The 69,192-nt window shown below is 54.6% G+C and overlaps 3 protein-coding genes across 3 annotated transcripts in view; all 3 read left to right on the top strand.

Moving 5' to 3' along the window:
* The window catches only part of GPR157 (G protein-coupled receptor 157), a 15,781-nt gene extending 13,497 nt beyond the window's left edge, over nucleotides 1-2,284 (top strand). The window contains exons 3-4 of the mRNA XM_037165699.2: nucleotides 920-1,114; nucleotides 1,603-2,284. Coding sequence (XP_037021594.2) covers nucleotides 920-1,114; nucleotides 1,603-1,800 — 393 coding nt within the window. The 3' untranslated portion in view covers nucleotides 1,801-2,284. The remainder of the gene's footprint in view (nucleotides 1-919; nucleotides 1,115-1,602) is intronic.
* Nucleotides 2,285-17,724: 15,440 nt separating this feature from the next.
* SLC2A5 (solute carrier family 2 member 5) lies at nucleotides 17,725-38,125 on the top strand. The gene is made up of 12 exons (XM_037165713.2): nucleotides 17,725-18,067; nucleotides 23,629-23,727; nucleotides 24,258-24,418; nucleotides 26,703-26,827; nucleotides 30,408-30,560; nucleotides 35,397-35,522; nucleotides 35,633-35,820; nucleotides 35,908-36,018; nucleotides 36,285-36,386; nucleotides 36,602-36,677; nucleotides 37,112-37,239; nucleotides 37,334-38,125. Exons 1-12 carry the CDS (start codon nucleotides 18,035-18,037, stop codon nucleotides 37,535-37,537), a joined length of 1,506 nt encoding a protein of 501 aa, XP_037021608.1. The 5' UTR covers nucleotides 17,725-18,034; the 3' UTR covers nucleotides 37,538-38,125.
* A 6,059-nt stretch (nucleotides 38,126-44,184) lies between these two features.
* On the top strand, nucleotides 44,185-59,649 carry SLC2A7 (solute carrier family 2 member 7). Its single transcript, XM_053660543.1, is given in 14 exon segments — nucleotides 44,185-44,214; nucleotides 45,066-45,164; nucleotides 45,257-45,417; nucleotides 47,461-47,585; nucleotides 48,492-48,644; nucleotides 50,018-50,140; nucleotides 50,583-50,755; nucleotides 51,347-51,373; nucleotides 52,036-52,146; nucleotides 54,142-54,243; nucleotides 56,574-56,649; nucleotides 58,660-58,787; nucleotides 59,357-59,451; nucleotides 59,453-59,649. Coding segments are annotated over 14 exon segments (1,521 nt in total). The 3' UTR covers nucleotides 59,571-59,649.
* Nucleotides 59,650-69,192: the final 9,543 nt, after the last annotated feature.

The raw sequence follows: 69,192 nt of genomic DNA on the forward strand, positions 1-69,192 counted from the left end.
CAATTCAGTGAGGTCATCAGATGCGTCTTACTCAGAAGGTGACCTGGGAGCAAAACCTGGAAGGTGGCGAGGGAATGAGGCACCTAGATGGGTGGGGAGGAGCCTCCCAGGAGAGGGGACAGCGGGTGCACAGCCCCGGGACGGGGCGTGCTTGGCATGTTTGGGGAATAACAAGGAGACCTGTGCCGCTGCAGTGGAGTAAATGAGGGGCGAGTAGTCGGAGTGAGGTCAGAGGTCGCCTGGGGCTGGAGAGCTTGTTAAGGACCTTGGGAAATGGAGCCACCAAGAGCTTTGGGAGCCTGGCGGGATCTGACTTAGGTTTTCAAGCAACGGTGCTGCTTCTGTGCCGAGAATAAGGTCATAGCGGGGAAGTGGGAGGGTCGGATGGTAAGGGTGACGGAGAGAGACCTGCAGAGGTGGCAGCGGCTCCCCAGAGAAGTTGCGATGGGGGCTTGGGCCACGCTGGTGGCAGTGGACAGAAGTTTCAGATCCTGGGACTCCTCTGAAGGTAGAGCCCCCGGAACTTGCCCACGGACGGGAGGAGGGCTGTAACAGAAGAGGGGAATCAAAGACGACACCCAGATTTCGGCCCAGGCACCTGGAAGGATGGCACTTCCGTTAGCTGAGGTGGGGAGGCGCGGGTGGGCTCCACGTTGAGAGCAGGTGTTCGGTTTCCAGGCGTGTTGTGGGCGGCACGTGGAGATGCGGCCCAGGCTGTGGATGGAGGAGACAGGAGTTCAGGAGAAGGATCCAGGCTGGAGACAGGAGCCCGGGCCTCCAGTGTGCGGGGGTGGTGGGGAGGCAGTGCACGCCTCTGCTTCCTTCTCCCGAGAGTCCGAGTCCCTGGGAAGACGGGCGTCCGTGGGCAGCGGCGGGCAGCCCGGCCGGCTCACGTCTGCTCCCGGTGTGCCCTGTGCAGCACGAGGCGCTCTCCGAGTACCGGCCCATCCTGTCCGAGGCCCACCGGCTCCAGCACCACAGCTCCATGGCCGATAAGAAGCTGGTCCTCATCCCGGTCATCTTCATCTGCCTCCGGGTCTGGAGCACCGTGCGATTCATCCTGACCCTCTGTGGCTCCCCGGCCGTGCAGACCCCGGTGCTGGTCGTTCTGCATGTACGTAGGGAGGTCTGCCCTCCCTGGCCCCACTGTCCCGGTGGAGGGTCAGATGGCTTTCCCCCCGCAGAGTAGGCACATCCCAACGCATCAGCTGACACAGGGCTGGCAGGGGCTCAGCGCCACCATGCCTTCCTTCCTGCCTGAGACGGGGAGGCTTCGAGAGAGAAGGTGGAAAGTCCATGTGGCTCTCATGCAGCCCTGGGCATGTCCAGGTGCTGTCCATCGGCCTAGGGGTGGGCCCAGAAGGGTGGACTGATCCTGGGTCCTTCCCAACCCTCAAGACCAGAAGACAGGTCTGGGCCACGTCTGCACATTCAGACCTGCCCTGAGCTCTGCTAAAGGCCCACATGGCAGGGCCACCACAGACTAGCCCCCGGGGTGGAGGGCAAGGTCCTGGGGCCCGCAGCACTTGCCAGCCTCCTGGCCCGTGCGTGCAAGACCCGCTGCAGCCCTGGCACTCATTCCTCTGCTCTCCTTCCGGACAGGGCATCGGGAACACATTTCAGGGAGGTGCCAACTGCATCATGTTCGTCCTCTGCACCCGCGCTGTCCGGACTCGGCTCCTCTCTCTCTGCTGCTGCTGCTGCCCTCCCCAGGCTCCTGCAGAGAGCCCGGCGGGCCCACCCAAGGCTCCTGCACCCTCCAAGCCGGGGGACTCAGGGACCCTAGTGGACCCCCGATGAACATCCACATACCTGAGCTCTTCCCCTCCTAGTTCTGTGTGTGGGTGCCCCCTCCCTGGGAGGGCAGGTGGCACTGAGTCCCCTGCAGGAAGTGGGTGGGGCTGCCTGCCACACCGGAAGCCTTCCAGCTGCCTTCTGTCTGAGCCGACAGGTGGAGGTGCGATGGAGGTCTTCTGCTATGGAAGCTCTTGGCCCTGTTGGCGGGGGCAGCTGAACACTCAGCTTCTTCTACCTCCTAGACTCTCAGGTGGCACGTGTGCACATGCACCGGTGTCCCGCTGCACCCGAGGGGTCTGTCTGCCTGAGGGCTGGCAATGAGATTCGGGGAGACGGTGGTGTGCGATCGCTGCCAGGTGTCCTTGTGGCTCAGTGGTCGTTGGCTTCCGAAGACCCACCCTGTGGGCAAAGCAGGACGAGAGATGTCTCCCAGGTACCTGTCCTAAATAAAATGTCGGGGGTTATCGGCGATGTGGCCCCACCTAGATATCATGGAGCAGATTCCTGGCGCGTCATGGTGGTGATCTTCCCCGGAGAGCATGGCCATCCAGCAAGAGCCAGCCACCTCGAACCTGATTCCTGTGAGGCTTCCTGGTGAATGTCGTGAGCACAGCCCAGCGCAGCTGCTTGGAGCTGCAGGCCCCCGTGGAACCAGTCTGGGTCTCTCTGGGGGTCGCCGGCTGTGGGTGTGGAGGGCACTCGAATCCAGACCCCTGCCTCCACCAGTCACTTCAGACATGTGTGTCCTCCTCCAGGGCCAGGGCTGGGACAGGAGCAAGGGAGCCCACTGCAGGGACTCCCTGGGGGGACCCTCCACCCCGGTCTCTGAGGTCTGTGCTTGTGGTCGCTGGGACGAGGTGTGTTGGGAGGAGTCTGGCTCCCTCACATCCTAGTTCAGTTTTTATAGGAAAGGTGACCAGAGAGTTCACAAATGGTCCAGATACTGATCCCTCCCCAAAGGTGAAGGTTTGGGAGTTAGTTGGGGAAGTAATATAGGATGGTTATTTGCCTTTAAGAGAGAAAGGAGTTAAAATAAGCATCCGTGTCTACACTCTGTGCCTCTTCCACCAACCAAGTGATAAAACTTCTATCACCAAGTGATAAAACTTTCTCTGTGAAGCCACAGAAGCCATTGGCTGGGGACAGGAGGTGTGAGTATCACTGCCAGAGCCTTGGGTGCAAAGTACAATTTACCCGATAGGGGTCTTTCCCTTGGGTGCCATGAGAACTCTGCAAAACCAAGAAGATTCGTGGAACCTATAAAACCAAAGGCACACTGTACTGTGGACTCCTGTTTTACCCTCACAAGCAAATCTGCAACAGGAAGAGAATCTGGAAGGAACAGTCATCTACAGAACTTGGTCCAAAATGCTCGCTTTTGGTTTCTTTTAAAAAAGTTTCTGTATGAACATCAGCAAGAGGTAAATATCCCCTTAGGATTCCAAGAAAAGCTCAGGGCTGCACCCCAGAAAGCCAGCCAGTCTGGCAGGCTCCTTAGAGAAACGGCTCCCATGAGGGGAGTTCGAGGTTCCCCCAAAATGTCACAACAGATCACGGGCACATGGGTGGTCAAGACCCTCGAGTTAGCTTCTAGAACACAGCAGAAACTCAGGAAGCTGCATATTGCCAACAAGAAAATGCTTCGCAGCTGAGGCTGAGTGCGGGCTTCAGATGATGCTGCTGGAGTGAGTCCTGCTCAGGTGTGGGTCGCAGAGTCCTTGGCTCAGACAGGGTGCGGGTGGGGGTCGTGGCCTCAGGGCGGGCCAGACCCACACAGGCTGCTGTTGTCAGAAATGGCCGGCAGAGGGAGCCAGAGCCTCTCCAAATAGCGAAGAGCATCTCTGGTTGCCATTCCACTTGCCTGATGCCACTGAGGTGCTGTCCTCTTTTGTAAGAACTTCCGCACAGTTGCACCTGGGTATCTCCACTGCCCGCGCCATTTTTGCAGCTGGTGGCGGTGTCACTGTGTGTGGTGGAGGCCGAGTGGGCGGGAGTGGGGAGGAGCTTGTCTAGTGCTGGGCCTGGGGCTGGGCCCAACCTGGAACGCAGCATGCCTCTTACAGCCTTCCGCTGGGGGGGGGGGGGGGGGGGGGGGGCAGTTCCGAACTGGACTTGAGCGGGGAAAGTCCCGTCCGTGGAAGGGAAGCCCCAGGGAGGGAGCAGGTGCCGTGAGCCGGTGTAGGCCAAGTGTGTTCCTTTTATGCTTTCTCCTCTGTCAGTGTCGCTGATGTTTATCCACCTTCGCCCTCCGTCACAGATGTGTGAGCTCGGCACATGTGCGAACAGGTGCTGTGGTTTTGGGCGCTCTCGAAACCTCGGTCTTTTAATCTGGTTTATTGGCACTTGGTGCGTCTTAGTGCTTCGGAGTTGTTTTGTTTTTTAAATAAATATTATTATTTGGCTCGGGCTGAGGGTGCAAACAGAGCTCCCCACATGTCCCCGACAAGAAAACACATTTTTACAAACTGTTCGTTATGGTGTATCAGCAGCATGAGGATTCTTTGCACAAGCAGAATTGTAATGAAAGCCCTGACCGTCTAGGCTGAAGTCAAAGCCCTGCTGTTTTAAATGAAATAAAATAATTATTTTCCTTTTATGTGTTTGGTAGACTGATTGCCCGTGCTGTGGGAGGTGGGGTGAGATGGCTCCGGTGGACCCGGGCCGTGGGGGCCCGGAGGTGACATCTGGACCCTTCTCTGTGGGGAAATGGAGGCAAGTAGGTGGCCACCCCATTGGCAGAATCTCTCCCGTGTTTGCCTGAGAGGGTCACAGGTGTGGGGGGGCGGGGGCATGGAATACAGGTCCCCATGCCCTGCCCCGAGGGAATATCAGCAAGTCCAAGTTCCCAGAACCCACGGCTTGGGGCTAAACTCCTGTGACAGTGACACACTAGCATCAGTCCTCCCTGCATTTTGTTACCACCCACGTGACTCACTGCGGTAGTGGCCCCGGGCCTCCTGGGCCTCCTGGTGGTTGGGAGCAGTGGGGACACGGGGCTCCTCTCTGAGGGGAGCGGCTGCCCTGTTTTGGGCGCATCTGTGTGGCCCTCACAGCCCAGGTTCTGGTTGTCTTTTTTTTTTTTTTCTCTTTAACTGTTCCACCTCGGGAACTCCACCCCTCCAAAGTGTTGCTTGTTTGTTTGTTAAGCTTTCCAGTTTTTGAGAAGTTAAAAATCTATAAATTCTCAAGAAGACAAGCCACAGACTAGGAGAGAATATTTGCAAAAGACACATCAGAATGTCTGATGGATGTTTGCTAAGCTTACTGCAACAACCATGCCCCGGTACCCGTCAATCGAACGGCCCTGCTGTGCGCCCCATGCTTGTGCAGGGATAGGGGTCACCTACTTCTTGGTACAACTGGGAAAAATGCCTCTGATACAGGAGCGTGATCCTAAATGCACATGAGTTCTAACGTTCAACAATAAGAAAACAAACAGCTTGATTAAGAAATGGGTGAAAGACCTTAACCGATGCCTCACCAAAGAAAATGTACAGACAGCAGACAAACATTTGACAGGATGCTCCATGTCACACGTCATCAGGGAAACACAAACTCAGACAATGAGATATCTTGACACCCTGTTAGAATGGCCCAAATCCAGAGCTCTGACAATGCTGAGTGCCAGTGACAATGTGGGACAATGGGGACTCTCAGCCATTGCTGGTGGATGCACCGGTGGTTTGATGGGTTCTTACAAAACTAAGCATTTTCTGACCATGGGACCCGGCAGCCGGGCTCCTTGGTGTTTACCTGAAGCTGAAAACCAGTGTCCACACAAACACCGGCACGGGGATGTTTACAGCTGCTTTACGCACATTTGCTGAAACTTGGAAGTGACCAAGGTCCCACAGAGGCCCACCCGCCACTGCTGGGCTGCAGCTGTGTCTGCAGTAACCCCTGAGATGTTCCAGTACATTCTCGAACCCACAACCCCAATATCGACGGGCGGCCGAAAATAGCACTGGCCATCCCTGCTGTTAAGGGTGCGGGTCGAAGACAGGTGTGTGTGGTGTCCAGGGAAGCAGACATGGGCCTCACCCGGAGGGCAGGTGGGCAAGCTCACTGCAGGGGTGGGGGTGAGGTGGGGTCGGCATCCACCATCACCCAGAATCCACACGGTGCAAGCTCCCAGACTGGTCCCTGAACAGACAGAGGGACGTGAAGGACGGAAAAAACATCCAGGTCCTGGCCAGTGGTCAGGACAACAAGCCCCATGGAGACTCAGTGTAGGCAAGGAAAATTCCGGCCACTTCTGGGGTCTTCGCGCTCCTGGCCAGCACACCGAGATCATGGGCCATCGGCACCACACTGGGGGAATCCAAGAAGGAATAAATCTGTAGGCCTTGTCTGTTAATAAATAGTTTATACACCTTAAAAAAAGGGAAAGGAACCAAGATGTCTATCCTTCAGCAGGGAATGGATAACCTGTGGTACGTGCAGGCGATGGAAGCAAGCTAGGAAGCCGTGGAGGGACAGGGAGGAAGCCTCAATGCCCAAGACTAAGGGAAAAGCCGGTCTGAGCAGGCTGCGTGCTGCAGGGTTCCAACCGCATGGCATTCTGGAAAAGGCACAACGAGGGAGACAGAAGATCCGTGGCTGCCAGGGGTCCGAGGGGAGGGAGGGGTGAGCAGGTTCGTCCAAGGGAACAGATGCCCCACTCTGGTGGGGGACGTTGATAATGAGGAAGGCTCTTGGGTGTGGGAGTGGGAGTATATGGGAAATCTCTGTACACACCCCCCTCAATTTTACTGTAAACTTAAAAAGGATTGAATTGCTGTTTCAACCTCTCCCAGAAACATACTGGTAACCAACCAGTCTGGAATTATCTGGTCAAGCAGGCATAAGGCCATTTGTCCAGTGGGCCCTCTCCATCCCCCACAGAATGAAGAGGTACCTGCAAAACAACCCTGTGCTTTCTCTTCCCCCAAAGAAAAGACGCCGAGTCCCCAAACGGTCCCTTCCCTCAGGTTATCACTAGCTCCCTTGCCCCACCCTCCTTCCTATACCAACGGTCCATTTTCAAAGCTCAGGGCACCTTTCTGTTGTTCAGTGGGGTGCTGCCTGATTCACGGATCGCTTAATAGAGCCAATTAGATCTTCACGTGTTCTCCGTTGAATGTCTTTTTAACAAAGAGTGTGGGGTATAAAACATCCCCTGATGCTTTTTAGGAGAGAGCTGTCAAATGTACGAATCCCAAGAAGATTCATTTGTTGTAAACCCATGAAGGGATTTATCTGCTAAGGTGGACCCCCCCATGGTCAACGGAAGGCACAGGTTTTATAAATAGTGAGTCTCGTAGCCACTTGCTGACAGGGTCTGCTCGTGTACTGGGGTGTACGGAGTACCTGGCAGTGTCGGGAGCAGCGAGAGACCCTCCGACTAATCTGTCGGGTTCCACATTACACCTGTGTATTTGTGTTACCCAAGTCAGCCTCTGCAGGGACACTCTGGTTTCATCTGTTGACTAATAGACTGAGACCTGCCCCATCCAATCAGAGCTCAGCATACTATACCCTCATTTGCATCTATACCAACCAATCAGAATGGCATAATTTGCAGTTCTCATTTGCATACCTTTGGGTGGGAACTTTATAAAAGATGGCCTCCCCTTTGTCTCAGTGGAACACAGTTAAGCTGCTACCTGAGTCGTTGTCTCCTGAGCTGCAGCTGTTTCCGCTCAAACACTTTTTTAATTCTTTACTACAGTCTAAAATTAAGCTGGGTTTTCAAGTGTTTCTGGGAGGTTCTCAGAGTGAATAATAGTTATTTTTAACATATCTCTCTGGGCCAGAGTCTCCCGGGAGCAGTAAAATGATGTTGATGAAGGCAGCCACGTCTGCTCACACCCGTGACGGCAGACAAGCCATGGCTGCGGCCCACGGAAAGCCGTCAGGAAGAACAGGCGAGCCCAGCAACCAGGTTTGTGAACAATGAGGCTCTGGAAGAAGAGAAAATGACTCTACCCGGCTCTGCCGTTTATAACTATATTACTCAGGGCAAATAGTCATGACCTCTCTTAGCCTCGGTTTCATCTAAAATGGGGATAATGAGACTGAAATGAGCCCAGGTGCTTGGCAAAACTATGGGCTCTATCTATAAAGCCCAGGGGTCGCTATTATCAGTTAGCCTTCCTTGTATTATCTAAGTGGCCTGAAGGTTCTGCTCCCAGTCCCACCCCCCAGAGTGGGCCCCATGCCCCTGTTCCCAGTGTCCCGGGCCCAGCCCCTAGCACTCAGTCCACAGTGGCCCTGGGTGGCAGGAATCTTAATTCTTGTTGGGCAGCCCATTCAGCAAGCACATGGGGAATTTCTCATGGCAATAACGTGAGAAGTAGGGGCAGACCCTCCCTTCCTGCGACCCTTTTCTGTAGCCTTTCTTTTCCCAGCTGTCTGACAGCCAATCCCTGGATTTGCCTGGGCCCACACCTGAGGAAAAGCAGATAGTAGAGTTGAGAAGGAGGGCAGGAGCTGAGTTCTGTCCGAGGTTAGCCAACTAGCACCCAGGTGAGCACCTAGAGCCCTGGGGGTGTTAGGCCAGGGGGCAAGTCTGCCCCGGCTGGGTACAGACCTGGGGAGCCTTTCTGGTGGGGATGTGGAACGCTACAGCTGCTGAGAAAACAGCTTGGCAGGCCCTCAAAAAGTTAAACACGGAGTTACTGTGTGGCCCATTCCAGAGGGACCCTGCGACACTGTGCTAAGTGAAAGAAGTCAGTCCCTAGAAGACGATCCTTTATGATTCCACTTATATAAGGTACCTAGACGTGTCAAATTCATAGAAGCAAAAAAGGACAGCAGAGGTGGCCAGAGCGGGGGAGGAGAAGTGGGGGGTTGTCATTTAGTGGGGGTACAGAGCCTTAGTTCTGCACGATGAGAAAGTTCTGGAGATCGGTTGTACAGCGATGTGAATATAGGTAACACTGCTGACCTGCACACTGAAACGCGGTAAACTTTGTTATATGGGGTTTTCTTTTAATCACAGTTTTATTTTATTTTACTTTTTAAATATATTTTATCGCTTATGCCGTTAGAGTTGTCCCATTTCCCCCTTCATTCCCCTCCACTCTGTACACACACCCCCACATTCTCCCCCTTTAGTTCATGTCCATGTGTCACAAGTTCTTTAATTTCTATATTTCCCATACTATTCTTGCCCACCTCCCTGTCTGTTTTCTACCTACCATCTATGCTTATTCTCTGTACCTTCTCCCCCCTTCTCCTCCTCCCACTCCCCTGTTGCTAACCCTCCCTGTGATCTCCACTTCTATGGCTCTGCTCCTGATCTAACTGTCCGCTTAGTTTGCTTCTGTTTTAGGTGTGGTTGTTAATAACTGTGAGTTTGCTGTCCTTTCACAGTTCATATTTTTTTATCTTATATTTCTTAGATAAGTCCCTTTAACATTTCATATAATCAGGGCTTAGTGATGATAAACTCCTTTAACTGGACCTTATCTGGGAAACACTTTATCTGCCCTTCCATTCTAAATGATAGAGTAATCTTGGTAGAGATTGGTAGAGTAATCTTGCTAGATAGAGTAATCTTGGATGTAGGTCTTTGGATTTCATGACTTGGAATACTTCTTTCCAGCCCTTCTTGCCTGTAAGGTCTCTTTTGAGAAATCCACTGACAGTCTGATGGGAACTCCTTTGTAGGTGACTGTACCCTTATCTCTTGCCGCTTCTAGGATTCTCTCCTTCATTTTTATCTTGGCTAATGTAATGATGATGTGCCTTGGTGTGTTCCTCCTTGGGTCCACCTTCCTTGGGACTTTCAGAGCTTCCTGGATTTCCTAGAAGTCTATTTCCTTTGCCAGATTGGGGAAGTTCTCTTTTATTATTTGTTCAAATAAGTTTTCCACTTGTTGCTGTTCTTTTCCCCTTCTGGTACCCCTATAATTCGGATGTTGGGGTGTTTAAAGATATCCTGAAGGTTCCTAATCCTCTCCTCATTTTTTTGAATTGTTTCTTCATTGTTTTCTGTTTGGTCATTTCTTTCTTCCTTCTGGTCCACTCCACTGATTTTAGTCCCAGATTTGTTTCCATCACTATTGGTTCTCTGTGCAGTTTGCCTGATTTCACTTAGTGTAGCCTTCATTTTTTCATCTAATTTGCAACTAAAATCAACCAGTTCAGTGAGCATCCTGATGACCAATGTTTTGAACTATGCATCTGATAGGTTGGCTATCTCTTGGTCGCTTAGAAGTATTGACTCTGGGGCTTTGAGCTGTTCTTCTGCTTGAGCCATAAAGTTTTGGTCTGTTCACACCTGCTACGTATGAGGGGCAGAGCCTTAGGTATTCACCTGGGTGGGTCAACCCAGTCACTGGGTTGTGACTGAAGGCAGGGTCAGAGAGGGGCAATGGTGTTTGTTCCACTCTCTCTCAGATTTCGGTCCCCTCTGCTGCTTCCCACAAGCAAATTGGGCCCTTCTAGTGCTGGTTCTGGGTGGGTGGGCTTGTGTACGTTCTGGGACCCTGTGGGTCTCTCCAATGAACTCTCCTGTGAGGCTGGGAGCCTCTCCCAGCACCTCAACCCCTGAAAGTTTTTCCAATCAGTGCTTTTAGGCTTTATTTCCCATTGCTGGGGCCCTGGGTTGCATGGTCTGTCTCACCGCCTGTTTTTTTTGCCTGGTTTATCTGCATGTGAATGTGTGTCTGCAGTCAGCCAGCCACCTTGCATGCCTCACTGCATCTGCTCATTTCCTACCTGCACCCGGGTCACCAACCACCGCCTTTTCCTTCTGGGACCCCGCTCCGCCAGCCCCCCACTGTGCCCCTCCTACCGGTCTGGATGAATGGTTTGTTATTGTCGGACTTTGGTACAGTTCAATTTTCTGTCTGTTTTGGTTGTTTCTAAATCTTTGTTGTCCTTAAATTTGGTTGTGCGAGGAGGTACAGTGTTTTCACCTACGCCTCCATCTTGGCTGGAAGTCTTAATCACAGTTTTTTAAAAAGTTGTCTACCCCGATTAATGTGTAACCCACGGAAACCACAAGAGTCCCTGAGGAGCCCCGTGAATCCCTGGCTCTCACGTTCTCTTTGCTTGTGATTCCAAGGGACACACCTTCTAATAGAAGAGGTCAAATTCTGTTCCCAATAAGGAAGCATAGGAACCTTGTAATGTTTCTGAAGTTTACTTACCAGGCGTGTCGGAGTATGCCCGGCAGCCTCCCTGTCTTGAGGCCTCTGATAGCATATTGGGCTTGATTCCAGGGCCACAGCACAGAATTGGCCTACACAGCAAGAAAGTTGACTTGGGTGGGGCATCTTCTCTCCCGCCTCCTCCTACCCCATGGCACAGCGAGGTCCCGATAGTTTGGTGGCTAGCATGGGTGGGGTGGGGTTGGCCCCTCCGGGAACAAAGCTTAGGCTTGGGAAGTTTTGTATCAACCAGCTGGACGACCCCTCCCCACACACAACACGAGGAGGGCTGTCCTTGGATCCATGCTGAACCTGCTAAATACTCCATACTTGTCTATACCTGGAATGGGGATGGCCCAGAGCTCTGTTCTTCCTGACGTCCAGTCCAGCAACCTGCAGACACACTGTGCCTTGCTGTGGGCCGCATTCTGGGCCCCCTGAGCCACGCAGGCACTCCTCTCCAATGCGACACCTACGTTTATGAAGAGCCCCACATTCTACCATGTGGCCTGTACAGGTAACAGAGAACAGGGGGAACGGGGTTGGGGCCAGGCCACTCGGACCCCGTGCAATTTTGTAACCAGCACACAAACAAAAACAAGTGCAACTGAATGAAAACAGCAGCCTGGGTAAGTCTCCCCTGACATTTGTGCCCCGAAGCTCAGGGGTTCACGCTTTCTCTCTTAAGACAAGGGTCCTCATGTTGTTCACTTCCTGAAGGGAGGGCCGTGGCATTCAACTTTGAAATCCGATATAGGCTGTGGTCAGCGAAAATGTCTTCACAGCTTCATCAAGGGTTAGAGTCCCTTCTGGTTTTCTGTCCTAACAGACTTTCAGGCACAAATGTTTTATGGGTCTATCAGTGACAATTAGACTCAGCTGCATGTGACAGAGGGTACGCCCTTGGTGTTAAGTTCAGGCGGTGGTCCAGGGCTGGGACAGCACTCCACAGGGCGAGGGACCCAGGCTCCACCCAGGCTCCTCCCGTCTCATTGCTCTGCCCCAGGTGGCCTCAACCTCACTGTCCACGCTGGGGGCACCCTCGTTTCCGGCAGCAGGATGGAGAAAGAGACAGTGAAGAAAGCAAGGTTCCCAGAAGCCACCACATGACACCTTTGCCTATGTTGCGTTAGACGGAACCACGTCATTTGTCCATCCAAGTTCAGGGGCAACAGGGAAACGCAGTCTTTATTTTGAGCAGCTACAGGTTCTGCCGCAGCCCATTACTATTGAAGAGGGACTGAGCGAGTGGACTTGCGGGGTGGGCTGCCGCAGCAGTCTACAAAAGAAGCCCATGGCAAAACTTTAAAATTCCAGAACATTCCTAAGTGGAGGCAAGACCACCAGTGCCCTGAAGTTCTGGTACCATGGTCTATTCTCAGAACCACCATGGATGTGCCAGGTGCTAACTCAACATTTTACCTTCCGGTCAAATTTTCTTATATAAACTTTTTTAATTCTGAAAAATATCATTTTCAAAAAGATTGCTTTTTTTGTTTTGTTCCAACAGGAGCACAGAAATGCTCTCATCGCCCCTCCCCATCCTGCTGTCAATCACCCAGTTTCACTGACTTCACATCCTGTGTCAGAGGCAATGGCTTGCCTCTTGTGCAGTGCTCGCCCACCTCACCCTCCTCTTCCTCCCGTTCTACGGAAGCCTGCCGCTCCCGTCCTCTCCCCCAAACCCGCTGGTCCCTTTCAAAGACACAGATCTGACTGCCCTCCAAATCTCTCAGTGCCTTCTCTCTGCTTCTGGAACAAAAGTCCAGTTCTTTACCACAGCCCACAAGGGCTGAATGCAGTAGGGCCTGCCCAGCTTCCCAACTGCCTTCCCCCTCCACTCCTTTCTCTTCTGTGTTCTTGAGCCCTGCTAACCGTACAATTTCTTTTTTTTTTTTTTTTAAGATTTTAGTTATTTATTTTTAGAGAGAGGGGAAGGGAAGGAGAAAGAGAGGTAGAGAAACATCAATGTGTGGTTGCCTCTTGTGCGCCCCCAACTGGGGACCTGACCCGAAACCGAGGCATGTGCCCTGACTGGGAATTGAACTGGCAACCCTTTACTTTGTAGTCCGGCACTCAGTCCACTGAGCCACGCCAGCCAGGGTAAGACGTTACAATCTCTTGACAGCATCACACCCTCTTCAACCACAGGCCCTTGGCCTCCTGTCAGGGAGGCTCTCTCCCCACCACCCTGTGCCTGGGTTTGCTTTTTTCATTCCCCCCATTCCTATCTCAGCTCAAGCTCGATGTTTTGAGGAAGCCTTTCCTGACCACCACCCCGCTGCCCAGATCCCGGTCTTTGAAGCCCTTTTATGGCTAGAAATTCATCCATGTGTTTCCTGGACCAGATTCTGCTTCCTCAATTAGAATCTAAGTTGCAGGAGGCCAAGGCTGTGTTTACTTTTGCACTTGGCCTGCCCCCTGCAGTCCAGCAGAAGGTTTGGTAAGTTCCAGTGTAAACCCAGGCAAGGATTATTAAAATCATCTGCTATCTCGCATCACAGAATCAGCACTGTTTTCAGACTCCGACAAGTCCTCTCAAACTGCGTGCTGGCTTGTTTACATTTTATAACATAACCATCACTAGTAATACACAGTAAAAACCACTTGGGAATGGACAGCTGGGACACAAATCCTCACATGGGGATCCTTGGTGAGTGCCGGTTCTGGCTCCATCCCAAGAAGTTGGAGGGTCTCACTCATGGTGCCCAGAGGGTGAGGGACAGGGGCCCCGGACCCCAGGCCCTTTCCTCCCTGCAGGACCGAATCCAGGTGTGACTTTTCTGTAAGGGATCCAAGTGGGGAAGGTAGGACAAGACAGCCAGGATGGCCCACCAGTGCTGGGCGTGGCCCTGCAACTCCCACTTTCCCTGGACTTGGAAGGCACTTCTTCCATCCGAGGCAGCTTCAAAACACAAATCGGAGGACTTCCACCAAGATGGAGGCGTAGGTGGAAGCACTGTGTCTCCTCCCACAACCAAGTTTAAAAACAACAAAGTTTTAGCAACAAAAACACAGCCAAAACCACAGAAAATTGAACTTCACGGAAGTCTGACAACAATGAACCCTTCAGCCAAACCGATAAGAGGGGCAGAGCCAGCAGCAGAGCGAGGTCGGGAGGAAAGATCCACTGGACTGACCCGGGCTCGCGACCCAGGCGTGCCAGCAGCTGTGGGCGGATCCCAGGTGTGGAGAAGCAGGTGGACCCACTGAGAGTGCAAGGCAATGGACTCAGTGAAGGCTGACCACGGTCACACATTTGCGCACAGATAAACTGGTGAAGGAGGGAGCGGTGAAACAGACCGTGCAGACCCCAGTGGCAGGAAGCGGCAGAGGGGCCCGCCATTGTCTCTCTCTGACCCTGTTCCTACCTACAGCGTCACAAACCAGCGACTTGGGTGGCCCCGCTCTGGTGAACAACTAAGGCTCCATTCCTCATACCTAACAGGCACGAACAGATCAAAACATGGTTCAAGAAGAACTTAGAGCCCCAGAGCTGATAAATCTAAGCGATGAAGAAATAGCCAAACTTTCAGATTCACAGTTCAAAACACCAGTGATCAGGATGCTCACAGAACTGGTGGATTTTAGTCACAAATTAGAGGAACATATGAAGGCTAAACTAATTGAAATGAATGGAAATGCACAGGAAACCAATAGTGATGGAAAGGAAACTGGGACTCAAATCAAAGGAGTGGACCAGAAAGGAAAAAAATGACCAAACAGAAAAGAATGTAGAAACAAGAATTCAAAAAAAATGAGGAGAGGCTTAGGAACCTCCAGGACATCTTTAAATGTTCCAACATCAGAATTATAGGGGTACCAGAAGGGGAAAGGAACAGCCATGAGTGGAAAACTTATCTGAACAAATAATAAAGGAGAATTTCCCCAATCTAGCAAAGGAAATAGACTTTCAGGAAATCCAGGAAGCTCAGAGAGTCCCAAAGAAGTTGGACCCAAGAAGAAACACACTGAGGCACATCATCATTACATTAGCCAAGATTAAAATGGAGGAGAGAATCCTAGAAGCAGCAAGAGATAAGGGGACAGTCACCTACAAAGGAGTTCCCATCAGACTGTCAGCGAATTTCTCAAAAGAGACCTTCCAGGCAAGAAGGGGCTGGAAAGAAGTATTCCAAGTCATGAAATCCAAAGACCTACAACCAAGATTGCTCTATCCAGCAAAGCTTTCATTTAGAATGGAAGGGCAGATAAAGTGCTTCTCAGATAAGATCAAATTCAAGGAGTTCATCATCACCAAGCCCTTATTATATGAAATGTTAAAGGGACTTACCTAAGAAAAAGAAGAAAAAAGATGAACAGTGAAAGGACAGCAAACTCACAGTTATTAACAACCACACCTAAAACAAAAGCAAACTAAGGACAGCTAGATCAGGAGCAGAACATAGAAATGAAGATCACATGGAGGGTTAGCAACAGGGGAGTGGGAGGAGGAGAAGGGAGGAGAAGGTACAAAGAATAAGTAAATAGATGGTAGGTAGAAAATAGATAGGGGGGAGGGCAAGAATAGTATGGGAAATATAGAATCTAAAGAACTTGAGACACGTGGTCATAAACTAAAGGGGGAACAGTGGGGGAGGGGGTGTGCAGGGTGGAGGGGAATGAAGGGGGGAATAGAACAATTGTAATGGCATAATCAATAAAATATATTAAAAAAACACACAAATCGGCTTCTTGGAAATTTTGATTCCCGCCCCTGTGACTCTCCTCGGCCTGCTATCTGCAAAGAGACAAACAGTCCCCGGGCTAATCACTGCCGTTTATCACTGTCATTTGAAGCCCCAAGACAAAAATAGGCTTTGTTGGCAGGTTCCCGTTGGCAGGCCAGACTGGATAGAGACAGGGCTGGTTGGGGAGGGTGAGACCCAGCGGGCGGGACACAGTGTTTAGCTCCGGTGGGTAATATAAACGTGCAAGTTCAGAACACCGAAAAGACCACTTGCAGGGGGCGAACCTGGACCACACACCGCAGACCAGCCTGAGGCACCGGCCTGAATGGCCTGGTAGAAACAGTCCCCGCCTCCGAGTAGTGGGCCCCGCCCCCGGGGCCTGCCCCCCAGTGAGCTTAAGGCGAAGAACCGCCTGACCTTCCCGATGGCTGTGCGAGTACCAGAGGCTGCTGTGTCCGGGGCTGGAAAGGACATGGCAGGAGACACAGGGGACCTCCTAGGGGCAGTCCCCAAGCCTCTGGGCCCATTCACGACAATTCCAGGCCTCTCTGGAGCCCCCGGGTGCTCTCGGGCCCTACAGACCTCGCCAGGTCTAATGGTGCCCTAGAGAAAGACTGGAGGCCCCGGGGTCCAGTCCTGGGGCCAAAAGGAGCCCCAGGACAGGCCCGGGAGAGGATGAGCAGTGCTCCTACGCCGTGCAGCATCACCTGGGCCCAGCGGCCTTTCACCCGGCCCCGCCTCCCACGCTGTGCCCTCCTGCCTCGCGGGCTTCCCTGCCGCCCCTGAGGCGTTGGTGACGACACAGCCAAGCCTGCGCTGACCGGCAGAAGCCAGGTACTGCGGCCCTCGCCTCCCCACAGTCCCCTGTGGGGTTGGTTTCCAGTTGGGGAAGGCGAGGCACGGGTGGGAAGTGTCTGCGTCTGTCCTCACCCCTCGGCGTTTAGTTCCCCGCTGGTCCGAAGGTGCGCAGGGAAGGAAGTGGAAGATCCTGGCCAGGAGCTGGGTCTTCTGATTTCCTCCCGGCCTGACTTTTGCAAACTTCTGACATGTATTTTTGTTTGCATCACCTGTATCCCCTTCTCTTCCCTCCCCAGTAGTGAATCCTCCCAACTGAACTGCGTTTCCTTTGGAGAGTTTTTCATAACTTTGAAATAATGGGGCACCACCGGCCTGGCCAGACTTTGGTTGAAAATCATTGTTTTCTGGCTGGTGGGTCCTCCTTTTGAATAGGAACACAGGGATCCCCACCCCGCCCCCCAACACACACAGGCTGTGACATGTCACCCTCTTCACAGTCCCCTGTGCAGTGGAATCTGGTCACTGTTCCTGACTTTGCTGCTGAGGCCAAGAACAGTGCCCGACTCCCAGGTCCTGCATTTTGTGCACCCAAGACTTTTTGTGCACATTATACACGGGATTATTAGACCCATTATTATACTATGGTACGTAATCATTTTACCCATGTATAATGCCCACGCTAGTTTTCCCCTCAAAACTGGGCAAAAAGAGTGTGCGTTATACACAGCAAAATATGGTAACTGTTCATTTCGAGGAGAAGGAGGGGAAGAAATGGCTAAATTAGCTGGATTTGTGCCTCAGTAAATAAGACAGGGAGTATGTTTCATGAAGAAGAAAGTCTGCAGGCCCTGGGGAACTTTGCTCTGGATTTTCGGCCACTTGGCCTAGCGTGTCCTGTGGCGGCCGAACACACGCCCATCACGGGGGCTGGTGGTGGCCTGGCCATGCGGAGCCTCACGTAGACCAAAGCTGTGACTCACTCTCCTTGCCCGGCAGAAAGAGAAATTTGAGATATTTACTGCTTTTTCAATAGTGATGACTGCACAGAAAATGCCAACTCTAGGCCACTGTGAGTTCCTTAAAAAGGAAAATAAGAATTTCGTGAAGAACGTGCTGTGTGGTCATTTGGGCAAAAGCCGGGTGTCCTGTAGAGAGCCTTGGCTACAGCCTTCCTGCAGGCGCCACTGCCTAGTGACCCTCTGTTGCCCCCATATTACCCTGTGTGGCAGCTGTTATTTTCCATGTGTTTGTGACAGAAATAACCCCTCCCGTCACCCAGCAGGGGCCTGACTGCTGAGGCTTCTGCAGTGAGGAAATAGCACAGGCCGAGCGGGTCAGGAGGGGCCTGGGCCTGCGGTCTGGGCGGCCTGGGCGGGGGCTCAGGGGGCCACCTGCCAAGCTGAACCCCAGACGGACGTTTAGAAGAAGTGAAAGAATGACGGGTCTCTGGGTGCCTGAAAGGGTTACTCCTCCTTAGACTGGCTATAAAAATGCTATTGGCCTTTACTCAGCAGGGCCAAAGTGCAGGCCGGATATCTTCTGTCTCCATTCAGTGCCTTTGTTATTTTGGCTGAGAGGAAGTGAGCGGCACATCTTTCCAGAGCAAGGATGGAGCAACAGCTTGAGATCAAGAAGGAAGGGGTAAGTGGGGTCCCGGGGAGGGGCGGGGAGCAGCCCACTCCGGGCCTGCGCAGCATCGCAAGGAGGACTTCCCGGGAGCTCCCGTCTCGGGTGGCCTGCCCCTCGCGGTTCCCCCAGCAGCTGGACTCTGGCAGGGACTAGAGAGAGCAGACATTTAGACACATTTGCCTTGAGAGCTACTTGGGGAACTGTTCTACCAGAACAGCCTCTACCAGTGCCCGTAAACGAACCAAAGGGACTCAAGGGGTCGTTAGTCCCCACTGCCTGAGGTGGGGTGGTTCTGAAGCCAGCAGCAGAATCCTTAGACATTGCTCGTGAGGTGGGCTTCCCCCCCGCCTTTGTTTTGACTCTGGCTTCAGACTTTTTGAATTAACCTTTTCAGTGAGTAACGTAACTCAGCCCGAGAGACTTTAGACTCAGAAAAGATGCTGCGAGATCTGAATGTCATTCAAGTCTGTAGCAGGGATTCCCTACCCTCTAGATGATAAGATTTGCTCTTTTCGGAGACTAAAGATGTTTCTGGACCTGCTGATATACCTTTAGAGTCCCTTGATTGAGGAAAATGCAAAAAGACAGAAAGATAATATGAATTCATTAACACTTTTCAGCAGTTTGTATTTTATTCGTCCCAATAGCGTCTGTTTATATTAATGGGAGGAGAGGTGCACATCTGTGCAAACCATTATTTATTCAGTCATGGGTGTGGGACCTTTGCCATAGGCACATTCGGAACAGGCTCTGTAGCTCATAGATTAAGAGCAGGTCTGGGAGTAGAGGTACCTGGAATTCATCCCTGCTCCATCCAGTTCTAAATGTGGGAACGTGGACAAGGTATTTAACTGCTCTGTGCCTCAGCTTTCTCATCTATAAAATGGGTATAATAACCATGCCATCTCATAGGGCAGTTAAATGAGATCATGCATGTGAATTACGTGCCAGGTGGAGAATCCCCCGTAAGTGGTCAGTCTTTTTGAGCATCCTTTGGAGTGAACACTGTCAATGTTTGGGCCGGGTAACTCTTTGCTGTGGGGCTGGCCTGTGTGCTGCTTCCCTGGCCGCCCCTCCCTGGCTGTCAGTGGCGCTCCTCACTGCTTCAGGGCGACTGAGCGCTTCACCTGGCTCATCACCTTTGATTTTCACAGCTACTAAGGCAGTGGTAGTCAAGTCCAGTGTTGGTCCCTCTGTTTTATAGAAAAGGGACTGGGAGGTAACATGAATTTAGGGGCTTGGTGGGGGTTTGGTCTGGGGAGGGCCCTGATCTGGTCAGTGCCCCCTCTTCAAACAGCAATGCCTCCCCCAGCTGTGCCCCCAGGTGACTGCAGAAAAATGACAACGCCCCCACATGGTGGTACCTGAAAATGAGCAGTCCGTTTTTAAAAGAAATGATTAAAATGGGCACAGGCAAAAGGTAGGGGCCGACTAGAGCTACCTGCTCCCTGGATTCTCCAGGGAAGGGAGTCTCCAGCGCCCACCCCAATGCAGGCTTCCCCTTGGGGTGTCCTGGAGGCAGACTTGCCCCTTGGCTTCCTGGGAGACATGGAACAAAACTGTCCCGCTGGCAACTGAGTGTGAGAGTCTGCGAATCATTAAGCGAAGCTGGGGGCAGATCTGGGAGCCGAGGAGAAGGGGAAGGACTGGCAAAGGCTGCAGGGAGCAGGCTCAGCTGCTTGGGGCTGCTCCGGCAGAGGGCGGGGCCTGGCTCTGTGCCCCCTGGGGACCGTGTGACCCTCGCCTCAGTGGCCTGCGGGTCCCTCACATGTGGAGAGAAAAGAATCTGCCCAGTACACATCGAGACCTTTCTTCCAGAAAAGAGACTCTTGGCCCAAAAGAAAAAAAATAAAATGGATTAGAATTAAAAGGTCAAAGTGCTTTGGAAATGAAAGTGCATGTTTTTTTGTGGTGCACCCCTGCCCCCCACTAGTTCAGTGTCATAGAGCAAGTACCTTTGCCACTGTGTCCTCACTGCACACCGGTGGGTGACTGACCCCAGGCCGGGCGTGGCTGTCCCTGAGTTTTATACACAGGGGCGGCAGCCATAGGTTTATTGGTGATGATAAAGAACTCCGTGCCAAAGCGTGCTTGAGTGTAGTGAGTGGACCACTAGAGTGTGTAAACAAGGAAAGCCGGCGATCCGAGCGCTCACAAGTCCGAGCCTAAGGGCCTGCCACCACGGTGATGTCCTTTTGACTTAATAAATCAATTGTAATGATCACAACTCACCTGTCTTTCTCCAGATGAACAACTATAAACCTACTTTTGCCCACCTGTGCATAGGAACTCATTTCTTCTTTTTTTTAATCCTCACCTGAAGACATGCTTATTGATTTTAGAGAAAGAGGAGAAGCGAGGGGGAGAGAGAGGGGAAGAGAAACGTGGATGTGGGAGAGAAACATCAATTGTTTGCCTTCCATACATGCCCCAACGGGGGATCGAACCCACAACCTAAGCAGGAGCTCTGACTGGGAATTGAACCCGGACTTCTTGGTGTACCCGATGACGCTCCAACCAACTGAGCCACACCAGCCGGGGCATGAACTCATTTCTCCTTCACATCAGTCCTGTGAGGAAGATAGTGTCATTGTCTCCATTTTCCAGGCGAAGGAAGCAAGACATAGAGAAGTTCAGTGACTGGCCCCAGGCCGCCCAGACAGCAGCAGGGCAGCCGGGGTGTGATCCCGTGGTCTCGGGCGCACCCGCCCCCACCCCCGCCCGCAGCGAGGAGACCAGGCACCTCCAGCCCTGAGATGCGCTGTCTCTCTCTCCTCTCCCCGCTCTCCACTCAGACATCAATGTCTGTTTGTAAAAATTGGAGTCCCACAGGGTGATAAAGTGGCAGAGTGTACATAAAACTCACTCCTCCAGGGAAGAAATTCCGGACAAGGAGACGTCGTGACTGAGAGTGTCTACGGTGGTGGAAACAGGCGTGGAGATGACTTCCCGAGGGAGCCCTTGTAGACAGGGCTTGCCCCCCAACCCCGCCCCGGGGGCCTCCCCTCCCCCTGCAGGGGGGGCTGCAGCCTGAGGTTGGCTGCGTCACCAGGGTCCCAGCGCCCTCAGCGGTGGCAGGACAGGGAGCCGCTTTACCGCGGGCACGAGAGATGGGGCTCCTGGTTTCTCCCAAATCCGAAAGGCGTACGAAGGGAAAGAAAAAAGAGAAGCGAAAAAAGAAAGCTTTAGCCTGGCTTTCTCTTACGTGCCTTTTTGTTGTGCTGTACCTCTATTGAGAATGTAACATAAAATTCACTGCTTTAAGTGTGCGGTTCAGTGTGTATTCACAGAACGGCACAAGCACAATCAAGTTTAGAACATTTTCATCACCCCTCCAAAATCTGTCCTCACTTTTAGTCGCTTCCTGCTCCCCCCAGCTCCTCCTCTTCTCCCCCGACTGTAGGCGACCACAGTCCTGCCTCCTCTGTCTGATTTGCCCACTCCGGCCAGTTCCCGCAGGCGGATCAGACAGCAGATGGCCGTCTGTGACCAGCCTCTGTCCCCACTGTGTTCTCCAGGCTCATCCACTTTGTAGCTCGGGTCAGCGCCTCATCCCTTTTCACGGCCAAGCAATGCTCCCCGGGATGACAGGCGTTCGTTCTGCTGTTCCTTGGTTCCTGGCCCTGTGGGTTGTCCCCGCTTTGGGCTCCTATGAATAATGCTGCTACAACATGCATGTTCAAATGTGTGCGAACGTGTTTTCGTGCCTTCTGGGTGCATGCCCAGGAGCGGAACGGCCGAGTCACGTGTTGGCACTATGTTTAGTTTTGGGAGGACCTGCCAGACCTTCCCAGAGCGGCTGCCTCGTCTTACTCTCCTACCAGAAGTGTCTGAGGGTTCCGATTTAGTCCACACTTCGTCAACACTTACCAGTACCTGCCTTAGTGATTTCGACCACGCTTGTGAGGGAGAAGTGCCCCACCTGTGCTACACCCCAGGTGGGGTGCATGTGGGTGTGTGCAGACGTGCCTCCTGCCTTCAGAAAACACAGTGGTGTGGCTACCACCCTGGGCCCCGCCTTCCCTCCTGGGCACCGTCACCTGCCACACCCCCCCCCCTTTCACGCTCTCCCCACACTGGTCCCAGAGGGCGGTGAGGGCTGAGGACTGGACGCCAGAGCCCACTGCTCCTTCTTCCTCACCAGAAGCTTCCTGTTGGGTTAACCGACTGTGAACCATCTGGTGGTGGAGGAGAGCCAGGGCCTCCTCACGCGGGTCTGCTCCTGCCCTGCGGAGGCCGACGAACCCCTCTGTCTTCTCAGGGCATCACGACAAAGCAGGAGTGACCCGTTCCTCCGCCTGTCCCACTTCTGGCCTCTCTCAAGAGGTCCTTTTTAGATTAGATGGGACAGTGCCCACGGGGAGATGGGAGCACCCCAGCTTGCCCTGGGAGGGGCATGTGCCCCGCGTGGCAGGATGTACCTGAATGAGGGTGCTGGAATGGCGGGTTCCAACCCTCGGATCCAGGCCCGGCCCAGTCAGCAGGTTCTCTCTCCAGCTGGAGGCTACAATAACTCTGGGGGTTGTTATCACCCCCATCTTAAATATTTAATTTATTTATGTTTAGAGAGAGGAAAAGGGAGGGAGAAAGAGAGGGAGAGAAACATCAGTGTGCAAGAGATACGTGGATTGGTTGTGCGCCATCGATTGGTTGCCTCTTGCACGCCCCCAACTGGTGACCGGGCCTGTAACCCAGGTGTGTGCCCTGATTAGGAATTGAACTTGAGACCTTTTGGTTCTCAGGCCGGCACTCAGTCCACCGAGCCGCACCAGCCAGGGCCCCCGATTTTAAAGAGGAGGAATCTGAAGATCATAGAAATTAAGCTAGAAGATGGCAGTGGGCAAATTCAAATGAGATCTGTAGATTCTAAAAGCAAAACTATTTCCACTTCTATTTTTCTCCCGCTTGTCAGGAGGGGATTGTCTTAAGTGAATGCTCCTTTTCCTGACACGTCCAAGGAAGGAGAGGAATATTATCACAGAATGTGTGCGGTTAGGGTCCCCAGAAGTCTATACTTGAAAACAGTTTCTCACTGTGCCCTCTGCCTGTCACAGGGGACTCTGCGGCTAGGGAGTTAACAAGTGGCCTGAAATGATTCAGATGGTTTGCATTCTCCCTCTTTGATTTTGGGGGGGCGTTCGTGTTTCGGGCGGTGCTCATGAGCACACGCAGCAGTCGTCCAGCAAACCCAGCAGGAGCAAGACAGACACTAGGTGGGGTGTTAGGGTAGCTCCGCCTGTGTCTTTCCGACCCACAGCTCTCAACACTGGGGGACACCTCCTTCATAGGAAGGTGGGGGACATTTAGCAACGTCTGGAGATATTTGAGTTGTCACAGGTAGGGCAGGGGTATTCCTGCAATGCTTACAGGACGCCCCCCACCCCGCCTCCATGACAGAATTATCCTTCCTAGTGCTGCCTGTGAGAAAGCCTGTCCTCACCCCCGGGGGTAGAGAGCAGGTTGCAGGACAGGGTGCCCACGGAGGTCTTCAGGTTCCACGCCGTCTTCCATGAGACGGTGCCGTGAGTGGGGCCCTCTGCCTCCCGACTAAGCCGTGGCCCCTCTCCATGCAGAGGCTGACACTCGTGCTTGCCCTGGCCACGCTGATTGCCGCCTTTGGGTCATCCTTCCAGTACGGGTACAATGTGGCCTCCATCAACTCCCCTGCTGAGGTAGGTCACTGTGGTGAGTGAGGCTCGGTCCCCAGGAAACGGGGAGGTGGGTTTGGAGCAGCCGGGGCCCAGGGGTGGCCGCCAGGGTGGGACGGCGCACGTGGAGGGCACACAATGGGCCCTCGAGCAAAGGGACAGGAACACCCATAAGATGCAGAAAGGGCCCCAGGGCGCTGGCAGGCACAGGGCCATGGGGATGAACCAGGTTCTGGCCAGACACACAGAGGGTGGTCCCCAATCTTCTACAATCTTGCAATGTATGGAGGGACCCAGGGGGAGGGGTCACCCCACAGTTGGGAAGATGGGAGTCAGTCCCCTCTGGTGTTCTAAATGTCCTGGCAGGTTGCCTACCAGAGGCCTCTCGGCCCTCCCAGGGCGCCCCCTGCTGACTGCCCCCAGTACCACTTTCTTCCACTTGATGCGGGTATCTGTGGGGCCGGGTTCTCCCCTGGCGGGCCGAATACGCACGCTGCTCTTTCTTCAAAACCAGGTCATGTTTTTTTGGTGTTCTGTTTTGCTCTGTTCTCCAGCTCATGAAAGAATTTTATAATGCGACCTACTATGATAGAAGCAGTGAGTACCTGAGCGACTTTTCCTTGACCCTTCTGTGGTCCATTTCTGTGTCCATGTTCCCCTTCGGAGGCCTCATCGGGTCCCTCATGGTTGGCCCCTTGGTGAACAAGTTTGGCAGGTAAGGAAAAGTGAATTTTCGACTCCGCAAATTCCTGACCCTGTCTGGACCCCATCTAGACCCCGTCAGAGTTTAAAACATAGGCCAGAAGCAGAAATTTTTATTGTAACACTAGGCGATACGGCCAACATGAATTGTTTTCTAATGTGGTCTTAAGACCATAAATTGACCAAGGGTTCAGGCACCTCGGCTGGGCCTTTGGGCTGGAAATGAACGTGCTTTGGGCTGGAAATGAACGTGGCAGGTCCCAGGCCCTGGGGTGGATACAGAAAGAACAGAGCGCTTCAAAGACCGGCACTTACACATGGTTAAGAAAAACACAAACAATTAAATCACACTTATCACATTCCCATGCAGACAGTTGAACAAGGACCTGCTCGCTCCACTTGTGGGCCGAACTGCAAGTTCTTCACTCAAGGGGAAGGGGTCCTGCGGGTCTGACAGGCTGGCCTGGCCCCCGATATCGACTACACAGGAGGACCTTGGGAGCTTGGACCCAAAACCAGGGGTTATATGTTCCTGGGAGCTCTATTTTTTAAGATTATTTATTTATGTATTTTAGAGAGAGGGGAAGGAAGAGAGAGAGAATCATCAGTGTGAGAAACACCAATCAGTTGCCTCTCACACACCCTCAACCAGGGACCTGGCCCCTAATCCAGGCAAGCGCCCTGACAGGGAATCGAACTGGCAACCTTTTGCTTTGCGGGACAACGTCCAACCCATGGAGCCAGCGCAGTCAGGGCAAGGAGAGGGGCTCCTGAATGCTGTTTATAACGAGCCTGGTCTCTCACGCCCACAGAATCGACCCAGGGGAGTGGGGTGACTTAAGGACCTTTTGGGGAATCAAACAGAGAGTGTCCAGTGCTTCTAGAATCAGGGACACAGGTATAAGCTCTGCCCTTGACGTTCACTGAGCTCACAGTGAGAGTCCCCCTGGCCCCTCAGGCTGTCACAGGGGTGCCTGACAACCCCAGCCATTTTGGAACTTTCACAGGAAATTAACCTGGACCAAGTTTTGCATACGACTTAGTCTCCAGGTGAAGGAACCGAGAAGTTAGTCTGTGTTGGTTTAGGAGGCAGAGTTCAAGAACACCCTGGTGTGCCCTGCACTGGGACTGGCCTCCTGGCCTGGTCGTTTGGTTTGGACTCTTCCAAAGGTGGAAAAAGAGGAGAGAACTTGGTTTTGGTACAGCAATAACGACAAAACACAACTTCAGCAGCAGCAGCAGCAGGACCTGACCTTTGTTAGTGGTGCCGGGCTCTATCCTGCACGTTTGTGGGGCTGTTCATTCCCCTCATCCTTCCAAAAGCCCCGACAGGAAATGAGGCCCGAGGCTGCGCTCCCAGAGACCTTGTAACAACCAAGAGGTCACACAGCAGGGAGGAAATTCTACCTGGGGGGGCGGTGCATGCCAGTCAGCACCCCGCTGTCCTTGAGGACAGCAGGCAAACATCTCAGTTTTCCGCTTATTTTTCAATTGTACATATAACGGTATCTGTCTTCTGTCAAATTTGTATTGTTCCAGTGGTCAGTTTTAACTCTAATGAATAGTTTTTGCTTTTTGTGTTATCAGACATATTTTCCTTCCTGAGGTCATAAGCATCGTAGTCTATAATTTAAGAAATAATTTGACCATTTTGCTTGTCCCAGATAGATCTGGAATTCTACTCTGCATACAGTGGGAGATGAGAAAAAGCTCATTGTTGTCCATGTGAAAAGTCGATTGTTTTACATTTATCTCATTTATGTTCTTTTACACTTCTGTGTTAATTTTTAAATCAGTTTATCAAACCCCCTGAGAAAAAGATTCTGCTTGGCCTTGCTTTGAGATTATCACAGGATTTTAGGGGATGTCACCTTCATCAGCCTCCATAAGTTCTATGTATAGTTTGTTAAGCTTTTTTTAAAAAAAAAATCACAATTGCATGGACTTCTTTTGTAGCTTCAACCAATGATCTTATATTTTCCCGCAGTATAATCTTTAATATGGTGCTTTTAACATTGAAAGGTCTTTCCATGAGCGGTAGAATTCCATCTCCTGCTGTTCATCGAGGACTTTTGCATCTATGTTGATGCGTGAGGTCAGCCTACACTTTCTTCTAATGACCTCACCCAGGCTGGGTTTGCAGGTCACACCAAAAATCCTGTCGGCTTGTGACCGCGGCAGACTTGTACTGTGTCCTGGACAGTGCATGATGCTGTCACCGAGTGGACCCTGGGTGAGCTTTCATTACAGGGACGCATGGATCCTTAGACCGAGCTGGCTGACGTTTTGTCCTGCAGGAAAGGGACCTTGCTGCTGAACAATGTCTTCTCCATCGTGCCTGCCATCTTAATGGGATGCAGCGAAGTTGCCAAGTCCTTTGAGATGATAATCGTGTCTAGACTTCTGGTGGGCATCTGTGCAGGTGAGCGACGCTGTGCCGTGCTGGGGTGGAGAACAGACTCAGGGAGGGAGGCCGGGGTCTCTGAGGCGCCGATGTTCAAGCTGTCCCTCAGCTGCCATCTCGAATGACGCTCAAGCCCCTGCATCCGTCTCTGGCATGGAGAGTGGGCATATCTTCCTGCAATGTCTCCTGTGAAGACGGCTGCTCTCTGAAAGACTGCAGTACAGAGTCTCAGTTTTGGGGGGCAGCAGGTGGTCCTTCCGGTCCAGTCCCGTATCTTGGTGTTTTCCAAACAGCAGGTCGGGACCAGATAGTGGGTGGTGGCGGCTACTTAGTAAGAGCATTTTCTTTTGTAAAATAGAGTCAATTGCGCCACAGGCACTAAAGGGAAGGATTGTCTTTGGAAACTTTGGTTTCGGTTACTCATCTGTGCGTGTGTGTGACGTACATTGCTATGTGAAATGTGCTTCTGTAGCTCTTACCGTGGGTCATGGTCCAAAAAGTTTAGGAAACAACCTAACAGGTGGGACCCTCTAACAGGAAGGAGTTACCAACAGCAACCTCTCAACGTTCATAGGGGCATTTAAAGTTCCACTTCCCTTATTCCCTCCATGGCCACCTGCTGAGTGGTGTGAGCTCCTCACACCTGAGGTCTCTCCCCCGGCAAACCCTGGAGCTGATTGGCAAACCTGGCAGAGAGCTGGGCTGCCCCAGGCTGTTCTTTATCCTCAGGCCGTTCAGAAAATCCCCCCAGACAGTTGCTTCCGACTGAAGAGAGCTGGGGAAGCCCGGCCGTGGCCTTCCCTCAAGTTCACGTTCTTTTGTAGGCATGATTTGCCAGGCCGCTCAAGGTGAGCGAGGTGCCTGGGTGTAGAGCTAGGGGGTGTCACTCCTGGGGCTGAGCACGTGCTGGTGGGCACCTCACTTGTCTGTTCCACGTGGCCCTGGCATTGCCAAATAACTCAGTTCTCCTTCCAAACATGGGGATAGGGACACACGGCTGATTTCGCCAGATGTGAGCAGACTTCTGGGCTGAGGGAGCTGACCGCCGAGGAGATGGGCAGGAGGCCAGTGTTGGGGGAAGTGACGGGGACCTGTGGGGCTGGGGAGAAGCAGAGGAGAAGAAGACGCCAGAAGAGAGTCAAGGTCATCTCAGGGCCAGAACGGCGACCGCCTGGCAAACCTCACTTGTGACTTGTGACAGAGGGCAGCAGGACAGGCCCCTGCCATCCTGGCCTGGGCCCCGCGAGCACCTGGCCCTGCCCACCTGCTCACTCTTTCCTGCCGGGACTCTGCTTTATGTGCAATGGATGCTTCCTAGAAGTTATCAGCAGGGCCCAGAGGCCGTCACCTTCCCATTGACCATCCAGAGTCAGGTCTTCCAGGGAAGCCTTCAGCTCCAGGGGGTAACAGATCCCGGTTAAAAATCCCAGCCTTGGCTCTGAAATTTGCATTCCTTTATGTCAGCGGCTCTCAACCTTTGGGCCTCAGGACCCCTTGCTCTTAAAATATTTAAGGGCTCCCAAGAGCTCTCACTCATGTGGGTTCTCTTGATCAGTATTCACCATATTGGGAACTGCAACAAAGAAATATATTAACTCATTTAAAAATAGCAATAATAAGCCCTGGCCATTAGTTCAGTTGGTTCAAGTATCGTCCTAATAAGCTAAGGTTGTGGGTTGAATCCCCAGTCAGGGCACATAGAAGAAGCAACCAATGAGTGCATGAACACACGGAACCACAAATCAGTGTTTCCTCTCTCTCTCCCCAGCCTCCCTAGAATTAAGAAATAAAGACATTTTAAAATAGTAATAATAAGCCTGTTACATGTCTTTATGAAAATAACTATTTTCTAAAGCAAAAATTTTGTGAGAAAGGTCGCTGTTGCTTTACAGTTTTACGGCTCTTTCATGTCTGGCTTCATGAAGGGCAGCCAGTTCTCAAACCTGCTCCTGTGTCCTGCCGGTTCTGATACCCCGGGGTGCGTGGCGTCGCCCCCCCCCTCCCCCGGAACACTGCGAGGATGGGATTGCAGCAAGCATCTCGGGAGGGTCCTGAAAGTTCGTTTTGATCTCGCAGACCCCCTGGGGAGGTGTCAGGAGACCCCTGTGTCCTCAGACCATGCCTGGAGGACACAGCAGAGGCATCAGTTGTCCGTGGTGAATCCTTTCCCAACCTCCCGAGAAAGTTGGAAAAGTGTGAAACCAAGCTCCTTGGCTAAGGACAAAAGCAGCAAACAGCCGCTCTGACCATCACAGCAAGAGGGAAACACCGCGAGGGCTTCCAGGGGGTCCCGGTGGCCAGCTGCTCCTCAGCAGCTGCCTGGCCAGAACCCAGGTGCTTTGCCTGGGGGATGGGAACTTCAAAGGCCACTTTCTCTGACCCTGGTTCCAGCACAGGTTGGAGGAGGTCACCCCATGGAGTCATTTTTAAGACAAAATAGAGACCAACAGGAAGGGGGTCCTACCTCTTCACAAGCTGCGGGATGTCTCACTCTTCAGTGCCCATCTTCATCGGGGTTGGAATGTCCTGGCCTTAGGACTCGGCCACCAGGGCCTGAGCGGTGTGACCGGGGAGCCCTCCCCAGGCTTTTGGGTGCTGGGCCCGCAGGCGCCCCCCTCCCAAGACGACTAAGAGCTGCTCCAGAGACGGCGCCTCTTTGCTCCGAAAATCAGGAGGAATCAGTGATGGAGGGCGAGGTCTCTTTACAAACACTATGCAGGAACATCCTTGGGCTCAATTGCAAAGCCTGACAACCTGACCTGCGATTCCATCCTCCGCGTTACCAAATTCTGCTCATTGCCAGAAGCTCCACCCTCCACTCCCTGCAACTCACCCTCCTCCTGGCCTCCCCCTGGGCGGAGCCTGGCTCTCAGACCCCGCCTCTTCCTGAGCTTTACCAGGCCTAGTAACGACCCACCTGACCTTCCTCCGAGGTTCCCAGCCTTTTGAAGGGCTCTAAGCTAATTAAATGTGGTAGTATACGTACAGAAACTTTGGAGCCTGTGAAATTAATCCTACCTGTTCTTACAGGTATCCAACGCCAGTAAGATGGGAAAACGTGTCCCCTTAAATACTGGGAATCCTGAACTAGCCTGGGCATTGCATGCACCCCAGCCAGCAGTTGTTCCACAATAGAGTTTCTGATGCTTGGGATAAGCAGCTTCGGGGACTCTGCACCAGCTTCCTATGTGATACACTGACTCAGGAGGCGAAGCTGGTGGGCGGGGGACCTTGACCTTTCACTGGTAGATCCCCCCAAGGAGCAAGAGAGCGGAGAGTGTCTGGCTCACACCCTGCGTTTCTTTGCCGGACCAACCAGTGGGTGGGGGAGGCCTGCAGCCAGGTGTGCCTGGGTGACGCCAGTCAGGAAACATAGGCACCCGTCCCTGCCCTTCTTTGGTTGAACTGTCTTCTCTTTCCTCAAAGGTTAAAGTACCAAGAATTAAAAGCGGTGTTTGCTTACTTCGGCCATTCGGTTTTGAGAAAGACTCAGCCCAAAGGACGTGCTCGCTGAGTGAGAATGAGTCTATTTGAAGGCCTGGCCCGTCCCTGCCAGACTCAGTTTCCTGATCGTGTTTTTATTTCTCCTTCCTCCTAGGTCTGTCTTCCAACGTTGTCCCCATGTACTTAGGGGAGCTGGCCCCCAAGAACCTGAGGGGGGCCCTGGGCGTGATGCCCCAGCTCTTCATCACTGTCGGCATCCTTGTGGCCCAGATCTTCGGCCTTCGGACCCTCCTCGCCACCAAGGAAGGTAGGCTCGGTTTGCCTGCGGGGCCCCAGCCCTCCCTCTGCCCAGCCAGACATTCCTGGGAGCCAGGCTTTCCTCTGAAATCAGCTGGCTGTCCTTCTAGGCCCCCACCTGGCCACAACCCCACACGGTTGTGGGGATGGAGTGGCTGACATATTTTAGTCCCTCTTAGGACACTGGTGAGGTGGCTTTGAGCGAGCAGGAAGCACAGCTGTCTGGCTTTCTCTCAGCCAGACAGTGACAGTCAACACACAGGCTGGGGTCATGGTGACGGCAGGCTGGTCTCTGCACCAGTAGCCTCCAGGCTCCTCCTCCCGGCAGCACCACCGCCAGGGGGCTGTGTGTGGTCAGCTTGCATGCGACCCAGTCCGTGGGCCAGGCAAGGAGTCACAGGGCCACCCAGATCCTGCCTCCAGAGCCATACACCCCGTCCTAAGAGCCTAGGGCCTGGCATATAGTAGGTGCACAGTAACTCATAACCGTCATTGTGTTTGCGTGACCTCCCCTTTCTCTGTCTCCGGGCTCAAACCTCTGAAAGGAAAATCAGCATTAATAACACCTGTCAGTGTGTATAAAGTGCTCGTTGAGGGCCAGGCACAAGATCTTCTGTATCAGTTCATTAATCCCCTGAGCAACGTGGAAAACACACACTGGTGTTGTACCCATTTTGCAGATGCAAAACTGTGGCATAGAGAGATTGGGTAACATGTTCAAGGTCTCATTCGGACACAAACCCAGACAGCTCAACCACCTTTTTAGGCCAGGTTTAACCACCGTTCTTTCCCACCTTTTAGTCCCCATTGGAGGGAGCGGGGACCAGGGTGGAGGAGGTAGGTCCCCATCTTCTGGCGATGGCGCGGGAACAAGCGGCAGGGCCCAGAGCGACTGCCCTGGCGTCGGTGTGCGGGAGGGGCCTCAGAGAGGGCCTGCCCCTGTGCAGAGCAGCACTGGGCTCCCGGCAGGGGCAGAGGGTGTGAACGTGTGGAAGTTCTCTGCTCATCTGGGGCACCATACATGTTGTGTTGGGCTGCATTCCGTGCCCATCTTCGCTGAGACTCTGACATGACCAGGGTCACAGAGGGCAGGGCATGGCCTCATTCATCTTGGACTCCCCAGCACAGTCCCTGGCACAGAATAGGTGCTCAAAGAACAAGGGAGGGAGGGAGGGAGGGAGGCCCAAAGAGAACAGGTCAGAGAGGGAGCATCAGAGAGGGAGCGGCAGTCACGGTGCAATGTTGGGGGGTCAGGACTGAAATGCGGGGTCTGGATTTGGTAGTTCAAGGTCTCAGAAGATTTTCTTTTTTTATATATATATATATTTTTAATTTTTTATTGATTATCCTGTTACAGTTGTTCTATTCCCCCTTTCATTCCCCTCCACCCTACCCCCCCATCCCCACCATTACCCCCCCCTTTAGTTTATGACCATGTGTCTCAAGTCCTTTAGATTCTATATTTCCCATGCTATTCTTGCCCCCCCCTTCTATTTTCTATCTGCTGTCTATGCTACTTGTTTTCTGTACCTTCTCCCCCCTTCTCCTCCTCCCACTCCCCTGTTGCTAACCCTCCTTGAGATCTTCATTCCTATGTTTCCACTCCTGATCTAGCTGTCCTTTTAGTTTGCTTTTGTTTTAGGTGTGGTTGTTAATAACTGTGAGTTTGTTGTCCTTTCACTGTTCATGTTTCTTTAACTTCTTTTTCTTAGATAAGTCCCTTTAACATTTCATATAATAAGGGCTTGGTGATGATGAACTCCTTGAATTTGATCTTATCTGAGAAGCACTTTATCTGCCCTTCCATTCTAAATGAAAGTTTTGCTGGATAGAGCAATCTTGGTTGTAGGTCTTTGGTTTTCATGACTTGGAATACCTCTTTCCAGCCCCTTCTTGCCTGTAAGGTCTCTTTTGAGAAATCTGCTGACAGTCTGATGGGGACTCCTTTGTAGGTGACTGTCCCCTTAGCTCTTGCTGCTTCTAGGATTCTCTCCTTCATTTTAATTTTGGCTAATGTAATTATGATGTGCCTTGGTGTGTTCCTTCTTGGGTCCAATTTCTTTGGGACTCTCTGAGCTTCCTGGATTTCCTGGAAGTCTATTTCCTTTGCCAGATTGGGGAAATTCTCCTTTATTATTTGTTCAAATAAGTTTTCCACTGGTGGCTGTGCCTTTCCCCCTTCTGGTACCCCTATAATTCGGATGTTGGAGCGTTTAAAGATGTCCTGGAGGTTCCTAAGACTCTCCTCATTTCTTTGAATTCTTGCTTCTTGACTCTTTTCTGTTTGGCCATTATTTGCTTTCTTCTGGTCCATTCCATTGATTTGAGTCCCAGTTTCCTTTTCATTGCTATTGGTGTCCTGTGCAATTCCATTCATTTCAGTTAGTTTCACCTTCATATATTTGTCTAATTTGTGGCTATAATCAACCAGTTCTGTGAGGATCCTGATGACCAGTGTTTTAAACTGTGCATCTGAGAGTTTTGCTATTTCTTCATTGCTTAGATCTATAGGCTCTGGGGCTTTGAGATCTTCCTGCGCCATTTTTGGTCTGTTTGTGCCCTTTAAGTGTGAGAAGCGGTGCCTTGGACTCCCAGGTCGCTGGGTTGTGACGCTGTATGTGGGGGCGTGGTCAGAGCGGGGAAATGGCGACCCCCTCTGCTGTTTTGCACCACTGGGTGAGGAGCAGCACCTGAGGTGGTTCACCTGGGCCGGGCCACTCAGAGTCGCTGGGTTATGATGCTGTATGTGGAGGTGGGGTCAGAGCAGGGAAATGGCGGCGCCCTCCACTGCCGCCTGCCACAGGGACCCGCCGGGCCCCGGTCCAACCGCCCACTTCCTCACCTGTCCACCCGCGCACAAATGCGGGACCACAGTCAACACGCAGCACCGCTCCCCCGCTGTCTCCCCCACGGTCGCTCGCTCGGTCGCTCACTAGGTCCAACCCTGCGCCTGGATTCCGCGCACCTGAGTCCGTCTGACCGAGTTTTCCTGTGCAATCCCGCTTCACCAGCCGCTGGTTTCTCCCCTTACCGGTCAGGCTGAAGAATTTATTGTTAACGGACTTCTGAAAAGTTCAATTTTCTGTGTTCTGGCTGTGTTTTCTGTTGCTAATATTTAGTTGTCTCTAAACTTGGTTGTGTGAGAAGGCACGGCACATCCACCTATGCCTCCATCTTGGCGGAAGAAGTCTCTCAGAAGATTTTCAGTGTAGGGGTGAGTGGGTGTGGGGACCAGCGGCCAGACAGCGGTGGCCCGAGTGGGAGGTGAGTGCACACTTGCCATGAAGGCGTGAAGCAGGATTAGTGAGGCCCAGGTTCACAACTGAGATCAGGAAGAGATGGTCCAGCCTGTGGGGGGTGGGGGGGTTGGGCAGCAGTTGAACTTGACATTGCATAGCACTCATTTTCTTGGTGAAGAGCCATGGGGTTACGGGATGGGGGAGGTTCAGAGGTTGAAACATGACTTGAAATAGATGGTGTCTAAATGGTGGGTGTTCTTCATTTATTTTGCTTCCATTTCCATGGCTGGAATCTATTTAATAAGAGACAGTGGTGAACTTCTGGTTGTCGGGCGGCCCTCACCTCCCCTCACCTCAGTTTGACTGAGAATCTGCAACCAGTGGTTCAGAGGGCCCAGGGTTCAACATACCTGAGCTCAAATCTTGCTCCTAAATAACTGCTCTTGGACAAGGGGCCTAAACCCTCGGGGCCTCAGTGTTTGCACACGCAAAATGGGGTGCGTCCTGGTGCCCACCTGTCAACATCGCTGGGATGGAGAAGTAGGGTCACCCGTGAAGAGCTGACTGACGAGTGTCCAGCACAGAGATGTCCATGGTCATCCCCGACAGCAAGCCGGAGGGGGTGGTGAGTCAGGGCATTAGTAGCTCCTAGAAGGAACTACTCACTCACGGACATATTTTCACTGTGAGATAAAGCCCACAGAAGAAAGAACGCATGAAACACAAATGTACATTTAGTCAGAGAGAAACCATACGCCCGCGTGACCACCACCCCGGTCCAGAGCCAGGGCTGAGCCAGCCCCCGGAAGCCCGTGGTGTGCTCCGTGATCGTACCTTCCCACCCCGAAAGGCCCCGCTGTGTTTACGTCAATGACCGTCTCCTCCTTGCTGTGCCCTGTGGTCTCACCACCTTTCCCAAGCACAGAGCTCATCTCCCCTTTCTGGGCCTTCCCCGGTGGGACCCTCCGAGTAGCTGACGGTGCCTGGCACCGCATTTGCGAGACAGGCTCCTTGGCATCTTGCTTCATTTACACTGCAGTATAGAATTGCACGTGGTGAACACGCCACAGTTTACACAGCTCTTCCACCCCCACGGCGCCTGCACTGCTTTACTGTATGTCCAGGGTTGCTCTGACCATTCCAGTCAGGGCGTCCTGGTGGCCCGGGCACGTGCCCGAGCAGGACTGTTGGGTGAGTGGGGAGGGCGTCCAGCACCGCCAGCTGGGAGCTGTCCGGCCAGACTGTCGTCTTAAGATTCCACACCACGTCCACACGACGAGAGTGTGGAGACTTCCCATCTGCCCACATTCTCACCAGCACTTGGGGGTGTCGGAGTTTTTCATTCATCCACCTGGGAGGTGGGCACTGGCCCTTCGTCGCTGTCCCAGGTGCCATCCTAGGGGCTGGGGACGTGGGGAATGAGAAAGACCAAGGTCCTGCCCCCTCAGAGCCTGGTGGCAGCACCGATCAGGGCAACGGGACTGGGCGGCCATCCGGGTGCCGTGGGGGTGGCAGCAGGGAGGGGCAGGACTCTTGGCTGGGGTTTGGGGCCTCTGTGGAAGGTAGCGTTGCAGCTGCACTCATGGGAGGCACTGGCTTCCTCGCAGGCTGGCCCATCCTCCTCGCTGTGACCGGGATCCCGGCTGTCATGCAGCTTCTGCTGCTGCCCTTCTTCCCCGAGAGCCCCAGGTACCTGCTGACTAAGAAGAAAGACCAGACAGCTGCCAAGAAAGGTAAGGCTGTCCCGTGGGAGGAGGGACAGGGCCCATGTTGTCACATCTTTGCTCTGGGGAAGCGGCGGCCCAGCCTCAGACTGGCCCCCCCCCACTGCCCCTTCCCTTAGCACTGCAGACGCTGCGTGGCTGGGAAGAGGTAGACGCTGAGATGGAGGAAATTCGACAGGAGGACGAGGCCGAGAGGGCCGCCGGCTCCATCTCCGTGATAAAGCTGTTCAAGCTGAGGTCCCTGCGGTGGCAGGTCATCTCCATCATCATCCTCATGGCTGGCCAGCAGCTGTCGGGAGTGAACGCGGTAGGGGGGCAGCCAGGGGCTGGGGCAGCGGGCAGCACCCAGGCCGAGGCAGGGGGAGCCCCACCAACCTCTGGGCTTGCCTTCCAGATCTACTACTACGCAGACCAGATCTACCGGAGCTCAGGGGTGAAGGAGAATGACATCCAGTACGTGACGGCGGGCACGGGGGCCGTCAACGTGGTCATGACCGTGTGCGCCGTGAGTGCCCTGGGGACCGAGGCCTAGCAGCTGCTGTGGGTGGAGGGCGCCTCAAGACTCGGGGTCCTAGCTGAGAAAGGAACCCAAGGCTGAGGCAGCAACACACCCCTCGGCCCCTTCCTGCTCAGCCTCCGGGCCCCTCAGAAAGGGGGGTGCTCCTGGGATGGGCCAGGAGCTTCCAGCGAAGGCAGCTCCGGCAGGAGCAGGCCTGGTGGGTGTTGGGGCTCCTGAACCTCCCTGCCTTTCTGGGGCCTCTTCCCTTCCAGGTGGTCGTGGTGGAGCTTTTGGGAAGGAGATTCCTGGTCCTCCTGGGCTTCTCCACCTGCTTCATTGCCTGCTGTGTGCTGACGGTCGCTCTGGTTCTGCAGGTGAGCGGGGTGGGGCCCAGGTGCACCACAAGCGACCCCTAGACCCACCCCCAGGAGCCCACTTCCCACCAATCTTCCAGTGGCACCGAGTGTCACTGCCTGCTGAAGGGGGAGCCAGACAGAGAACCGGCCCTCTGGGAGGCCAGATTCCAGACGCTCCCCATCCCGGCCATCTCTGCTTCACCAGGTGTGATCGAACTCTTTCTCCCCCACAGGACACAGTATCCTGGATGCCTTACCTCAGTATCACCTGTGTCATCGTCTACGTCATAGGACACGCCCTGGGGCCCAGTATGTACTCCAGGACTGGTTCTATGCTTCCGTTGCCCTCCCCACCCCCTGCACTGTCTGCTGTAGACACTCCTGGCTTGAGCTCCTTGGAGGGGCTCAGGGAAGGCCCGTCTTGCTGCTGCAGCAGGGTCTGGGCAGAGCATGGCCAGGGCGAGAACGGTCAAGCCGTCCGTGTGGGCTGAGGCATGTTTTCCTGGGATTGGCCGTGAGAGCCTTACAGGTGGTCACAGGCCCTCTTTAGGGACATCATAGGATGTCACTTATTGTGCTGAATTCTTGCCTTTGGCCTTCTCACACTGCTCGCGCACAGGACAGGGAGTACTGAAGACGCGCCGCCCCTACCTTATCTCCTTGCCCACGGCAGGGGCTCCAGCACCCTTGGTGTGGGCTTGCTCTTCCTCGAGGGAGTACAGCTGTCCCTCTTGCCCCCCAAGGTCCCATCCCCGCGCTGCTTGTCACTGAGATCTTCCTGCAGTCCTCCCGGCCCTCTGCCTTCATGGTGGGGGGCAGCGTCCACTGGATCTCCAACTTTACCGTGGGCTTGCTCTTCCCCTTCATCCAAGTAAGTGTGACCCCGGGGGCCCTGGACTGCACAACCCTCAAGCAGGAAAGGGAAAACCTTTTCGAGAAAGTGAGCCTGGCTCATCTCCCCACAGGACGGCCTCGGAGCCTACAGCTTCATCCTCTTTGCTGGAATATGCTTCCTCACCACCATCTACACATTCCTGGTTATCCCTGAGACCAAGGGCAAGACGTTCATGGAGATCAACCAGATTTTCGCCAAGAAGAACAAGGTGTCAGAGGTGCACCCAGAAAAGGAGGAACTGAAGGACCTTCCGCCCTCCACTTTGGAGGAGTAACTCAAGAGGAGGAGCCTGTTAAGTGGGTCTGTGCCGAGCTCTCTTCTTGGGGCTTTTTTCTGACTAATAGCTGCCTGTACATATTCAGAACTAGGACGAGTCCAGGGTGGAGCGCAGGCCCACCGGGACTGCCTGAAGGGCTTCTGCGCGTTTCTCAAAGCCAGGCTGTCTCTCCTCAGCCTGACCCAGCACCAACCCCGAGTCAGTGAGCCGCCGGCCCTCCCCCGTGGCCTGGCCAGCCATCGTGCGGCTCCGGTGACACCAGCTCTTGGGACAGAAATCATTACCGTGCTGGTCAAATAGAAGGGATCCAATCTGGCCAGAGAAACAAACTCTTCTCCAGTCCCGTGGGTCTTCCGGGGGCCACGGGTGTGTGTGCAGAGCAGAAACTCCTTCTCTGGTGAGATCCGGCTCCAGAATCACCACCCTTGGCGAGTGCAGTGTCAGGAGTAAGGATGCCCAGGAAGTTGGGGAACAGTTCCCTGCGGAGACTTTAACCAAGTCGGAGATGATTGACCCTGAATTGTATTGTTAGAAGACAATGCAGTCGCCTCTGTGTACTCAATAAAACAAATGTGATCGCTCTCACCAAGACCTGGTGCTTCTCTGTGCTCCGGTGGCTGCACCTGAGTCTCAGCCCCGCAGAGCGTGGGTCTGGCCGGTCGCGTTTCTCCCAGAATCTCCACTGTGCAGTGCAGGAAGGGAGGAGGCCCGGGGGGCCATTTCTCCTGAAAGAAGGAGAGACCTGAGAGACAAGGTGGTTGCCAAGCTGTGAGTTTTTGAAATTTAAGATCGAGGAAGCCACTGCCTGTCCCCCTGTGCATGGTGAACAGCGTGGGGCCCTGAGGTGAGGCGGGGAGGGAGGAAGGGGGAAGAGTGTTCCCCGCGGATGCAGCGGAGCCTGCAGCTTTGCGTAAAGACCTGCGCGTGTTAAAGTGACGTGTTCGAGAAGGCCCAGAAAACTTGGTGGCGTGGAAAGGGAACCTGGAGGGAGCACCTGAATAGAAAATCTGGTATTGGGGGCGACTGAAGGGGATCAGAAACAGCTTCGAGGGAGTAGGATAAAGCGTTCAATAACGAGCAAGGGTGTTGAGGGCCCAGACAAAGTAAATAGCGCTGGGCGACAGCAATGAGGAAAACCGAGTCGTGGAAGGAGGGGTGGGAAGGAAGAGGGAGCAGCAGAAGGGACTGAGAGGGAGACGGGGGTCAGCAGTTTTCCTCCACCCGGTTGGAAGGTCACTTTCACAGAAGATGAACAGGGCCAGCCAGGTGGGCCCGGCCGACAGGGCAGGCAGCAGGGGCAAATGTGTCCTGAAGCGAGAGAGGGCTGGCCAAGGTGCAGGCAGTGACGAGGACTCAGGGCAGAGAGGGAGAGGCGACAGGAAGGAGATTCCTAGGCTAGGGTGTCCTGAGCTGATCTGCCATTTGGAGTCCTTCCAGCTTTCTGGGAGGAGATCAGACCCTTTCCCAACCATCTCCAACTGGGTTCAAGCCCCAGGTCTGCCTGGGAGCGCCCTGGTGCACACAGGGAGATACTGGCAGGTGGGGGGTGGAACTCTATCAAACGAGGGGCGCAGGGGCCACCAAAGAAGGCCCAGCTGCAGCTCTGGCATCTTCTGGGGCCGGAAAAGGAAGTGTCCATTGGACTTGATGACGCAGCCCCCTCAGGAGAGCCTGTCTGAGCGGCGTGAGGGCCGAGGGTCCCGCTGGGGTGACCGCAGGGAAAACACCAGCGCCTACACTTGTCTTTATTTCTCCCTCCCTCCCCAATTCCCGGCTGAGTGTGTGTTTTTTTTATCACACTACACATACATGTGTATCCCTTATAAGCAACAAATATGCATATACTGGAGATTTGTGTTCAAAATTTTATTCCTGATGGATGAGGTAAATGGAAAAGGTTTGGAGACCAGAGGGGTCAGGCTGACTACAAGGTAAGTGAGGTCAAAGGAGCAATGACACTCTGGAAGAATTGAAAAAGCGTTAGGACATCGGAGGTCCCTTGGATGCAGGTCAAGGTCAGTCAAGTTCAGGGCAGTTAGCTGGAGAAGGAGTTGGAGATGGAGGAGGGGCTATAGACCCCCAATTGTTCACCGCTGTATCCACCACGCTGAGAGCAGTGCTGGCTCACAGCAGGGGCCCCAGGAACATTCGGAATGGATGGCCGGCTGGTTGGAAACAGGGAAGGCGGGACAGAGTGAGGCCCAGCGATAGGCGTCACTGGGGAGGCGCTGCCCCACCCCACCCCCCGTGGGGACACAGCGTCCCAGGGCAGGCAGCTGGAAGGCAGAGTTCACAAATGGTTTCCACACTTCTGGATGTCACTGACCCAAAGTGGGTGATCTAACACTGGCTGCCTACATTTTATTTTGCAAGCAAAACCACTAAAAAATGAATAAATCAATCACTCCCAACTACCATCAGAATGAGAAATAGGCGATTTTTTAAAGGGCATTTTGATGCCCTTTTTAAAAGGGCATTCCTGGTTATCCCTGAGACCAAGGACAAGACGTTCATGGAGATCAACCAGATCTTCGCCAAGAACAAGGTGTCAGAGATGTACCCAGAAAAGGAGGGACTGAAGGACCTTCCACCCTCCACTTTGGAGGAGCCTGTCAAGTGGATCTGTGCCGAGCTCCCTTCTTGGGGCTTTTTTCTGACTAATAGCTGCCTGTACATATTCAGAACTAGGACGAGTCCAGGGTGGAGCGCAGGCCCCACCGGGACTGCCTGAAGGGCTTCTGCGCATTTCTCAAAGCCTTCTGTCTTCCTCCAGTCCAGCCAGGAAATGAAAACCATAAGCAAAAAGGAATCATGGGACAGTGAGAGCTGACCACACGGAAGCCCACTGTGTCCAGCTTTGCATCTGCCCTGCACCGTCTTTACCAGCTGAGCAGCTGGACAGTGTCTCGCAAGGAGCTAGGCCCGCGTTAATAATGTCAAATGAGTGAATGCTAACTCAGTGGCCTTCCAGGAAAAGGCAAACAAACCAACTGTGAGCTGAGGCTCCAAGAACAGTGAGGTCTGTACTGGAACAGAAGCTGGGGTGTCTTGGACGGAAGCAGAGGGAGCACCATAACTCAAGGACATTCATTCATTCATTCATTCATTCATTCAACCAGTATTTTAGAACACCTGCTACGTGCCAGGCAGTGGATATAATGGATCTAACAGCCAAGAACAGGTAAACAAATACTTAAGATCATTTCAGGTAGCACTTGGGGTAAAGCGAGGGAGATGGTCTGGCAAGGGCTGGTTTGCTTTAGCAAGGCTGGTCATAGGGAGGACGTCTGCTCGCCCACCCAGGCGAAGACCCTGAGGCTGAAAAGCCACCTCCAGAAACCAGGCATGGAGAAAGGCCAAAGAAAGGCGCCGGCCACCCCAGTCTGGTCAGGAATAGAGTGTAAAACTTCTTTCTGATGGTTTTTAATCCTCACCCAAGGATATGTTTATTGATTTTATCATTTTTTAAAAATTGTATTTATTTTTTAGAGAGAGAGAAAGGGAAGGAGAAAGAGGGAGAGATAATGAGAGAGGCATCCAATAGACATTGCTCTCACACAGAGATCTCTCTGTGTGAGATGTCTCTCGCGTCCCCACCTGGGGACCCAGCCCACAACCCAGGCATGTGCCCTGACTGGGAACTGAACCTGCCACTTTTCAGTTCACAGGCTGGCACTCCATCCACTGAGCCACACCAGCCAAAGGCTGTTTATTGATTTTAGAGAGACAGAGAGAAAGAGACATCAGTTGCCTCCCATATAAACCCTGATCAGGGATTGAACCTGTGACCCAGATATGTGCCCTGACCAGAAATCAAACCCGCAACCTTTTGGTGTACAGTACAATCTTCCGACCAACCAGGCCACTTGACCAGGATCAATCAATAAAGTTCGTTAAGGGGAAGTTATATATGAGGCAAGTCTTGGGTGGCTGCGACATGAAATGACTCCCTGGGCTGCTCGGCAAGTACCTAGAGTAGAGGGAGCACCGAGCAGGCACAGGTACTAACTAGTACGTGAGTGCGACCAGGTACGGGAAGTTACATGCGTGACCAGGCGGGGACTGCAGGCTGTTCCAGGACCCACTGCACAGCCGGAGGCTCGGGAGGGGGGCTGGTTTATGCTGAATGAACATCAGTGACAACCAGTCTCTCAGGTGAGTGTCACAGTGAGTGGTCTCCCAGGTCCGGCCCAGGCCCACTCGTGGGTCTGGCAGCAGCCCCACCACGGAACAGTCCCTCCTTCACAGCGGACTTCCCCGAGGGGGTGACGTTCAGCTGGGACCCAGGGGAGGATGTTTCAAGTAGAAGGAACAGCAGGAAGGAGCTTGGGTTTGCAATCCGCTTGACTTTGTTACTGTGGTCGACTTAGAAAGGCAGGGGAGACACCCAGAGTTAGCCAGCGCCGTCGCCATCCCGTGAGAGCAATGGGACCAGCCAGGCAGGAGGCACAGTGAAGGAGCGCAGGACTCCACACGGCGGTAGAGCCGACCGGCCTGGTGGGCCAGCACTCAGGAGACTTCGGAGCAAACTGAAAGGTGGCTGCGGTCCCCCGCAGTGTGCCCAGGTCCTGATCCCCAGACCCGTGACTGTGTTTTGGGACGTGGCAAAGGGGAATTGAAATTGCAGGTGGCATGAAGGTTGCTGATCGGCTGACTCTGAGATGGGAGAGTATTGTGCATTATTCAAGGGGACCCGATGTGGCCGCGTTGAAGAGGGAGACCCGGGAAGACAGCCGCACAAGAAAGACTCAGTCTCCGGTTGAGGCGTTGAAGAGGGAGGAAGGGGCCACGAGCCAGAGAGTGCAGGGGCCTCCAGCAGCTGGAAAAGGCCAGGAAACGGGTCCTCCCTGGAGCCTCCCGGGAGGCACACAGCTCCGCGGACACCTCGGTTTTAGCCCCAGGAGACCCGAGTCACAATTATGACCTCCAGAACTGTAAGGTAGTAAACATGTGCTGTTTTAAGCCAGTAAGTGTGTTGGTAACTTGTTACAGCACCCACAGGAAGCTCATACAGACCTTGGTACTGGGAGCGGGAGAAACTGTAGCAAATACTTAGAAATATGGCAATGGCTTTGGCACTAGGTAACGGGAAGAGGCTGAAAGAAATTTGAGGAGCACAATAGAAAAAGCCTCCATTGCCTTGAACGGACTGTTAGTAGAGATCTGAATGTCAATATTTCACTGTGCACCAGTTGGCCGGCTGTGCTGCCACGGTTAAGAGGCTGGTAAGTGCCACGGAGGGGAGAGACCAGTGTATGAGTGAAGGTCACCGAGAAGAGGCAGTTCACACACCAGGCTCTAGTGATGCAGCATCTATCACAGCAAGACAGCAGAGAGCGTGCGCACCAGATCCAGCCCCTCGCAGCGTGTCCGTGCCCCCATGGGGCAGCCATGAGGGGTAGTGGGGCTGCAGGGCCCTGACTCTCCCCACGGGGTCTGAAAAACAAAGCGGGGGGGCAGGCTGCATACACTTTGAGCAAAGCCCAGGAGCACCCCCTCAGCCTGAAAGAAAGAAAGAGCATAGCCCCTCAGGGCTCACTATGGCTTGGTTGGAAGTGTCTCTGCCCATTCTTATGGGACAGAGTTAGCTACACAAGCCTTTCCTAACAGCTAACAACCCTGCTGGCCAGGCCTCCGAAGCCATGAGGGGCACAGCGGGGAAAACACGGGGCTTCAGAGCAGCGATTTCCACTGGTACGGAGCCTCGAGGTTTCTTAGTCCAGGCAGTGACCTCTTTCCCTTAGATCATCAAACAAAAAATGACAATGGCCAACACAACCACAGCCGTTCAGTGTGAATGAAAGTTATCTTTTTTTTTTTTGGTCAGGTTGGCAAGAATTAATTTCTGTGCTAGAATTTTAGTAATTAGCTTATGTGTGCCACAAGAGGAAAAAGGTAGAAAATCGGTGCTTTACAGAACATGTAAATTGTGACGAGCAGACCGTTGGGTGACATAAGGACCTCGAGTTCTCTGTCCCATGGGGCACCCTCAGGCCACCATCCCCAGGCCCACAAATTTTTTTATGCAGCCGCCCAAGTGTCTTTTGCTTTGGTGACTTAATATGTTGCCACATTCTTACATAACTTTCACAATTGTCCTTTGAAACAAGAGCCTGCCGCAACCGATTCAGCCACTCCCACTTCATTTCTCCTTCATGGAGATAATTCAGAAACGAACACCTCAAGATTTTACTGAATTATTTAATACCATAGGTGTAGTTAGAAATAATTAAGTTGTATTTCTTTGAAAGCATTTTGTTTGCTCTCCCCCCCCAAGTGAACAGTTAGTCCACATCTGTAAGAGGAAACTCAGAAAACTCACATGGAAGCAGCACTGAGGAGCCCCCGGGACCCCCCGGCAGTCGGGCCCCGTTCCAGGGACCGAGGCAGGCAGTGTTTCCCCCTCTTTGGTGGAATGGAGCAGCTTCTGGTTTGGGGCTCAGTGGAGGCAGAGACAGAATCCATGCTGCGTGTCTGACGTATCTTATCGCTCCATCCAAGGAAAACGGGCTCCTGGGGAAAGTCGCTGGGCCCAGAGGACAAAAGGCAATAAAGCCACATAGTCCCTGGGAGAAAGGGCTGGCACTGTGCAGACCCAGGCATCGCTCGGGAGGCAGAACACAATTGTTTCCCACCTGTGCCAGATGGAGATGCCCAGCCCACCCAGGAGGGGGGTCAGTGCCAAGACTAGGAAACCCACCAGAAGGGGGGACCTGTTTCGGGGGGAGGAGAGGCCCCTGAAATGCCTGTGGCAAAGCAAGGGCAGCACTGCCCTGCCTTTCCTGGGGTCGCTGGCCCAGGGAGGTCAGCGTGGGGACAGCCACTGTCTCAGACACCCCAGCGCAGACACAAGAGAGGGAGATTGAGTCTGGCTCTAAAGAATTGTGGGCGACTGGGTGAGGTTAGAGACGCCACCCTTCTTGCAGGGCCGGTCCTGTCCTTGCCCCATTCCCCAGCCTCCGAGGGTGACAGGGTCCTGCACCGCACCCTTCTCTGTACCCGCTCCGGGCCTGCAGGGCTGAGGTCTATCGGCAGTCACCCAGCTGACCGTGGGGGTGGGAGTCAGGGAACCCGAGGGCTATGGCTCTGGATCGGCTGGTGTCTTGGAGTCCGGGGAAGCTTCAACTCAGGCAGCTGCCTCCGCCCCAGAGTGGGCTCTGGGGCCAGTCCCCCAGAGCTGCCCTGGGTGCTGTGGGGGACTTTCCTGAGTGCCTGCCCTGGAGGAAAGGGGACACCCGTCTTAGAGGTGCTTCTTGGTGGGGGCGGGGCTTGGCTCTGACTCCTCCCCTGAAGCTCATAGGCTGCTTCCTCTCACCCACTGGGGTTCAGCCCTAAGGTCCTGCCTCGGCCTGGGGAGGCCTGTTCACCCTACTGAAAAGGGCCCCTCCTTCCCGGGGCGTGGCCTGGGGGCCCCTCCTTCTCGGGGCGTGGCCTGGGGCCCCTACTTCCGTCAAAGCCTGGGCCCCACTTCCGGAGGTCCCAGGACCGACTCTGGAGGCCCTGATCGTAGACCTCCTGTCCCAAGAGGCTCCGGCCCACGCTGGCGCCGGCAACCCTGACTGTGGCCTTCGGCTCGGCCTTCCAGTACTGCTACAACCTCGCCGAGTTCAACACGCCACACAAGGTGGGCCTGAGGGGACCGGGTAGCCGCCACCGCCCTAGTTTTCTCATGAGTTGCCTAATACTGCTGGCTGAGGGTGGGCCAATGTTTTCTAGGTCCTGAAGGCGTTTTACAAGGACACCTACTTTGAGCCACATGGGACATTCTTGGGCGAGAAGGAGGCGCTGCTGCTGTGGCCTTGCACTGTCTCCATGTTTCCCCTGGGCCGCATGCTGGGGCCGCTGGTGGTGGGCAGCTGGGAAACTGTACTCTCTCGGTGGTCGTGCATGTGGTAGGGACCTGACCTGACCTTGAAAAGTCTAGCCCCCTCGTGGCGTGGACATCACGCCCTTAGAGCAAGCCCCCGGGTGTCCTGGGATTTCTTCCCTCGTCGGCTGCCAGGGAACGGCCATCACTCCATCCTCAGCCCAGGGACCAAGTGCAGCCTCTGAGAGCAGAGCTCTTGACGGGACCCCATGTAGGGCCCGGTAAGCACTCCTAGCAGGGGTTCCATAAAGGCCCCTTGGTTGGGTCTAATTCCCGGTCAGGTGGCCCTGGGCTCAGATCTGTGACAGCTGCAGCCTCGCCCTGTGTGGCCTCATCGTGTTGTTCCAAGATCTAGGGTTGACACCGAGTCACTCCCCATGGCCCTGTCTCAGGTCTTCCTTGAGAACGAACACTAGCGCTTTGTACTTTGCGAGGCCTGCAGGGAATCCCTAATCTGGGTGCCCAAGCTCAGATATGGAAAAGAGGTGACTCCCCAGATAAGGAGGGACACCTGAGCCAAGGTCCGCAGGGAGGGAGGCTGCCAGCCCAGGTCTCAGGCGAGGCACCGGGGAACAGCACCTGGCCACATCCCACCCTTTGGAATTCAGTTACACTTGGACTTGATATGCCAGGGCTGGCAGTTGGTGGGTGTAAGGGAAAAGTGAACTAACCTAAATAACTGAAGCACCTCAGCGTTCATGCGTGGAAGACAGTATCAGAAGTAGGGAGCCAGTTATTTGTTAAAGGGGACCAGGAGGCCCCCTTCTTCTGGACACCGGGCGAACAGGGGCTTTGCTGTGCATTGTGTGCTTGGAGGAAGAGGACACTTGATAGGTGGTAACTGTGCCAAAATCCAGGCTTTTTTGTGGTTCAGACTGTGCTGTTCTCAGCTGCACAAGGAGTGGCTGGACTGTCCTAAAAACCCAGCCCGGCCTCCTCGCCTGGACCCACAGTCACAGCACTCGGGGCCTCAGACAGGGGCTCATCGCCATGCTCACTTGGCAGAGGAGGACCCTGGGCCCGGCTTGGGTGGTGGAGCTGGCCTGGTGCCTATGGGCCTGGACAGCCCTGTGCAGGAAGGGTGGGGAGAGAGCCCAGCGGGGGGGCTGTCTGTTCCCTTCGGGTCTCGGGGCTGGCTGACCCTCTGCACTCAGTTGGGCAGTGGGAGCAGCTATCTCGGGGGAACAGCTGCCCCAGGAGAGAAAAGGGGCCTGAGAGCCACATTGTGCACATCTGCTCGTCCCGTGCTGCCCCACCGGGGACCTTCTGTGGCTGCCCCTCAGGAGGGTGCTCTGTCTTTCTGTTTAAAGAACCCCCACCCCCACTCCTGGCATAAACCCCCCCCCCCTCACTCCCCTGGCTGACTGACTCAGCACAGGGGTATCCTCAAAGGTGGGCGGAGTGGGGGCAAATCACAAAGGCTGGTGCAGCGAGCAGCCATGCACAGCTGGGTACGCCCTTCCTCCTGACCCTCCACTATCTTCTCCTTTGGCAAACCCCACACCAAAGTGGGTGGGGGGTGCAGGGCAGCCATTGATGGACGTCAGCAAGGGCCACGAAGCATAGTCTGGAAGGTGGGGGTGGCCCTGGGCAGTGAGGTGGTTTTACAGACACCCCCTGCCTCTTGTTCATGGACTCAGGGGTGTTCAGCCTGGCAGGGGATCCGAGAGACCGGCCAGCCTAGCTCTGCACCCCATCTGTCGTGGAGATCTCCAGGTGACATCCCTGACCACCTTTACCTGGTCCAGTCCCTGCTGACACAGCACAAGTGACAGGAAGCTTCCTGCCTGGGAAGGCAGTCCGCTCCTTCTTCCTTCCCGACGGTTCCCTCGGCTCCAACTGGGAGCAGCCCACCCTGCCCCTGCCCACCCAGACCTTCCTTCCTGGGACTCGGGTCCATCGGTCTGAGCCTTCCCCTTCCTCCCAGGCACCAGGCCCCCCGGGCACTTTCCCCAGCCGCTGTAATGGCTGCCTGGGGAACAGGCAGGTGTTGCTGTCGGGACAGCTCCTGCCTTCTCAGCCCCCTGCCCTCTGGGCTCTGCCGTCCTTGCAGAAAGGGTGCCCTGCTCATCAATAACGTCTTTGCCATCATCCCCACCATCCCGATGGGAGCCAGCAAAGTAGCCAAGGCCTTTGAGCTGATCATCTTTTCCTGAGTGGAGCTGGGAGTCTGCGCAGGTACCTGGAGGGACAGAGGAAGCCCCAAGGCCATGCTCAGGTTCACGGTCTGGGGGTAGGGGAATAAAGGAAGGATGGTCCAAGGCTGACAGGCCCAGTGCCAAGGGCCAAGGCCAGAAGCAGCAGAGACGAGGGTCTTCCCGGCCTTGGCCAGCCTGTGTCCCTTCTGGGGCAGCTGCTGTCTCTGTCCGCAGGCCCTTGTGCTCTTTCCCCTTCCCCTCAGTTGACCAAGTCTTCTCTCAGGGACGGTCTTCAAAGACACATTTTTGGGTGGGGAACACACAGCAGAGTATACAGATGTCGTAGTATAAATTCGTGTGATGTTATTAAACAATGTCACCAGAATAAATTCGACTTTAAAACTCTTTTTAAAACCCACACTTCTAACTTGAAGCATAAGTAACTGAGAGGCTTTTTGCAGTGTTTTCTGAGCAGGAGGAGGGGCTTCAAGCAAAAGGCCTGTAGAGTCCGGGGCCTTGGTCTGCAGGGAGCCAGGTTTCTTAGCCGTAGTGGCTTCTTCTGCTTAAAAAAAAAAAAAAAAAAAAAAAAGGTGGCACAAATAATCTGTACTTTAGAAAAGTCATAAAATACGTCAAAGCAAAAGAATTGTCTTGACATCCCTCTACCCAGGGCCCTGGCTCTGCAGCCAGGAAGGAGGGGACCTGGCTGTTATCACGCACCGCTGTGGCCCCCGGGGTTGCTCCATCAGAGCAAACTAAACAGCCCACAGGGCCCATTTTCACCGCCCTAGAGCGAGGCGCGGGCTGCGTGAGCTGCTTGGTGACGTGAACACCAGGGGGAAGGTCAGAGGTCATGAGATGGAGCTGCTTGAAACCTCAAGCTCCTGGGCCCCAGGAGGCTGGGACCACTTCCCTTCTGCCCTGATTTTTGTTCTGCTGGAACCAGGCGTCTCCTACAGCACCTTTCCCATGTACCTGGGAGAGCGGGCTCCCAAGAATCTCAGGGGCACTCTGGGAACAATGACCGAGGTTTTCTTCATTGTGGGAATCTTCCTGGCCCAGATCTTCAGCCTGTAGGCCATCCTGGGCAACCCTACAGGTACCCCACAGGGAAGGGGGTCCTTGGGGCCCTGTGGGGCTGCAGAGGGCTGTGTGGAGCCATGTGGGGTACAAGGGGCCGTGCGGGGGCCTCAGGTGCTGGGTACCGTCCTTCACTCAGCCTTGCCCACATCACTGGTGGCAAGCCCACTGAGGCTGAGACAGGACCTTCAGGGTGTGCAGTGCACAGTGTGGTGGACTCGGTGACCTTGGTGGGCACAGGTTGAGTGCATGATGGGGAGGGAAGGACGGGAGGCCAGGGGCACAGCTCTCATACACCCGTGGGAGTTCTGCTCCGAGGGCCAGAAGCTGGAGAGGTTTTCATCAGCTGGGAAAAGTAACAATGTTCTAAGCCATGAGGACCGCCCAGGAACATGGGACACAAGAGTGGGACATGCGCACTCGGGCCACAGTCACTGCTGCGTAGGTGGAGCATGGCCCTTGTAGACGCTTGCTTCTGGTTGCTTCTATGTCCTCAGTGAAATAGGAGGCAAGGCCACTGCCTGAGAGTGGGCTGGGGAGGAGGGAACGGTGGGGTGAGGAGACGGAGAGGGTGGGGCTGTCGCCTGGCGGTGGGAGCACAGTGGGGGTCTGGTGTTGGCTGCTTCCTTTTACACGTTTTCAAACTGCACTCGTTCCCTAGTGGGCGGGTCCCCACAGCCCCTGGAAGGGACTTGGAACCCTGTTGGTCGGTGCTCCATCAAAGGCCGTTAGATCAGCCATCCCCCCGCGGCCTCATGCAGTTGACAGACAAGCACTAACCTCGGAACGGGGGCCGGAGCCGAAGCCCCCACCAGTGATCGTGTGGCACTTCGTCATCATCATCCCATCACAGTCTCTGTTTTACTGATGACAAAACCGAGGCTCAGTGAGGCGAACCAGCTCGTCCGGTCCCCGTCAGAACCGGCAGGTGTCCGCCGACCCTCAGCACCGCCTGCCTAACGCAAACCTTCCAGACGGAGTGCACGGCCCAGCTCCGGGGGAGGCAGACGTGCTGCCACTCCCGGCAGTAAAGTGAGAAACACGGCGTGGCCTCCTTGTCTCCGGAGCTCACACCGTTCGGTCAAATGCTGTTCCTAAGAAGAGCAATGCTGTTCCTGGAAAGGCCTTAGTAACCCATCTTTTTAAAATCACAATTATTTTCTCCATTTTTAAATGTGGAACCCCTGTGCAGGCGGGTCCTGGGCAGCCGGCCACAGCTTGGCAAGAACTAGGTCCCCGCTGTCCTTGGCTCTCCCCAAGGGCGGGCACATCGTGGGCGAGTGACCTTGTAAGAGGGGAGTCAGGGTGCGGGGCAGGTCGGCTGGAGGGAGTCCAGAGCCCCCAGGGACCCTGACCGGCCGGTGTCCAGTTCTCCGAGTTAATCCCTACCAGGTTGGCCGGTGCTCCTGGCACTCACGGGGGTCCCCGCGTTGCTGCAGCTCCTGTCCCTGCCCTTCTTCCCCAAGAGCCCGTGCTGCACCCTGATCCAGAAAGGTGATGACACAGCGCGACAAGGTACTGGAGGTGCCGGCTGCTCCGCCGACACCCTCTCGCCCACGCTTCCCTGCCACCTCCCATACCCACTGCAATGTCCCTCCATAGCGCCCAAAGCCCAGGACAGGCAGCTGGCAGATGGGGAGAAGGGCCCCAAGAGGCAGGCACTGGTGCTGGCCAGGAGGCCAGCGCCCAGCCGTGATCCAGCGAGAGCAGAGACCAGGTCAGAGTCACCGCTGACCGGTGTCCAGAGTTGAGCACTAAGCCAGGGTTGGGTGTGGCTGGGGTTAGGGACATCACCCCATTGTTGGGCCCTAGTTGGAGTCAGAACACCCCGCTCTTCTGGGGAACTGGTGAGCCTGTGGCCAGAGGTGGGCTGAGGGGTGGGGAGCTGCCCCTGCCTCCCTGCGCTGCAGGTAGGTGCTGTCAGAAGAGAGATGGGGCCCCGCTCTGCTCCCCGCAGCTCCGAGGAAACTGAGGGGCTGGGCCTACGTAGAGGATGAGATCGAAGAAATGCGTGTGGAGGACCAGGCGGAGAGGGCCGAGGGCTGCCTGTTGGTGCTTGACCTGCTCACCTTCCGGCCTCTGTGGTAGCAGCTCATCTCCATCATCGTGCTCATGGCCGGCTGCGGAAGTGTCAGGTAAGGTCCCCGCTCAGAACTCGTGGTCCCCCTGAAAACCACCTGATTCAGTTAGACCCGGCGAACATTCACCGAACTGCCATGAGTAGTAGTGGTATTGGTACTATGGTGTGCGTGCTATTGCCAAGTTCAAGGGTGCAGAGTCTAGTTCTGCGTCCAGGAGGGAATGAGAGTGAGACTCAGGCGGCTCCTCCGGAGCCAGGAGAAGGCAGAGTCTGAAACCCAGGGCTTCTGGGCAGCCGCCCCTACTACACGCTCCTTTCGTTTGCCAGGAACAAACAAACAGAGGCACCCCCTGGAAACAGCTAAAGCAAAACCAGACTTAATTTACAGAGGCAGCTCGACAATGCGGTGGGGTGCCAGGAGCAGCCTGAAAGCGGGGTGCAGAACATCAGCGGGGAACCTGGGGGTTCTGCTGTCTCCTCATGCTGCTCTCCCACGTGCCTACCTCTTTTCAGAAAAAGAGGGACCCGCCTTCCCAGTCCCCGGGAGGAAGTGTCTCCTGCTCTTGGCCCTGTGCCCTCTCTGCAGGAGACCAGCCAGCGGCGGGGAGCTGCAGGTCCCTGAACCAAGCTCAGGCTTCCAGGGGAGACAGGTTAGTGGGCTCAGCTGGGTCAGGAGCAGCCATGGACTTGCTCAGCCTCAGCCACTGGTGGCATCACTTTGAACCTGGTTCTCGGGCCATAGCTGGACCTGTCAGTGGTATGGAGGGAAGAGCAGAGATCTGAAAAAAAATGGGTGGGTTGGAGGATGGCCTCCAGAAACCGCGTGGTTGGGTGGGTAACCCAGGCACTGAAGGAAGGTGTCAGGACGAGTGGCACCAGGCACTCGGGGACGTTGAACAAGTGCTGCTGGGAGTGGGGAACAGCCCCGGTAGGAGCCACCGAACGGGCAGCAGCCCGGGCGGCTTTCGGGAGGGCTGTGTGCGCCCACTTCCCTGGGGCTGGGCTGGGACAGGAGCTGAGCTTGACCCACAGTGAGAGGTGAGGTGTCACTCGGAGGGGCCTCAGACGGCAGGTGGACACAGCGGCCGAGGGAGAGGCCTAAGGGGGCATTGGGTCCAGATCCCACTTCGCAGATGCAGAAGCCGAGGCCCGGAGGGCAGAGGAGCCGTGACCCCGGGCAGAGCCGGCTCGGCTTCACCCAGCTCACACCATGTCACAGCGCCCTCCCCTCCTCCAGCTGCCTCCTTCCTGTCCAGTGGAGAGTCCTGGAAGGTAAGCCAGGGGCCACCACCTTGGACCCGTCCTCACAGCCCCTGGGCCTTTGCTTTAGATCAACTACCACACGGACATGATCTACGTGCGGGCTGGCGTGGAGGCCGCTCACTCCCAGTAAGTGACCGTGGGCACTGGTGTGGTCGACGTCACAATGACTGGCGTCTCAGCGAACGACCAGGAGTATCCTTTCCACTGTCAGGGTGGGGTTCCCGAGCTGGTGCCCTGCGGACAGACAGGAGCCCCCCCCCCCCCAGAGCCCACCGAGGGACACAGAGTTGGGTGTGCACACACACGCACACGCACACGCACACACACGTTTCTTGCTCTGGGACGCGGCTGCGGCGATTGCAGTGCCCGTGTGCCCCAGCAGGTGTGGTTCACGCTCAGCAGGACGCTGCGGGTACGCAGCTCTCTGTCTGAAATCTGAGCTGGCTTTGCCTCGCCGCACACAGTGTTAAAAAGTAACTGGAAAGGAACACTGGTTCAGGAGCGAGGCCAGGTGCCGGTGACGCCCCTTTCTCCAAGGGGTGCCCAGCTTTCTGGGGCGTCCAACCTCCTGGCGTCTCTGGGCCATGCTGGAAGAAGCAGTGTTGTCTTGGGCCACGTGTTAAATACACAAACACCGATGCAAACTGATGAGCAAAAAGGAAGGTTTTAAGTAAATTTATGATTTTGTGTTGGGCTGCCTGCACAGCCAGCCTTGGCCGCGTGTGCCCGGTGGCTGCGGGTTGGACCCCCCTGCTCTGGAACTTTCCCCACAGTGAGTGCTCTCACTAGTGTTTCCATTTCTGCTTCTTGAGGTCCCTGGAGGCTGGAGGTGCTCTACAAAGTCACCTGTTCCTCATTCACGCTTGACCCCCCCCCCCCCAGCCAGCGGGATCCCCAGCCAGGGGGTAGCAGGGCTGGCAGGGGAAGTGATGCAGGGGAGGGTGATGAGGGGGTGGGGGGGCGCCCAGTGAGTTCTCACCCTTCCTGGGGTCTGTCCACCCTTCCTCCTGCTGAGTCCCCAGGGAAGACTCTTCCTCCACCCTCAGAGCCCCTCCTCTAGGGTCCATGGTCACCACCCTCATCCCTGTCGTCATTGTACTGGGCGGGGGCCGGGGGTGGGGGACCCAGTCCAGAAGACAGGGGAGCCCTTCCTGGGGGCTGTGCATGGGTGTGAGCACAGGGGGGAAGCTGGCCTCCTGTCTAACCTGCGTGGGGTGCTGTGGAGCTGCTCCTTGCTGCGTGGGAGCAGTGGCCATCCCCTGTCTGCAGCGTGGCACACGAGGTGACCAGGTGACCGCAGAGGGCCTGCCACTGAGCCGGCCCCCGGGGTGGCCCTGCTGTTGGAGCTGGTGTGAGGATGGAGCAGAGCTGACTTGCTGTCAGGACCAGGAGGAGGGGCGGCCAGAAGGAGCGTGGCTGAGAGAGGGGCACAGGTCTGGGAAGTGGGAAAGGAGGGGCGTGGGGGACTGGGCCCCTCCCAGTGGGAGGTCGGATTCTGGGTGGGAGAATGAGGGCAGCAGGGAGGGGTCGGCTATTTGAAAAGGTAGGTGTTATTATTCGGGTGTAGGGGGGCTGGTGTATCCAGGATGGCTGCCTTGGAGGAGACAGTTTGTCATTCAAAGTCCAAACTGTGAGAGGACAGGGGGAGGGAGGGGCAGGCCCCGCCACCTCCAAGGCACGGGGCAGCCCCGGGGCAGCCAGGAGGCAGAGGGGGCAGTGGGGGCCGTGGGCAAGAGCCTTCACTGTGGCCTCGGGGGAAGGAACAGGCAAGGCTGGGGCTGCAGACTCGGGACTGGCCAGTTCGAATACTTTCAGTGGTTTTGGGGCACAGGGGCTGCCCTAGGTCGTCCAGTGCCTGCACTGGGTGACCCGGGCCTGTGGCCCTGAGTGTGAGACCCCCTAGGGGAGGAGGGTGGAGGGTGGGCCCCTGCATGGGTGGGTTTCATGTGAAAGCAGACGATTTGTTCGCTGCCTCTGGAGACAGCTAACCAATGGCAGCACAGGCCCTCCGGGGTCAGCAGGGCTCCAAGCTGCCAGAGCACCAAATACAGAACCTAGAAAGTGTAAGACGGGGCACTAGGGAGGGGCTGGAGGAGGGAGTGGTGGCACGAGTCCAAGAATTCTGGGCGCCCCCTGAGCCACAGTCACTTCACTGTCACCTCTTCTGCTCCAGGCTGGCTCCGTTGAATGTCTGGGGAGACGGCGCCCCCTGCTGGTTGGCTATGGCATCTGCGGCTCGGCCTGCTTCAGGCTGACCCTGGCGCTGCTCTTCCAGGTCTGACTTCATTTCCCTGCCCTGGGGGTGGGATGGGGCAGGGAGCCGGGAGCCGGGACCAGAGACACGGAGCGTGCAGCGGGGTGGGAGGTCCCCATAACAGACCCAGCACCAGTAGCCCAAAGCACTTCTCAGCTGTGTCCCGCCCACGTTCCCTTCCACACAAGTACCTTGTGGTGCCCTGCCCTGCAGGGATGTTCGTGGGCGACTTCGCTCACCTGCACACAGACATGCAGGTAAATAAATGCAATGCCCGGACCGCAGTGTACAGGACAATTTACAATGAAATGTGTGTTTCGATACAAAAAGGCCCATGCTCGGCGGCACTGGAGAGTGCACACCAGTGAGGAACCACCCAGAGGAGATTTTGGAGACGGAAGGTTGTTCTGCTCCAGGAGAAGAAGAAAGTGGACCATGGGACAAACTCGGCTTGGGATGAGCAGTTACGTGGACCAAACGCCCTCATGTGTGATAAGAGAAAGAGGAAGATAAGCTTAGCTGAGGCAGGAGTGCCAAGCAAGGCAGATAAGAAGGTCCGGACAGAGGATGGGCGTGGTCCCATTTATAAAGGTGTCGTTAAAATAGCCACCAGGTCACAAAATGGAGCAGCGCTTACTTGAAACCTGCTGCATGTGAAGATGTGCGTCGTCCGATACTAAAGTATCTCAGACAGCCAGTCGGAATGACGTGGGAGAAGAAACTAATGCGAGAAGCTACACAGTCACTGGGAAGCGAGTGCCCGGGTCAAAGTCAAAGGAAGCTTGAACGCCATAGGCTGCCCAGAGAAGAAATACACCATTTTGATTTCTGATTTTCTCAAGCATGGATTTATTCCATGTTTTACAAAAAAAAATTGAAAATGCACAGGATGACCAGAGCGTGAAGGACTTTGAAAACAAGCAGCGGACGTGACCACCTGTTCACCACTGTTGCTTTTGCAGGAACTGCGCCAGCGGAGAGAAACCCTTGACACCCACATAGGAGAGTGTGCGAAAGGGCTGTCGGGTAATTCAGAGGCGGCGTCTGCCTCCCTTTGCCCTCCTCTCAGGAATGACTTCCTCCTCAGTGGTGGGCCGGACACAGAGACCTGCAGGCGGACGGACAGAGGGAGCAGGCGAGCGGAGAGTGGGGGACGAGGCTGGCCAGGAAAGGGCTAGTTACATTCCTGTTTCAGTTTAATCAAAGTTTTCCTTTCAAAGACCTTATTTTTTTTAATTTTAAAACTAATTCTGACTTTCTACATTCAAGGAACTTAGGCAAATGAAAAGAAGTAAATAAAACTAGACGGAGATCGTTGTTAGTTACATGTCGGAAACCCAAGTGCGGTCCCCAGGCATTCCTTGAATCTCGCCGTCTCTAGGCAACCACCCACCAGCCCTGTCGGGCACACCCAGCAGCTGGCCACTGAGCCCCTGTGTCCAGGGGACCGCCAGCCTCAGCCACGCCCTCATTTGCTGCAGGTGTGGCAATGGACTCTTCACCCCCCAGTTGTCTCTGCTGAAATGTTGAGTCAGAGCTCGTCATTGCTCTGGCTCTTCACCCCACGTCATCTTGCATCCAGGAGGCTGCCGCTCCCCCCTCTCATCTTTCACCTTGAGGCTGGGAGACCCAGTTGTAGAAGGAGGCTTTCCTGGCCCACCTCTGCCGCCGGCACTGCGCCGGCTCCTCCTCCACAGCCTTTTTCATGGTTGTAGTGAAATAGTTACCTGCGTGGTTAGATTGGCTGGTGTCTGGTAGCCTGGTGTTGCACCAGCCACTGTCCTGGCTGTGTTGACCACAGATGGTCTGCCAGCTCTCCTGGTCTCGAGGCTTCTAGAAGGATTCTCTCAGCTAGTGGGAGTTGGATCCCAGCACCGTCCCTCTGATCCCTGGGTCGTTGATTGACCTCTGAGGGCCCGCGGGTCCTCTTTGCCTGTGTCCCCGCTCTCTGGGCTCTGAGTCCACATGGGTAGGATCGAAACAGTAACTTCCCTGCTCACAGGCATCAGGAAGGTTAAGGGGACGAGCAGAGAATAAATGAGCAGCAGGTAGGTTCTCCTGCTGTGACCCTCCTCCTGGCTGGGTGAGGCTGGTGGGAGCCCTCTGGGAACCGGAGTGCGGGGTGTCAGGGCCTGGTGTCACCTTCCTCCCGCCCACACCTGGTGTCACCTGCCCACAGAGCCCTTGGGGTCCAGCTAGGTCCTCAGCAGTCCAGGTGTGGCTCCTGCCTGTGTCAGGAAGGGTGGCCTGGGCGCAGGCAGACCCTCTGTCCATGGGACTCCTGGCCTCTAGCTCTCAGAGGTCCTGGACCAGGCCCTGTTAGGCACCGACTGCCCCGCCTCTCCCCACAGAGCACGGTCCCGGAGCTGTCCTACCTCAGTGTCATCTGTGTCTTCGCCTGCATCTCAGGACATTCCATCAGGCCCAGCGAGTACCTGCGCTCACGTCCTCCCAGCCTTCGGGGATAGTGCTGTCCAAGGAGCTCCGCAAATGCCTGTCGAATCGGTGGACGTCCTTGACCTGTGCTGCTCTGGTGCTCGCTACACCCGTTCCTCTGTCCCCGTCCAAACTGCACCCACGCTCGGGGCCCAAGCTCAGTGCACAGTGGAACCTTGGCTCTCGACCTTAAGTCATCCCTGAAAGCTGTTCGAGAACCGAGGCTGTACCTTTTCCTTAAAGGTGATTCCAGCTCACCTTCCTCCATTCAACAAATGTTTACCAAGTGCCGCCTGGTGCCATAGCCAGGCCAGCACCCCCCCCCTTCTTTCCTGTGGCTCCCAGGGGTGTCCAGCCTCAGGGCCAGCACCTGACACGGAGCTGAGCCACTGCAGAGGGAGCTCATGCTGACCAGTCCCCACTGGGGGCGCCTGGGTCATGTCCAGATGCTCCCGTGCTCCCTGCCGCCTCCAAGCACACGGTCCACCTGAGGCTCAGTTGTCTTTGGTGCCCCGACCTCAAGGCACATTCCCTCCTTGGCTTCTCCCCACACCCACACACCAGCAGCCTCGGGCCTTCACCTGGGCCTACCCCTCAGTCAGCCTCCAGGCCCCAGGCTCCCCTCCTCTGTGTGTCCTTCTGAGGATCAGACCCTGTTCTCACCGCCTGGGGGAAAGCACGTCTGACTGCTAAGACTACACCGTTCCCTGCAGAATCTTGGTTTTGAAAGCTGTTCATAAACCAAAGCACTGATCCATTCCACACATGTGGGCAGGTCACCTGCTTAGTCTGTGCAGTGCCGGGCCCCAGCCAGGCCCTGGGGACACAGTTGTGTTGAAGGATATTTTTAAATTTTTTATTTATTTAATTTTAGAGGGGAAGGGAAGGAGAGAGGGAGAGAAATATCAATGTGTGGTTGCCTCCTGGGCACCCCCTGCTGGGAATTAGCCTGCAACCCAGGCATGTGCCCTGACTGGGAATCGAACCACGATCCTTTGGTTTGCAGACCTGCGCTCAATCCACTGAGCTACACCAGCCAGGGTTCAAAGGATGTTTAAGTGGGATTTTCAGCACATGCCCTGAGTGTGGAGGCAGGAGGGCCCAGGAGGAAAAGGGCTGTGGTGGGTCAGGGACCTGGGTCCTCAGCCGCTCTGTCCCTCACTGCCCGTGTCACCTGGAGCAAGCTTCTCCGGGCCTCAGCCCCTGTCTGAAAGACATGGACAATCAGATGAGCTGGAAGGTTGGGGGTCAGGCCTTGGAGTGGTGTGACGAGTGGGCCAGGTCCCCCAATGGGCAGGGCAGCAGCACAGACGCCCCTCCCCGGGAAGGCCCCTCCATGGAGGGTAGGAGTTTCTCATTCAGTGTCCCGAGGGCAGCTCATTTTGGGCTTTCAGCTCCTCTCCATCTCCATCTCCATCCACTGAGGCCGTGCGTTTCCCACGGGGTCCCCTCGACACCCCCAAGAGTTGGAAATTGGCTGGGGGGACGGACAGAATCTTTTTTTAATGTGTAAAGCCATAGACAGACTTACAGTAAATAAACGGATATACAGTGTATGTTAAAGTTTTTATAGGGGATGATGATTAGGAAAAAAGTGGCTTTAGACAAGTCTCCTTCGGGGAAAATGTGGAGAAACAGGCCCAGGCAAGGTGCCCGCAGCAGATGCCTGCCATTCCCCAAACCTACCACGGGGGGGCAGCACTTCCCAGGCACAGGCGCTCCTTGAGTTCTGCGGAGAATTTCAAAAGGACACCAGCGCCAGGAGAGAGCGGTCTCCGTGTGGCCCGGAGGCCCTCGGAGGGAGGGCGGTTGTCCTCCACGCTGCTCTACGCAGCTGTGGGTGTTGCCCGGGAGGAGCCAGAGTGGGGAGGAAGCGGGGCACTGGCTGAGGGGTGTCAGCTTGTTCCCTCTGCCAACACCTGGCGATAGGGGACCTGGGGTGGGGTTAGGGCCCTCGGAGCCCCGCTCCGCCACACTGGGCCTGTGCTGTCCTCCCTCGAGGTCCCGTCCCCTCCGTGGCGAGGCCCGAGATCTTCCTGCAGTCTTCCCAGCAGACCGCCTTCATGGTGGACGGGGCTGTGCACTGGCTCACCGACTTCATCGTGGGCTTCCTGTTCCCCTCCATCCAGGTGAGTGAGGCCCTCAGCTGGGAGCACGGTGGGCTGCCCTCACCAGGCTCCCTGATCCCCCCCTGCCAACCCCTGAGGAAGAGGGGCCTCGGGAAATAAGCACCGGTTTCCTTCTACCAAGAACATCTGCCCCGGGGACAGGGGGCGGCTGGCAGGCACATTGGGGGTCCGGAGAACACAGGTGCCACGGTGGCCAAACTGAAAGTGCCGGCTTCCCATTACTGACCGGAGCCCCTCCCTCCAAGGGGAAAGGGCTAGTTTCCAGGGGCGCTGGTCTGCCAAGGTCACAGGCAATGCGAAGCAAGCTGGAGCCAGGGTGAGGGAACACATTTCATTCCTGTTTCCGAAGGTGTGCAGTTCAGCACCACTTCCCCTCACCCTGAGGCCGCAGGGCCCTGGGTCCCTACTGTTAAAGGCTAAGCAGTTCCTTTGCAGGTGAGGGCGGGACCTGATTTTCTAGCTGCGTCACTCTGTAGTAAAAACTAAACCGGCCACCGAGAAACTCCTTAGGACTCATGAAGGCCTCCCCCTGTCATTTCTCCCTCCTTCTTCCTCCTCTCCTCGCTCAGGAGGCCATGGGGGCCCGGAGTTCCACTGTGTTTTCCTGCATCTGCCTGCTCACCGCTGTCTACATGTACATGGTGATTCGGAGACCAAGGGCTGAATGTGGCGATAAACCGAATTTTTGCTAACAGAAACAGAATGGAGATTCCAGGGAGAGAAGAAACTGCAGCTGTCGAGCCTCCCACACCATCTCTACCCACCAAGAAAACGTCCTTTTAATGGTTCTGCGTGTCCCCAAATGCTACATCAAGGCTTCCTTCTCTAAAGACGGAACTTCCTGCCCCAGGGCTCAAGGGAGGGTCATAGCTCTGAGCTTTTTGTGCCCCCAGTGGCCTGCAGAAAGCTTCGGAAAGATTAGACTCTGATTTGGTTGAGACGTGATGAGCTTTCAGCACTGGCCAATGGGCTGAGTGACTCAGGCGGATGGGCGGGTCCCTGAGCTTTGATTGGTAGGACTCTATTCTCTAACTCTGCATTAGCACCAAAACTCGGGTGACACGTGTGGACACATTTAAAGTGCAGCTGTTGGTATGGAGGCTCGAATCCAGATCAGTGTCTTGGTTTGAGGGTGAAGGGTACTGGAGGCCAAGCCCTGGAGGCTGGTGCCTTCCCAGGGCCCTGGGCTACACATACCCTGGTCAGTGTCACAGCCTGCGGGGGCACGAGGCAGTAGAAGTCAGAGCGTTCTTGGGACTGTTTAGGAAAAAGCCGTCCCTGGACTGGTGCATCGATACCTGCCTTGGAAACAGGAGAGCACCATATCGAGAGGTACAAAGTGCCAAAGCTCACTGTGGAGGAAGTCGATAACCTGTGCAGTCCTGTGTCAACAGAAGAAATTGAATTCATTGTGAAAAACCTCCCCACAGAGAAAACTCCAGGCTCCGCTGGGTTCACTGGTGAATTCTACCAAACCTTTAAGGAAGAAATAATGCCAATTTGACACAAACTCTTCCAGAAAATTAAAGAGAAAGGAATGCCTCTCAACTCATGGTATGAAGCCGTCATTATTCTGATTCCAAAACCAAACTAAAGACACAAAACTACAGACCAATACCCCTGATGAACATGGACACAAAGGTTATTAGGCAAAGTTTAGCAAACAGAATGCAATAATAGAAAGCTACTATATATCTTGACCAAAAGGGGCTTAGTCTGGGAATGCAAGGTTGGCTTAATCCTTCCTAAATTTACCTATAGATTCAACACAATTGCAATCAAAATTCCGGCAGGCTTTCTTTTGGGGGAGGGGGAGGGTAGAAATTGACAAGTTGATTCTACAATTTATGTGGAAATGCAAAGAACCCAGAATAACCCAAACGACTTTGAGAAAGATGGAGTGGGAGGACTTACTACCTAATGCCAACACTCCTCATAGAGCTACAGTTATCAAAACGGTGTGTCGTAGCAACTGGATCAATGGGGCGAAGTAAAGAACCCAGAAGCGAACGCACACCCACACACTGATGTCTGACAGAAGCAATTGAATGGTGGCAGGAGGGTACTTCCAACAAATGCACTGGGGTAATCACATCCATATGTGGGAAAAAGAACTTTTATCCATAACTCCAAGTGGATCATAGGCCTTTAAATTAAGCCCTTTTAAAACTTCTGTAATAGAACATAGGAGATGAATATTTGTGAGCGTGGGTTACACAAAAACAACACCAAAAGCACAATCCACAAAAGAAAACATTGATAAATTGGACTTTGACACAATTAAGAACTTCTGCTACTTGTAAGACACTGTTATGAGAGGGAAAACACAAGCCACAGGCTGGCACGTGTGTGTGCAAATCCTGTGGCCGAGGAAGACTCCTATCTAAATGAATAGATGTGTAATGAATAAGAAAACAACTGCAGTTTGAAAATGGGCAAAACTGGGATATGTACCTCACCAGAGAAGACATCTGATGGTAAACAAGTGCATGAGAAGGTGCTCGGTATTGTTAGTCCTCAGGGAAATAGAAATGGAAACTGCAGTGAGACACTGCTACACACCCGTCAGAGAGCTGAAGTTGGCTGACTACATCAGGTGCTCCCAAAGATGCAGAGGAACTGGATTCCAATACCCCCACCAGGAGAGTAAACTGGTGCAGCCACTTTCTAAAGCAGTTCTCTACCCTGTTAAACATCTACCGCGTTATCCAACCCTGTACCCCTGAGTGTTTAGCCAGAGAAATGGAAGCACATGTCTGTACAAAAGCGTATATGCAAATGTTCACAGCAGGTTAATCTGTAGTGGACCAACCTGGACACCGCATAAAAGTGCCTCACAGGCGTTGAATAAGCAAACTGTGGCCGACCCACACGCGAGCCCACGACTCAGCAACACCAAGACATGAACCACCAGCACACGCCGCCGTAAGCGTAGACATCATGGTAACTCTGCTCAGTGAAACAGCCAGACCAAAAAGTGCACACCATATTATTTTAATGATAAAAAACTGTACAAAATGCCAACTAACTTATAGGGACAGAAAATGGATCAGCAGTTCCTGGGGGAAGCTTTTGGAGTGGTGGAGATGTTTATTACCTTTACCGTAGTGATAATATGGAGGCATACAAATGCCAAAACATCAGATCATACATTTTAAATGAAAAAAGAAGTGATGAATGAGAAGTGTTTTAAGTGTCATGTCAGTAAACCGCACTGCCCCCTGGTGGTTGTGCACGAGGTGGGAGTTGGGGGGTCCTGGGAAAGCAGGACCTGAGGTCCAGTCCCCTCGTGGCCTTAGAAATCACGCCCTTAGAGCAAGCCCCCGGGTATCCTGGGATCTCTTCCCTGGTCGGCTGCCCAGGAATGGCCGTCACTCCATCCTCAGCCCAGGGACCAGGTGCAGCCTCTGAGAGCAGAGCTCTTGATGGGACCTCATGTAGGGCCTGGTCAGCACTCCTAGCAGGGGTTCCATAAAGGCCCGTTGGTTGGGTCTAATTCCCTGTCAGGTGGCCCTCGGCTCCGAGCTGTGACAGCTGCAGCCTCACCCTGTGTGGCTTCATCAGTGTTGTCCTTCCAAGGTCTGGGGTTGACAGTGAGTCACTCCCCATGGCCCTGTCTCAGGTCTTCCTTGAGAACAAACAGTAGCGCTTTGTACTTTGCTAGGCCTGCAGGGAATCCCTAATCTGGGTGCCCAAGCTCAGGTGTGGAAAAGAGGTGACTCCCCAGATAAGGAGGGACACCTGAGCCAAGGTCCGCAGGCAGGGAGGCTGCCAGCCCAGGTCTCAGCTGAGGCACTGGGGAACAGCACCTGGCCACATCCCACCCTTTGGAATTCAGTTACACTTGGACTTGATATGCCAGGGCTGGCAGTTGGTGGGTGTGAGGGAAAAGCGAACTAACCTAAAGAACTGAAGCACCTCAGCGTTCACGCGTGGAAGACAGTATCAGAAGTAGGGAGCCGGTTATTTGTTAAAGGGGACCAGGAGGCCCCCTTCTTCTGGACACCGGGCGAACAGGGACTTTGCTGTGCGCCATGTGCTTGGAGGAGGAGGACACTTGATAGGTGGTAACTGTGCCCAAATCCAGGCTTTTTTGTGGTTCAGACTGTGCTGTTCTGAGCTACACCAGGAGTGTTCTAGAAGCCCAGCCCGGCCTCCTCGCCTGGACCCACAGTCGTAGAACTTGGGGCCTCAGACAGGGGCTCATCACCACCCTGGTTTGGCAGAGGAGGACCCTGGGCCGGGGTGTGGGGTGGACCTGGCCTTGCTCCAGAGGGGTCTCTGCACAGCCCCGAGCCTCCCTGAGTCTAATCCAGCTCCTGGTGTTCAGAAAGGGCTGCGGGCAGGCCCTCGGGACAGGCTGATTCCAACTGGGCCAGGCCAGGCGCTCTGGGGTGTGAGGTCACGTGACCGCCGGGAAACCCAATCAGAAGAGACGGCCGTTAGCCCCGCCCCCATCTTCTGGGCCCCGGCTTTTCCCAGGTTGGCTGCCTGCGCCTGTTTTTCAGGTAGTTTCTGATAAGGTCCCGAATTTTGGTTGGAAGGGACCTCGGTCAACTGTATCTGAATCCCTGTCCCCAGTAGGAATGCCTTGTTCCCCTGCGCTCCGGTTACCAGGCCTCTGCTTGCATGCCTTCGCTGACAGGCCGCTCACCATCTTTCAAGAGGGAACCACGCGGCCCTACTTGGCACCCTGGCCCTGCGCTCCGGTGAGTTGCTTCTCTGTCTCATTTTGCCGCCCGCAGAACGGGGATAACGGTCGTATTCATGCTGTAGGATTGTGGAGGGGGTTACAGGTGTCTGTGACGTGGGGCAGACGCCCTTCCGGGCGCTCTGGCCGACTCGGGGTCCCGGTCTGCCCCCCCCCGCCCTTCCTCGGAAGGCATTTCTGAGCCTAGGCCGCGCCGCCCGCTCCGCTCCTCCGGCTGACGGAGCCGGCGTGCAGGTGCCCGGGCCCCTCGGCCCCCACTTGGGCTCGGCCCGAGTGTGTTCTACACGTTTCCTCGCCACTCTGGGGGCTAAGGCCACAGGCCCCTCTCGGGAGCTGGCCCCACGACCCGTCCACTCGGCTGGCTCCTTTCTCCCTCCTGGATCCCTGTTTCCTTCCACTCTCCATAGAACCGAGGGGCCTGGAGTCCTGGCCTCGGTCTCCCCTCCCGGGAACCCACTTGGGGGCTTCCTGTGAGGCACTTCGCACACTGGTGGCCTGGTGTGGCGTCTATTCAGGGCTCTTGGTGGCTGTGGTGGCTGGCTGGTCAGGTAAAATGCTCTCCCCACTTGGGTCCCAAACCTTCCTCTCTGGTCCTCATCGCTGCCGTCGGGCCATCCCCACGCGGAGCGATCCTGCAGTCTCAACCACCTTCTGTCCCCAGAGACTGACTCTGGGGTGCACACTTGTTACAGGAGGGAACCCCACTGATCAGAAACCTGTTTGACCGCGTTTCTATCAACCTGCTGTGAGCTCAGCGAGGAAAAGACGTTTGAGCTGAAACCTCTCCAGGTGCTGCCGGCTGTCAGGGTGCCACTGCCTGTCGGGGTGCTGCTGGCTGTCAGGGGGCTCAGGTTCCTGGGCTTTGGTCTCTAAGGGAACAGGTTGGGAATCGCAGTGAACAGGACAGGGCTTCCATTGTGTTTCCTGCTTTGCTTCCCTGTGGGGGCAGGGGCAGAAAGTGCCTGATCTGAGGGTCCCGGGCTGTATTCCTGGCCCCTGCTCATTCTCAGGTCTATAAAGGTCCCATGTTCTCACATGCGTAGACCTGTCCTGGTTACAAGTCTTAAAAAAAAAAAACTTATGAATTTGTCCTATTTCTTTCTCCTCCCCGTCTTTGCTAAAATAAAGTCATGTTTTTGCAATGTGTTTTTGTAACACACAGGTGATGTGACTTCCAGCCCTGAGTCCAGGGACAGGCCACGGGCCCAGCTGTTCCGCGTCCCCTGGGGCAGACACCTGCTTCCCTCACTCTCTCCTTTTCCTGGGCACGGTCTTCCCTGCTCCCCCTCTGGCTGAGCCCCGGCTAATGTGGCTCAGTGGACGCACTGTCAGCCTTCAGACCTCTGGCCGGAGGCCTTCCCTCCAGGGTCCCAGCCTGGGGAGGGGACTGGACTCTGCAGATATCTATATGCTGGTACCGTTTAATTCACACCAGGGTTCAAATGACTGGCGGGGACCTGGTCCTTGAACTTTGCCTGGGGCATCTGAGTTTGCAAAGAGAATCTGGAAGAGCAGAAAGATGGTGAAGCTCTGTCAGGAGCCCGGGGGTCCCCTTCACAGGGGAAGAGGAGTGGGGGACCCCTGCCCTGAGGCAGCAGCCCTGGGCTCCAGGCCTTGCTTTGCTCCTGGTGCCCTCCCCACCTGGAGCAGCTCAGTAACTCCCTGCACCCAGTTCCTTGTTCTCAAATGTGCGTCACGTGGGGGCCCCGACTGTCTCATGGGTGGGGATTCTGTGTCCCGAAGGATGAAGTAGAGCTCACCAGGCGCAGAGGGGGTGACAGTGAGCAGCTGCTGACACCCCCATTCTTCCACGGGAGTGGGGCACTGCCTCGGGGCTCCCTCCATGGACACAGGGTCCTCTTGTTCTTGACAAGGGCCAGTGGTCCCTTCTGGTACCTTTGATCCAGGGCCTAGTGATGGCTGTTCAGCGGCCTTACCTGCCCCTCGGAAGGCCGTGCAGGAGCAGGCTTTTCTGACATCCCTTCTGACACAGGGTTCCACTCTTGCACAGCCCACTGCAGCAGTCTGGGGTGCGCTTACTGTCTCAGCCCCCACCCATGGGAGCCCACTATGCTGTCAGGAGTGGGGGCAGGGAAACTCTTTTTTTTTTAATTAATTTATTTTTTTTATTGATTATGCCATTACAGTTCTATTCCCCCCTTCATTCCCCTCCACCCTACCCCCCCAACCCCACCATTACCCCCCCTTTAGTTTATGACCATGTGTCTCAAGTTCTTTAGATTCTATATTTCCCATACTATTCTTGCCCCCCATCTATTTTCTATCTACTGTCTATGCTACTTATTTTATGTACATTTGCCCCCCTTCTCCTCCCACTCCCCTCTTGCTAACCCTCCTTGAGATCTTCATTTCTGTGTTTCCACTCCTGATCTAGCTGTCCTTTTAGTTTGCTTTTGTTTTAGGTGTGGTTGTTAATAACGTGAGTCCTTTCACTGTTCATGCTTTTTAAACTTCTTTTTCTGAGGTAAGTCCCTTTAACATTTCATATAATAAGGGCTTGGTGATGATGAACTCCTTGAATTTGATCTTATCTGAGAAGCACTTTATTTGTCCTTCCATTATAAATGAGAGTTTTGCTGGATAGAGCAATCTTGGTTGTAGGTCTTTGGATTTCATGCCTTGGAAGACCTCTTTCCAGACCCTTCTTGCCTGGAAGGTCTCTTTTGAGAAATCCGCTGACAGGCTGATGGGGACTCCTTTGTAGGTGACTGTCCCCTTAGCGCTTGCTGCTTCTAGGATTCTCTCCTTCATTTTCATCTTGGCTAATGTAATTATGATGTGCCTTGGTGTGTTCCTTCTTGGGTCCAACTTTTTTGGTATTCTCTGGGCTTCCTGGATTTCCTGGAAGTCTATTTTTTTTTGCCAGATTGGGGAAGTTCTCCTTTATTATTTGTTCAAATAAGTTTTCCACTGGTAGCTGTGCCTTTCCCCCTTCTGGTACCCCTATAATTCGGATGTTGGAGCATTTAAAGATGTCCTGGAGGTTCCTAAGCCTCTCCTCATTTTTTTGAATTCTTGCTTCTTGATTCTTTTCTGTTTGGCCATTATTTGCTTTCTTCTGGTCCACTCCATTGATTTGAGACCCAGTTTCCTTTTCATCGCTATTGGTTTTCTGTGCAATTCCATTCATTTTAATTAGTTTCGCCTTCATATGTTTCTCTAATTTGTGGCTATAATCAACCAGTTCTGTGAGAATCCTGAACACAAGTGTTTTAAACTGTGCATCTGAGAGTTTTGCTATCTTCATTGCTTAGATTTATAGGCTCTGGGGCTTTGAGATCTTCTTGAGGCATTTTTGTTCTGTTCATGCCCGTAAGTACGCGGAGGTGAGCCTTGGACTCCCAGGTCGCTGGGTTGTGACGCTGTGTGTGTGGGCGTGGTCAGAGCGGGGAAATGGTGGCCCCCTTTGCTGTTTGGCACCACTGGGTGAGGAGCAGAGCCTTAGGTGGTTCACCAGGGCAGGGCCATTTAGGTCTCTGGGTTATGACGCTGTATGTGGAGGTGGGGTCAGAGCGGGGAAATGGCGGAGCCCTCCTCTGCCGCTGGCCACTGGGGCCTGCTGGGTCCCGTCCAATCGCCCACTCCCTCGCTTGTCTATCCACACACGAATGCGCGACCACAGTCAACCCGCAGCCCTGCTCCTTGGCTGTTTCCTCGCGATCGCATGCTGAGTTGCCCACCAGGTCCAACCCTGCGCCTGGATTCCACACTCCTGAGTCCGTGTGACCGAGTTTTCCTGTGCTACCCTGCTCCGCCAGCTGCTGGTTTCGCCCCGGTTACTGGTCAGGCTGAAGAATTTGTTGTTATCAGACTTCCGAAAAGTTCAATTTTCTGTGTTCTGGCTGTGTTTTCTGTTGCTAATATTTAGTTGTTTCTAAACTTGGTTGTGTGAGGAAGCACGGCGTCTCCACCTATGCCTCCATCTTGGCGGAAGTCTCTGCGGGGCAACCCTTGAGCAGGCCGACAGGGCATGTGGAAGATGCTGGGGTCCCAACACCCCACTGTGCAGCCCGAATGTCTTCCTTTGTGGAGCAGAGGCTCCATCCAGGGACATGCACCTGGAGATGCCCCTTGCTGACTTGTCCCCTAGGCCAGTCCCTAGGAACAGGTGGTTGGAGCACAGCATTTGGAGTTGAGTGTCCACACCCCTCCCCACCAGAGACTGGGGGTCGGGGTGCATCTCTGGTCAGTTTGCTCAGCTGTAACCGGGTGCTGACGACACCGGGCCCCCCAGCCTCTCTGCTTGCTTCTGAGGCTCAAAGTAAAAGGTGTGTTGTGTCTTATTCAGACTTTGTGTTTGTGAAGAGCAGAAAGGCAACAAAATCTGCTCGATCAAGGCCAGTGGGCATTTCTCTGGGTGCCCAGGGCAGCGGTCACCAGCCCTCATCGCCTGTCTGCCTCGGCCCCACGGACCCCCTGTCTGTGGCCCGAGTCTCCTCTGCTTCTCCCCACACCTGCCTCCTTCTGTCTGTACAGCAGCTGTTCCTGCAGGAACTTGGTGTCCTCTCCCACAACGCCCACTGTGTGAAGTTCGGGGTTGCCGGGGCCAGTCCCGGTCCCCTCTGCACTCAGATGTTTGCTGGGCTCCCAGATGTTTGCTGAGCACATGACTGGCCGACATGTCCATTCAGCTGGGGGAGGGGGGCTCAGGCCCCTGGTAACATGAGGGAGGATAGGAAGGGGTAGGATTTATGACCCAGGTGTAACGGTGCTTTGAATTTCCAAAAGCAGGACATGGAGGCCAGAGGGACTATAGCCCAGTGTAATCCCAGGCCTTACTGTCTGAGAAAGACCAGTCCAGGGACACACACATTGCTCTTTGTCCCTGACATGGCTGTAACTGGTCGGGAGACCTTTATAGGTCCTCCTGTGTGCATCTCAGTTCACTGATGTGAAAATGGGAGGGGTGTTGGATGGATCTGGCCCCAGTGGGCACAGGCCCTGCCATCCTCACAGTGGCCACTGGAGGGCAGCGCCCTCCTACAAACTAGGTGGGGGGCCCAGCCCTCTGACAAGTCCCCTGAAAACTAGGTTTTGTTAGGTTTTCACAAAAGGAGGGCAATGCCGAGGACCTTTGGGGACATTTCTGGCATGGAATAGCTGATGGGCGTCTCTGAGGGACGTTACATTTCTTAAACCTTTTCTGAAGTGTTGGAACATAGAAATTTCCACTCGGGAAGGGGTCTTCCCAGCTCTGCTCCCAGGGCGCCCCTGTCCTCATCCAGGTGGCTTTCATCCTGTGGACACTGTCCATCTGCTCTTCCAGCTGCTGAAAGAACAGATTCTTTCTGTTCTCAGCGAGGACTTAACCGGCGCCTCCCCCCACCACTCACACACACCTGTGTATCTCCTGGGAGGAAACTTTGGGAAATTTCGAACTGACTTCAGCAATTCAGTTCAAAAAGTGTTCCCAATGGCAATGTGAAGGAAATTAATATTAGTCCCTGATTCATACCACCTAAAAACTTTTAATTACTTTTCCTGAGTGTTTTTTTCTTTTAGTTTTTGAACTCAGTTCATCCAAATTCCTATTTTGCTCTGCGTTTTTCTTTGCGGTTTTATTTCTTTTTAGAGAGAGGGGAAAGGAGGGAGGGAGAGAAACTTCGATGTGTGAGAGATACATTGACCGGTTGCCTCTTGCACATTTGACCCGCAACCCAGGCATGTGCCCTG

Source organism: Artibeus jamaicensis, unplaced genomic scaffold (genome assembly GCF_021234435.1).
Source record: "Artibeus jamaicensis isolate MK-2021 breed Jamaican fruit bat unplaced genomic scaffold, CSHL_Jam_final scaffold_847, whole genome shotgun sequence".
NCBI lineage: Eukaryota > Metazoa > Chordata > Mammalia > Chiroptera > Phyllostomidae > Artibeus > Artibeus jamaicensis.

Excerpts from the sequence above, each read along its gene's own strand:
- SLC2A5 (XM_037165713.2), top strand. The coding sequence starts at position 18,035 with ATGGAGCAACAGCTTGAGATCAAGAAGGAAGGG. Across the intron at positions 36,678-37,111 it reads AGGACACGCCCTGGGGCCCA|GTCCCATCCCCGCGCTGCTT; the intron begins GTATGTACTCCA and ends TTGCCCCCCAAG. Across the intron at positions 37,240-37,333 it reads TGCTCTTCCCCTTCATCCAA|GACGGCCTCGGAGCCTACAG; the intron begins GTAAGTGTGACC and ends ATCTCCCCACAG.